The 71846-nt window shown below is 42.8% G+C and overlaps 1 protein-coding gene across 2 annotated transcripts; it reads left to right on the forward strand.

The window, feature by feature from the left end:
• Window positions 1-3189: 3189 nt before the first annotated feature.
• On the forward strand, window positions 3190-49333 carry RAD23B (RAD23 homolog B, nucleotide excision repair protein). Of its 2 annotated transcripts, none has more exons than XM_054809271.1 (10): window positions 3190-3639; window positions 22370-22451; window positions 29425-29504; window positions 31580-31836; window positions 35325-35380; window positions 39100-39227; window positions 43880-44003; window positions 45935-46062; window positions 46471-46647; window positions 48469-49333. In XM_054809271.1, the coding sequence occupies exons 1-10, from the start codon at window positions 3574-3576 to the stop codon at window positions 48580-48582; spliced, it is 1212 nt and encodes a 403-aa protein (XP_054665246.1). In that variant the 5' UTR covers window positions 3190-3573; the 3' UTR covers window positions 48583-49333. The 2 variants fall into 2 exon arrangements, with proteins under 2 accessions (XP_054665246.1, XP_054665245.1); XM_054809270.1 differs by having other exon boundaries at window positions 3217-3639; window positions 39079-39227.
• The last annotated feature ends 22513 nt before the right edge of the window (window positions 49334-71846 follow it).

Genomic DNA, 71846 nt, shown 5'->3' on the forward strand with positions numbered 1-71846 from the left:
GAGGCAGCAATTTGTGGGAGCCAACTCTGAAGGGCAAAGGAGCTGAAATGGGCAAGCAGGCCTTTAAAGATAATCTTCTGCAAACAGAAGAAAACTCCACACTGATGCTCGTGAAACAAACACAGTGGAGGTATCAAGAGGTATCATGATTTCATACATTTATTGCATGATTTGAGCACCCAAGCTGGGCTAATATTGACAGCCTCCCGGCCTCGTTGGGGGCTTGTGGCTGCCACAGCTGCTGGCCCAGCCCTGGTTTCGCCAGCTCCTGGGGCAACCTCCTACTGTTGCCGGCGGGGTGGCCTCTTGCTGGGCGGTGAAGTGGCCTCAGGGCTCCCGGCCCTCCTCTTTGGGGCTCGCTGGGGGCCCCCAGGGGAGCATTCCCTGCCCGGGCTGGGAGCGGAGGGCCCGGGCACAGCCTCCTCCTGCACAGCCGCCTCCTCCTGCACAGCCAGCTCCTCCTGCGGCTCTTCTCGCTCCCCATGGGTGGGAATGGGGGCAGCGGGGGGGCTGCCGGGACCCCCACGAAGGGCAGCCGATGAGGCGCTGGGCAGCTCTTCTGCCTCAGACGTGTCAGGGCTGCTGCAGGGAGCTGGGCTGGGGGCAGGAGACCCCCCGCGGGAGGCAGCGGGGCTGGGGGCAGCTGCGGGGCTGCCCTCCCGCTCCTCCTCGGCAGCGGGGGCGTCCTCCAGGCCCATCCGACGTCGGGCCTCCCTGCCGCACCGGGCCACGATGACCTCAATCAGCCGGCGCACAAAGTCATTTGCGTATGGGCCCAGGGTGCCCCGCAGCAGCTGGACCAGGCTTTCCTCGTCCAGGCCAAAGAGCTGCAGGTAGGAGATAACAAGCCTCTGTGCTGCTGCTGTTTCCCAGCCGCCACCATCGAAGAACAGCCACAGCTCCTGTCGCAGCCAGAGCAGAACGGGCCGGAGCAGCGCGCGGTCCTGTCGGAGGAGGAACGCCCAGACGTGGGGTTGGAGGCCACCCACAGGAGCCCTGGGCACCAGCCCCGCAGCTGATGCTGCAGGGCGATGGAGATCGTGGGCGCCTTGGTGTCCAGGAGCTCCTCCAGTCAGGTGGCCCTCGGCTGATGGTGCTGCCGGTGGAAGGATGAGGTGCTCCTCAAAATCATCATCGCCCCGCACCGAGTGCAAGATGGAGGTCACCCTCCCCTTGCAGAGGGGGCACTCGGGCTTGCTTTCAGCCCACCGCAGGATGCACACAAAGCAGAATCTGTGGAGGCACGGCATCACGTAGCTGGCCTCCTCCCAGCTGTCCAGGCATATGGGACAGCGGCTGTCCAGCTCAGCGTCCATGCTGCCTACTCACTGCCGTGGGCTGGGGGGAGCTGGGGATGTCGAGCCGCTCCTCCTGACCGGCGCTGCAGCAGGGAAGAAGGGAAGAGAGGCCACGGTCATGGGCTGGCCCGGGGAGGGCTGGAAGAGATGCCCAGGTCCCTCAAGAAGGAAACCCTCCCAGCTCCCCAGGGTGAGGTTTCCCTCCCAGCTCACCTCTGCTGCTGCGAGCGCAGGTCCGGGGTGCCCCGGCTGCCTGAGCCTGGCAGGGCCGGGGAAAGTCCTCTATCACAGGCTCTGGGGTCGGGCACCGAGAGCTGCAAGAAACAACTCCCCGAGCACGACACCAGCACCAACCACCGCCTGGCACGACACTCCAAACCTTGCCAACTCGCTCGGCTGGAGTGCAGGCACGAGCCGGCTGTGTGAGGCTCGGCGCCCGGCTATAAGCAGCGAGGAACACCTGGTCACAATGCATCGCTCAGGGATGTCATAATTCATTGCTAGGTGACACCACCGTCCAGCGCTTGGGGACGTCACAGCAGGCCGTTCTTGCCCACGGCGCTCAGCCCAGCAGCGCTGCAGCCCCAGCACACGCGTTTGGGGTTACCCCAACACCAGCGCCCGCTCCATCCCCCATCTCTTGTCTTGTGCTCGGCATCGGTGTTTCATAGCAGTCACCGAGGCCTGGGCCATATCTTCCCAGGGCCCCATCAGGTCACTCTGGTCAGGGCAGATGTCGCCAGGCACATGCAGCAAGAGGGTTCCCTCGGTAGCACCTGGAGCCTCCCTGGGAGGCTGCAGGACAAAGTCCCACAGGCTCTCCCCACACCCCAGCACTGCTGGCCAGCCCTCTGGGCTCCCCGGCTTCCTCCCACGGGGGGGTCACAGGAAGCACTTGGCTTGCTCTCAGGGATTTTCTCCTATTCCCTCTCCTACGCAGGGCGGGGAGGCGGGAAGGGGTGATCCCCTCTGTGCAGCGCCCATCAGGGCTCGTCCAGGCACCATGTGCTGTTTGGGGTCCCATACAGGAGACACACTGACAAACCAGAGGGGCTCAGGGGAGGCCACGTGAACTGTGGGACTGAAGTACTTGCCCTGAGAGGAGAGTCTGTGGGGCTGGGGCTGGTTCAGTATGGGGCAGAGAAGGGTTTGGGTGCCTCACAGTACACACCTGTGACCTCGTCGTTCAGCATGCTGAACTGGAGATTTGCTGTGGTTGGCAGGTAAGCTTCTTTCCTGTCAGTTGAGGTCTCTGTGCATCAGCCAATGCTGCTAACGAACTGTGCCCATGTTGAACAGGCATTCCATCTTAAAGTATGGCTGTGCAGAGAGACTGGGAAGGAAAGATTATTATCCACTGCACATACATGGGCGAAGAGAGCTACGTGTGTCCCTTGGTGTGCTGAGGCAAGGAGGTGGCTCACTCAGCGGCACAGCCACCTCACAGTATACGTGCCAGCGAGGAGACACAGAAGAACCCCAGCTCCCAGCTAGTGGAGACCCACCAGATGGAAAGGCAGATGAACACACGCCTCAACAACCCAACACCACCCTCAGCTATCCTGCAGGAAAAGGCTGCAGGTTTCAGAATCTATTGCACTCTATAAACAAGTATGTATGAATAAACTTGTAACAGTAACTTAAAAGCGGTGTATACATGTGCACATAGCTCTATTTCCCACTCAGATAACCCCCTCCCCCAGAGTCGCTCAGCTCCACGCAACTCGGCCGCCCGCCGCGCCTGCGTAGTGAGTCCTGCACGCGCCGCGCGGCTCCCCACGCCTGCGCATTACGGGCACCTCAGTTGGCGCCGCGGGCGCGAGGTGGCCGTGACGGCGACGAGCGGTGGCGGGTATACCAGTGGGCGTCACCCAGTCGGGGCAATCGCGCATGCGGACCCACGCCTCTCCCCCTCCAGGGTCTCGGCGGGCGGGAGAAGAACCGCGAGCCCGCGCAGGCGCACGCCGCTTGCCCTGACCCCTCCCGCCGAGCAGCGGCTCGCACCCGCCGTACCGTTCCGCCCCCCCGCCGCCTTTGCTCTTCCCTGCCCCCGCCTCTGCCTGGGCCGGGGGGGCGAGTCCTGCCTCTACTGCGCGGCCTTCGCCGTGCGTTGAGTGTGACTGGCGCCCCGGGGCCGCACGGCACAGGGCGAGCCGTTGCTCCGCCTCCTCCTCTGTCTACCGTCTCTTCCCCGCTTGTCCCGCAGAACTGCGAGGGACGCGGGGGCAGGAGCGCGACCCTGACGGGCGGCCTGCCTGGAGCCGCTGCCGCCGCCATGCAGATCACACTGAAAACGCTGCAGCAGCAGACCTTCCGTATCGACATCGACCCTGAGGAGACGGTGCGGGCCCGCGCGGGGGCGGGAGGCCGTGGAAGCGCCGCGCTCCGTCCCCTCCGGGGCTCAGGCCTCTCTCCCTCTTCCCGGGCGAGAGAGCGCGTCGCGGGCCCCGGCCGGAGTTGTGGGGGCCTTCCCCTTACCCCTGGGGCGGGGGACAAGATGCGGAAAGGGGGAGAACGGACCCCTCTGCTGGGGGAGGGGCGGGCAGCGTGTGCCGGGGGAGGGTTCGCCGGAGCCTCTGTGAGGGCCTGCGCCCGGGGCTGTGTAGGAGCGATGGGGTCACCCCCCCGGGAAGAGTTTAAGAGTGCGGGGGGGAAGGAACGGGGCCGGCCGGGGTGGTGGGGGTTGTGAGCTCCACCGTAGGGGAGAGGAGCGGGGCGCTTCAGCGTGAGGGGGGTGGACGTCATGCGGGCCCTTTTCTGGGATGCGTGTGGTCGTGGGGTGACCCCTTTTCCTCGGGGTGCAGACAGGTCTGCTGCTGGGTAAGAATGACCTTTCATAGCTGGAGGAAGGGGGCTGTTGTTGCCAATCCGCCCGTGGATGGGCTTTCCTCGTCGTTTTGGGGAAGAATGCCCAGAAGGTGGGAGAATAGCTCCCGTTGTACTCTGGAGGAGAGGAGCAAGAGGACTATAGGAAGCTAAACTTTTTCCTTTCAGGAATATACATGCCCACACTCGTGGATTAGTGGGTCATGGGACAAAGTAGTAGTCTCTGCTGTTTTAAATAGGGAATACTGGGAGCAGGTCATGACCTCTTGTGTGGGGTTAGCGCAGCAGAAGGAAAACGTGGTGCTTGCTCTCCACAGATTCCCACCTAGAAAGGAAATGTCCGGAGAATTGTAGGGCACTTCTCTGCAGGAGTGTGTACTGGATAGGAGCTCGTGAGCATTTGCTCTTAGATGCATCCTGGTACGTTTATACTGTGTTTGATGAAGGTGGACGATTGCAGGAATGCTTTATTGTTTTTCCTACAGCAGGAGCTGTAGTGATTAATCTGCGCTTACGAGGTGAGGGAGTGCATGTGAGATTCTGCTAACTGCTGTAGGGTGAATGTTGGTGTCTCCTGCAGAGCAGGCGTCCGGGTGTGTGGTGAAGCATATAAATAATAGAGTTAGTCTCCCTTATTGGCAGGTTGCAGTGACTGTGTATCTCTGTACTTACAAGACTGGGGTGGGGGAGAGGACACATTTTGGTTGAAGGTAAGTGTTTTCTATTGGCACATGGGAGTCTGCTGAAAAATCCTTAGAGAAATACTGTGTTCTGAGATGAGAAGGGCCTTAAGTGAGTTTGCAGGGTTGGAAGTTGCCTTGTCACTTGCCTGAGCACAGATGGTTGCCTCTGATAGCCAAGTCCAGACATCCCTGTGGCCTTCTTTTGAAAGATTTGGAGAGTTTAGCATCTGAAGGTGTGTCTGCGGCAGCTCTTCATGTGACATCCAGGCAGTGAAACTCTGGAAACTATGGAACATTGCATCTGCTTTTATAAAGTCTGTTGATTTACCATCTTCCACTTCCATCTTAAGAAAAATAAAGGATGACGTTTAAAGTTAGAGTAAGGGTTCATTTGGTTGGACAGTGTGGCAGAGAGAGATGACAAATGTTGTCTAGCTGAAGCATGTGTTGGAAACCTTCGATGGTTTAAAGCATTAGTCTTTACTTGTAACTGAGAAAAGCTCTCTTGTCATCTCTTCTCCTGTTCTCTATATTCAGTAAGGTCCCGGGAAATAAAATCAAGGAGAGGACTGAAGGAATATTGCCAGCTTATGAGACAGCAAAATGCATTAGCTAAAAGTTGGATTATGGGAAATTAGACTGCACACATTGTTTATAAATGTAGTTGCTACAAATGAAAAATGTATTTAAATTTCCTTAGTCTACTTCTTAGAAAATTAGAAAGAAATTTTTACTGAAAGTGTTCTAAGGTGTAGAACTTAATAAAGAGAACACTTCTGAGCCTTCAGTTAGAAACTAAATCTGTTAAAATTGGAAAATGCTTCGAAATGTAATCTATTAAGTGTTTCACAAGTATATGTTTGAAAATTCTCAGTCTCATCTTGAAAGCTACTTATTTTAGCTAAGTGCGCTGGTTTCTTAGATTAATTTTCTAACATCTTGAAACACTTGTGGGTTTTTTGTGGAGTTCAGGAAAAATTACTTTTAGTCTTTGAACTGTATGTGTGTGTTTCTCTGCTAGAGGTAGGCTTGTTTACTTGGAGCTGTGCCTTATGCTGTGACAAGGCCAAAAATCATCTAGTTGTGACAGGCCCAGGAAACTTGTTGCTCTAAAATTGGATTCTGATTCTCTAAAACTGGATTCTGGTTCTAGCAATTTCTCGCCTTATTCTCAATACAAAATTAATCTGAAGAGACTTGATATTACAGTACAAGGTAGTATTCTAAAAGAAGTTATGCTTGTAACTGAAAGCTGTCATTAATAGTAAGGAGTATTTAAACATGAGAATTTGAAGCAACACACTTCATAATAACTTATTAGGCTCGTTACAGCTTTTACACAAGCAACTGATTTTAAAGTTGAAAGCATGCTTTTAATAATTTCACTTTAGTTCTGGTTTAGTTGTTTTTTAAAGTATGCCCACAGAGCATTTTGACTGAATAAAAATTAGACTTGAAGCATGGAGTAGTCTTGTTTGTAGATGTGCTAGATGAAGACTGTCAAATATTCTGACTGACTACAAAAGTTGAAAAGATTTAGCTTCAGGCCCTGTTATTTGAGAAGGCTTATTATCAACTTCAGAAATTTTTGCAGGCATGGCTGTTTTTTTTTAAGTTTTGGGGGGAAAAATCCCTCTGGAGTGCATGGGAATCAATGTTGCACTCATTGTGCTCTGTAGAGGGGTGGATTTACCCGTTGTAATCATTCTAGTGTTCTGAGCAGGGCAGCTCAGTACTTGAGCATTCAGACTTAACCGGGATAAATGAAAGAATGCGTTTAGCTACATAAGCAGCTGCTTGTGTTTGTTGACTGTGAGAGGGTAAATACATCAAGCCTTGTGTTAGGAGCAAATAATAAGCCCTGTCTGAAACTGATGCAGACCTGTGTGGCCACATCTCTTGTCTGAGTGACTGTGATTACGTTGTAGGCTTCTAAATCTAGTGCTTCTGTTGTAATTATCACTTTGAAAACATTAAATAGGCTTTTAAAAAAACCTCAACAAACACTTTCAACTGTCAAAGAAAGTTAAGAATAAGTCTGCCCTGTTTCCTTTTCAGCTTCCCTGTGCCTGTAACCTAAAAACTCGATTGTCAAAATGCAGAGAATTGCAAGGAATATTCAGGATGTCAGTAGTCTTTTGGCAGCAGTCCCTGTGTCACATAATATGGCTTTCACATGTCATGGTTCTGTCACAATGTTTGAACAAGCAGGGAGTGCCTGCTGGTTTAACACCATGTCAACAGGACACTTAGTTGTGGAAGTTTGAACTTCTCCATGTTCTGATGCGTACTTAATATGTTTATGCTTTATTGTTAAACATGTGTAAGTGGATTTTTGGATGATAATGTTATGCCCCTTTGCTGCTGGAAGCTCCTGGTTTTTAAGTTTAGACATTTAGGCTAGATACTAACCAAAGCTATATTAAATGTGTGGGGAGTGCACTCCAGCAAAAGCAGGATCCAAAGGGTATGTAATAAGGAAAAAGTGAAGTTTGGTATATATTTCGTTTTTCTAGATAAAACAGGTATAATGCATGGAGAAAGAGGTACTACTCTCATTTTTCAAAGGACAATGTTATCACAAAGAATTATTTTCTGATTTGTAGGGCGTATAAAAAACATTTTGACTTTGTGGAGAACAAGGTGGTACACGTAAGGGAGGTACTCTTTGATATGTACATGGAGGGTGTGTATGATAAAATGACAAGCTGCTTTAATTCTCTGCAGAGAGTGCAGTGATAAATTTCTGAATTAGTTCAGACTGTCATCTGAATGGATGGAGTGATTTGTGAACCCACAAAATTTTCTTATTTACATCTATATCTATTCAGTGTATTGAGAGCTATACTAAAGCTTGTAATAAAAAAGGAGATGAGTATTGAAAGTCTATGTAATTTTGAAGCATACTTTGCATCAATTCTTGTTCTGTCTGGGACTAGGAAAGGTGCATGGAAACCAGTAATGGGTTGTTGTAAAAGGTATTGATCATATTTCTTAGAGCTCTCCTGGTAAACTGTGGGCTACTGTTGGAAAAACACCTCCTGATCTAGCAGCATTAGTGAAGAATAAGGGTTAACGCAATTAATGCTGAATTTGTAGTTTATTTTGTCAGAAGAGTTAACTTTGGAAACAGTTCTGCAAAAGCCAGAGAATATTGCTGGGTGAAATGGTAAAAACTGACTTTGAGGCTTGTAACGTATGAACTTACTCTGATGACCACCTTCTTACATGTATTTCAGCGTAGGTTAATGCTACGGAAGTTGCTGATAAAAGGATTGTTTTTATATTTCCCTGAGGAAAAGTGTTCTCATGACCCTGTTCAAAATCCGAAATATCCTTCCAGGTTAAAGATGTGTTTTTGTCTCAAGTCCTGAGATTTTTCGTTAATTCTTGGATTTTACAGCAGGTATCTTTCTCCGCTTCTAGAGGATTGTTACGTTGCTCTTGCATCTCCTAGGATTTCATTGATGAGTCTGTATACTTGCACAGTCAGAGGAGGTGTGAATTTGAAGGGCTTATACTTGCTGCTTGAGGTTTGATAGATGACTCTGCAGAAATGGTAGCTTCAGAGACTACCAGAATAAGAGGGGTTTTTTTTCATTTTTATACTTCCTTTGCAGACTAGCATTTTCAAGTTATGTTCTCTGATAATTTGTGTTCATTTTATTAGCTGGGTTTTTTCACTAGTGCTTTTCTTCAGTAGCTAGTCTTTTTCTCCTGTTTCCTGGCTAGAGTTAGAGTTTTCAAGCAAGGAAAAGTTATAATTCTTGGCTGAAGAAGGTTAGGCTTTCACGTATTAGGAATATTTTCCTTAAATTCTAGTGACTGTTATAATTTCCAAAGAACTTAAAGGAGGATGACATGTATTCTTTAAAATTTAATAAAGGAAAGGTTAAGATAGCATAAATTATGAATACAACTAATTTTATTCATATTAGAGTATGTTTTTACATTTTAGGCATTTTTCACATGCATTGGCTCTGTGACCATAATTTTACAACTGTTTTATTTGGAATGTTCTTATCCAGTTTAGCTGTCAGCAGGAGAAAGTTACCTTTGTACTTTTAATATTGTGTGTTGTTTTTTTCTCAACAATTCAAACTTTCTTGGACCACCATTCCCAAGGTGGCCAGTAAAGTGAGAAGTTAAATATACTCGTTGTACGCACTTGCGGATAGCTCTGTACATAATTGTGTCTAATATATTTAAAGTCTATTTTACAGGTATGATTGGTAAGCAAAGGTATCTGTCCTTGATGTGGATAACAACAGGCTGGGAGGTGTTCCCTTTGGAACTTATGGGGAGTGGGGAGTACATTTTAATTAAAGAATAATATGAGCAGGTAACCATGCTACTGTCTACAGTCTCATTGCTGCCCTTGTGTGTACAAGAGCATGTTTACTGGCAAACCTTTTGAAGGTAATGATAGGAAAAGAGAAAAGGGCCTCAAGTTGCACCAGGGGAGATTTAGGTTGGATATGAGGAAAAATGTCTTCACTGAAAGGGTTGTCAAGCACAGGAACAGGCTGCCCAGGGAAGTGGTTGAATCACCATCCCTGGAGGAATTTAAAACCACGCGTAGATGTGGTGCTTAGGGACATGGCTTGGTGATGGACTTGATGGTGCTAGGTTAATGGTTGAGCTCGATGATCTTAAAGGTCTTTTCCAACCAAAATGATTCTGTGATTCTAATTTCATTGTATTTCTGAAACATAGGAAGGTACTTTTCTGAAGGGAAATTTATAGGGCTATGTAAACTTAGAGAACTGAAGGATATGGCTGGCAATGCTTTCTCCCACCAGGGTTTGTATCTTTGGTCACTGTTCCAGGCAGGATACTTGGATGGAGTATACTCACTGAAACAAACGACTTTTTATTTTACAGGATCTGGTGAATATAAAGATGCATTGGTCTCTGCCCTCATGCAGGAGTGTCTACTCCTGAGACTGGGCAACCACCCTATGGTACATCTGTTTGCCATTTATCTTTGTTGTCTCTGTAAGTGGTAAATCTGTTTGGTACAATTACTGTCTTTCATTATCTTCTTGCAAGAGTAGCACAACAGGTCCACAATCTCAAATGATAAGTGTATTTGTAAGAGGCAATCACGTTATTTTCAGTATGCAGTATTGGGAAAGGGTTTTTTTTTTACAGTACCTTTCTATAATTAAAATGTCTTGTCAATTTTGTTCAGACTCAAACTACTATATTGCTTTTAGACTCGTTGTAAATCAGTTTGTGGAGAATATCCTTGTAAAAATTGTCTGCTTAAAGGTACTGGAGATTTGTTTATGCTAATCAACATGTGAGAGTCACCACTCAGGCAATGTAAGCTTTCTCCTTAAAACAATGCCCTTGTGGGTTCATAGAGAGCACTAAGAGCTGTCAATAGACACACCTTTCTGCTTTTTTTGAAAGGTGCAGATAGCTGAGCTTCCCCCCCCCCCCCCATTGTTTAAAGCTCTTTTTAGTGTTGAAATTTATGTGGTCATGTGTTAGTACAAAGCTGCATGTATGCAGCTCTCTTAGTCACTATTTAGCATCAGAAAACTGGCCTTAGTGTCTCCTCTTCTAAACAGGGCTTAGATCAATTTTGAAATGCAGGGTAGATGTGTGTAGAGGCCATCTCTGAGATCAGAAATTAATTTTGTTGATCTCTGGGCAATGTATAACAGCAACAGCTAGACTGATAAGCTTCACCTAGGTGTAGATGAGCTCAGTTTTGGAGAGGAAATTAGAAAGGCAGAGATAATTGCTCAGGAAGTAAATGTCAGAGCTAAATTTGGATTTGTACCTTGCCAATTGCAGACTATTTGTCTTCCAGACAGCACTGCTGCTTTGTATACAAACTTCAGCACAGTAAATGCAAGTAGTAAATGCAGAAGTTTATGAATGCTTTATACTGTCTATGAGGCTGTTTAAAAATAGTGGAATAATTTTAAATGCCTCATTTAGTTGGGTACATTTTTTTTTCCAGTCACTCACTAACCTTGTAAACCTTTCTGTTTTCACAAGAGTCTTCCTCTTCTATGGTTTTTCTCAATTACTGTATCTGTTATGCCTTTGGGACCCGAAGTAGGGCAGTAATCTGTTCATGCAGCCATTGAGGTGATCTCCTGACTAAATATGATTTGTCTTGTTCAGGAAGACAGTATGAGAGATACTTGTAAATGTAGGTTTGTGCCACCAAAATCTGCTTTTATTATTTGTAGAGGGAAGTAGCTAGAACCAAATGTTATCAGCAAAGCTACTACAAAGCATTTATTTATGAGCTAAGTAGTTTCTTATTCTATGGACATTTCAATAGTAGGCATAATATATTCTATGAATCTGTTGCTGATCATGGAGTTTAATTAAAGGTATAAAACCTGTTGCGCTGGTCAGTTTGTTGCTACATTAGCTGGTTTATTGTCTGATACAACTGCATTGTCCTCACCTGACTTTAAGCCATGTCTATATGGCAGTATAATGTGTGGTGGGAGGGAAAACTTGGGATTATTAAGTCTAAATTCTGAATGGAGGTGTTCAGACTAGCATGTCCTCCCTCAGGGAGGAGGAAGAGGAGAGCAAAGCTCTTTGAACTGAAAGCTTTCGTCTTTGTCTAAATGATGGCTTTTCCCAGTGTCTGGGAGAAACCTGTTAGTCTATTACAGAAAAGATGGAGATAGGTAGAGAATTATAAGACAGATTTAAAACCCCCTCTGCTAGGGGTTTCTTCTCAAAAAAAGAAACAGTTAACTGTGTAGGTAGGTTAGTAGTGAAGGTCTTTCAGAGTTAGTCTTGGGATCCATCTCTTCATAGTCCTTTTATTAATCTGTTAAGAATTTGATGATTTTGAGTAAAAATCAATAGAAACATGATGAATACAGAGTTTAATGTTAGTACTTGGCTGCCTGATTGGGGTTCAGTCTTTTGGAAATGGTTGTCAAATGAGCAGCATAGGTTAATGAGTTGGATTTAGTAAAAGATGAAGCCCTGAAGCTCATAGATGCTGGAACTTCCAGTAAGAGTGATGATGCCTTTTTTTTGTTTGTGTGCTGGCCACTCAAGGGGCATGAATTTCCACCAGAGCAGGTGGAGGAAAGAGGTGCTAGGAGGGTGTGGAAGACTGAGACTCCCACATGAAAGGAAACTAAAGGGCCCTGGCTAGCTTAGCTCACAAGCTGGGAGAAAGATTTGGTAATGTTGTATGAATATTTTACAGTGGTAAGCACCACAGGAGGTGGGAATGCCATTAATGCTTGCATTACAGCATCAGCATAAGAAGAAATGAGTATTAATAGTCTATGAATTAATTTGGGCTGGAAATTAGGAAAAGGCTTCCAACATCAGAATAAACTTTGTAGCAGCCTTGTGGTAGAAGTAGCAGTGAATTACTTTGTGTCTTTAGGTGAAGGTGAATCAGATACCTTATGAAGATTGTGGTTTGGAGGGTGGGTATGTGGCTTGATGTCGGAAGGGATCCTTTTCAATTTTATATTTGGTTTCTCTATAGATCTCAAGAAATTCGGAAATTTATCTTGCCTGTGTTGTATAGCCTGTGTAATTATAAATTAAAATTGATGGAAGTGTATTTTTCTCTTTTATTAGGAATTACGAAATGTGACTTTGAATTAACTGTTCTTTTCCTCTTCTATATTAGCGTGGTGTGTAAGGTAGGAGAAATGGAAATTAGTGTGCGAGAGGGAACGGAGGGAGTTTGCTCAATGTACTGAGCTATGGGAACTATTTGCCTAGATGGAACGCAGCATGCCCTGCTTGCTTAGCTGGCTAAAATAACTGTAGGGAACAATTGGGCAACTTAGCACTAGCAGTTTCATGTAACTGTTTTTAGGATGTCCGGCTGGGATGCAGAATTAGGGACTGATGTTTCTTTGGAAGACCTGTTTTTTCAGTTAGGAGTCCATCAGCTGTGACTCTTAAACAGATTGCATGGCATTTATTCTTGAGGACATTGTGTTCAGTCTCTGAATAGCAGGGAGGGTCTAGCATCTAAATTCATAGGAGGAAGAAGAAAATCATCTTGTAAGTTGACCACTGTAGTGCGTCGGTATGCTGTTTCTAAATTTTTAGGGTAAGTGTTTGCAGAAGAATTGATGCTCATTCTTAAAGGTGTTGCATTAAGTATTGGTTGCCTTTATTCTGCTGCGAAATTTATTAGGGCAGAAGGAAAATGGGATTCTCTGAGTACTGAAATATATTTTGAACTCTGATCAGGTGGAACTAAGCTAAGTAGCCTGAAGATTTGGGTTATAGATCTGTATTTTTGAGAAAAATATGTCATAATGTTATGGAGACAGAGATTGACTGTGTATCTTAAAGCTGCTTTCAAAGTTTGACATATCAGTGTGCTGGGTGTGCTTTCCCGAAATTAATTTTCACTTAATAACCCTGAACTGATCACCATCAGATGCTGAAGTATAGATTCTCAGTGACCTAATTTGCTAGAGGCAAAATTTAGGATGTTGTTCTTTTCAGCAGCTCGCTGTACCATTAGCTGGAAGGTGCAGCTGCCTGTCTGAAGAGCAGTGAGAGGGCTTCTCTTTTTTTTTTTTTTCTTTTCTCCTGGAAAAAGCAACATTTACAGTTTAAATCTAAATGAAGGTGGCTCAGACTACTGTGTCTGATGAAACACAGGTTGTTCAGGGAGCACTTTTATGTATTCTTTTCTGTTGGCAGAGTTAAGGGCACGTGTATTTTCTTGTTAGTGGGTGCTGTCTTCAGTCACTCCAGTTAGAACTACAAGAGGAAATTTTATGGCACCAGCATGTTACTGTTAAATTAGATGTATCTGCTGTTATATATTCCTTTTTATTCTGAGAATTAGTATTGTACATCGTCTGCAAATGAGGATGTTTCTGGCCTCTTAGGCAAGGCAGTGACAAAAGCCAAAAGAATAGGCAGGCACTGTTTATTTAACCTGAGTGTTTCTTGAACTTCTGCCTCTAACAGGAGAATGCTGACATCTGCAGCTGGCTGTATTCTCTTGCAGATTCAAACTAGAGTAGTTCAGAGTAGGCTTAAGTAGAAGTCCTTTTTGTTTGCTCCTTTGAAAAGATATGATCACTTAAGTGAATTCATTTGAGATATGGCAGATTCCCTTATGCAAATTACTATTCTGTATAAAACAGTTAAACAATGTTCTGAAATGTATTTTCTGGAAGATACTTGAATATTTTGTATATTTTCGGTTTTATAGGAACAACTTGAACTACATTACAGAATTTGTAATAATTTGGAACTCATGATGAGTTAAGCTACTGTCAATTACCTTAACACATTAGATATCTTTGGCAAAAATTCACAGTATTTGCTTTTGCAAATGGCAGTGTGTCTATGGATATAGTTAGCAAAATACTGTGAATTAACTGAGCTATGTTAAGCTTAAATTTATTTTAGATTTTCGTTAACTGTGAGCTGGAGAAATGTGTCTGAGAACTGAAGTAATTTGTACTTGAATTTAGTATACGATCTGTTCTTAAACTGATTGGCATATATGGCAAGTACAGAGAATAAAGACGACCAGTACTGAAAACTGTAATGGTCTTCTCTCTTCAGCGTTTCCATTTTTTTTTTAATTCCTTTAAGAAGCTAGTCATGGCCACTGTATTGACAAGCTTTAGCCAAAGACTGCCTCTGTTCTTTGAGGCGTAAATGTATAGTTTGTTGCTATGTTCAGTACCACTGTGTTTTGTGACACCTGGCTGTGGAGGACCTCTAGGGATGCCTGGGACCAAGCTTACACAGTTAGAGTCACCACGCTCCAAGCAAAGGCAGCTGACACCACCAGCTCAGCATGCTGCTCCTTCTGAGTGCTTGTAGCCCTGCTTCTGTCAGAAAGCAAAGGGGAAGCAGAGATGACTGCTTTCACCTAACTTTGTAACGTTATTTGCATTAATAAGAGCTACTTCACCGAGGCAATAAATACCAAACTCCTTCATGTGGATCCAATTATTGCATAGTAATTTATGTGTTTAGTCTGCCCTGACCTAAACTACAACATTAATAAAAACTATGTCAGGAGTGGGATCCAAAGGGGTTTTCTGGACTGTGGAAAGAGGATTCTACAGCTGAAGTGCAGTCTCTTGAAAATCACGAAGCAGTCTGTGGCTTCTGACTTATTTTTTTATGGGTACAATCTTGTGGAACCTGAAGGTTCATGTTTGGAGTAGGAGTCTAGCAGGCAGTGCATGCAGTACTCTTACTGGAGCTTGTGTGTTAATAGTGTATATAGGAGAACAGTAACTTACAGGTAAGTTAACCTTAACTCCTACTTTATATAGGCCAGCAGAAACTGCATGTAGTAGAAGCTGAACTCGGTCTCACTAAAGGAAACTGTGAACCTCATGATGGGGACAAACCTTTGCATCGTGGTCACTGACTTTTGAGGAACAGATGTTGTGAGGATCCACGAGAACACTGAATATTTAGCATTGCCGTTGTAGAAATGCGTAATGATACCCCTTTGATACCTCAACTGCCTCACGTCTTAGAAGGAGCGTTAGCTGCAGAACTACAGGCATCACTTTGATTAGTGCTGGCTGCAACTCAAATGGAATGCTGATTACAATACTGGAACAACAGAGATTCGCTTTCTCCCATAAATGGTCATATCAAAGAACTGGAAAGTCAAAGGGTGGTTGCATGAATTCATTTACCCTTCACAACTATGTCTAACTTGTGTGAAAACCCAATGGGGATTGGAGATTAACTATATATTATTGAGGTTTGAATATGAGGTAACACCACCCTCCAGTGCAGCAGTACCAGATGTGCTAGAACTACAGTATAAACTTGAACTGGCCCGGCCCACAGCAGAGCAGTAGGTCTTGGCACATAGGGGGTTTTCCTGAGGCCAGGAGATGCCAGGGGAGCAGTGTGACCTGCCTTGAGCTGGCAGCTCTCACAGGGGACACTTGGTGTGTCTCCTGTGAGGTGGCCAGAGCCACGGTGGCCACCTCATGCCTACAGAAGGCAGCCCAGGCAGTGCAAGCCACCAGGAGCACTGTGGGCAAATGGAGCGTGGCATGTCAGGCAGGGCCTGATGATGCAGTTGGCACAGCAGTTTGCGCAGGAGGGCACACAGGGAGGGCATTGTCACCCTACCAGCTTAAGAAGCAAGTTCAGTTGGTGGTCATCACCCTCTTGGAAGGAGCTTAGCTATGGTATCCACCTGGCAGAAAGCTGTCCTCTGCGCTTGCCAGAATGGATGTGGCAACCCAGACAGAGCTTCCTGAAAAACATGCAGCCACCCAGATCTCAGACTGTGGGGAGTACCAGAGCCTGTCACTGGGAACAGATAGCAGTATTGAGAACAGCTGTGTGAGGTGTGACCAGGTGGATGATCTACTCAGCCTGGTGGCAGAGCTACAAGAGAAAGAAAGATTGAGTCCTGAAGAGTCCTGGAGTGCATTGAGGATAACTTCTTAAGCCAGGTAATAGACAACCCTACCAGAGGAGATGCCATACTGGACCTGATGGTCACCAATGCAAGTGAGCTAATTGGTGACGTCAAGATTGGAGGCAGCCTGGGCTGCAGTGGGCATGCACTGGTGGAGTTCACAGTCCTGAGGGGTATGGCAACCTCTCTTCCCACACCTCTTTGAGTGGATGGACCGCAAGGTGGGGGACTGGGGGAGCAAAGTTCTTCCCACTGTAAGAGAAGATCAGGTTCATGACCACCTGAGGAACCTGTATATACATAAGTCCCTGGGACCTGATGAGATGCATCACAGAGTCCTGGGGGAATTGGCTGACATAGTTGCCAAGCCACTCTGCATGAGATTTGAAAAGTCATGGCAGTCAGGTGAAGTCCCCAGTGATTGGAAAAAGGGAAATACTGCAGCTGTTTTTTAAAAAGGGTGGAAAAAGAGGACCCTGGGGACTACTGACCTGTCAGCCTCACCTCAGTGCCTGGGAGGATCATGGAACAGATCCTCCTAAAAGGTTTGCACACGGAGAATGGAGGTGATTTGAAACAGCCAGCATGCCTTCACCAAGGGCAAGTCTTGCCTGACCAACGAAGTGTCCTTCTGTGATGGAGTGACTACATCAGTGGACAAGGGAAGAGCTGCAGATTTCATCTGTCTGGACTTCTGTAAGGCCTTTGACAGAGTCCCCCACAACATCCTTCTCTCTAAACTGGAGAGATACGAATTGGATGGGTGGACTGTTCAGTGGATAAGGAAGTGGCTGGGTAGTCACATCCAGAGGCTGGTGGCTAATAACTCAATGTCCAGAAGATCAATGATGAGTGGTGTCCCTCAGGAGTCCCTTCTGGGACCAGTACTGTTTAATATCTTCATGAATGACATAGTGGGATTGAGGGCACCCTCAGCAAATTTGCAGATGACACCAAGCTCTATGGTACGGTGGACACACCTGAGGGATGGGATGCCGTCCAGAGGGACCTGGACAAGCTTGAGAAGGTGACCCATGTGAACCTTGTAAGGTTCAACAAGGCCAAGTGCAAGGTCTTGCACCTGGGTCAGGGCAACCCTTGATGGTAACACAGCCTGGGGCATGAAGGGAATGAGAGCAACCCTACAGAGAACAACTTGGTGCTGGTGGATGAAAAGCTCAACATGACCTGGCAATGTGTGCTGCAACAAAAGATGCGTGCCCAGCAGGTTGAGAAAGGTGATTCTCACCCTCTACTCCGCTCTTGTGAGACCCCACTTGGAGTACTGTGTCCAGCTCTGGGACCCCCAGCCCCGGAAAGACACGAACTTGTTGGAGCAGGTCCAGAGGAGGGCCACGAAGATGATCAGAGGGATGAAGCACCTCTCCCATGAGGACGGGCTGAGACAGTTGTGCTTGTTCAGCCTGGAGAAGAGAAGGCTCTGGGGAGATCTTAGAGCAGCCTTTCAGTACCTAAAGGGGGCCTACAAGAAATCTGGAGAGGCACTGTTTACAAGGGCATGTAGTGATAGGACAAAGGGTAATGGCTTTAAACTGAAAGAGGGTAGATTCAGAGTAGATATAAGGAAGAAATGTTTTACAATGAGGGTGGTGAAACACTGTAACAGGTTGCCCAGGGAGGTTGTAGATGTCCCATTCCTGGAAACATTCAAGGTCTGGTTGGACAGGGCTCTGAGCAACCTGATCTAGTTGAAGGTGTCCCTGCTTATTGCAAGGGGGCTTGGACTAGATGACCTTTAAAGGTCCCTTTGAACCGAAACCATTCTGTAAGTCTATGAATACTGCTGCTTGTTCAGCCGTTGTCATAACTACCACATTTTTTTCTCAGTTCCCTTGGCCCTGTAGTGTAAACTGCAGTTTGCTTATCTCTGGAGAGGAGTGGCACCTGCCAAAGGGATGAAAGCCCAGCCCTATCATTTGTCACAGACTTACACAGAAGGTTTTGGAAGAGAGCAGTGCCCCAGGTCACTTGCAGTACATCAGTCACATAGCAGTATGGGGAAGCACTGCGCATGAGGTGGACAGCAAAGGCAAATGGATCATTGGAATTTTACTGTCAATATTTTACTACAATAAATATGTTCTCTCTTTTGTGTGGATCCAATTATTGTGTAGTAATTAACACGTGCACTTAGTGTCCTGACCTAAATACCACATTTAGCTGTTGGGACATTTGAGAGAGTAGATTTTGGTTTTGTTCCTTATAGGAAAAAGACCGTAATCTGGAATAAAACATGAGGAAGCAAAGTAGACATTTGAAACCAGTAACTTGATTGAGTGCAGTGGACATGAAACAAGCCTTAATTTTCTCCCTCAAAATAGATTATACCTGTCGATCCTATTACAATATTTGTTATGAATGTGGTGACTGTGAGAGAAAGAAGAAACTTTGAAACATCATCTTTGAGTGATTAGTACAAGTGCATAAATATATGACTAGGTAAGCAATGTGTTAAAAAGTAAGCGTTTGAAAACATAACAGGCTTTTAACATGATTCAGGGGGTTAATTTGCCCTAGTGGGTGCAGGACACTTAACTGGAGTTGCCTGAAGTATCCAATACTTTAAAGTTCAGGAAACACTTCTTGATGGCTTATCTGTGGCCTAAGGAGCCTGTTCAGTTGTAAGGTGAGCGACTTCAAGCCTTAAATAATATTGGGGGGGGGGGGGGGAATTCATATATTAGATGTTTAGTTTTTCAAGGAGATACTCTAGAAGAGTAAATGTAAGTAAATGTAAGTCCAGGGATAGAGCAGGCTTTTGTAAATTAAGTACATGAGAATAATGATGCTATTAGCAGATCATTATTAAAATGAGTAATGGTTTTACCCTGCCTGAAGACTTGTGTGGGGCAGTGAGCTGCTGTTAGTTTTGCTGTGGAAAAGCAACTGGCTGGCTGGAGACTGATTCTAAAGCTTTTGGCAGGTGCTGGGATGGCATGTATAATAAGAATACCATGAGCATCCTTCCTCCATCTGCTGAGGAAAAAAACAGTTGACTTCCTATTTTGGTGTAGTCCCACAAGGAAGTCATATTTTGTGTTCTGTATCCTTGTAGGGCTAGTGATTTAATCACCTACATGAGGTGTAAGATTAGAGAAGAGGTTTGATTCTGCAGGCTTCCTTTGCTGGGTCATCAAGCTTGGTAAAACAAACTCCTTTTTATGTATACTGCTGAAAAGGTGCAGCTCTATTGTGAGTGTTAAAGTATGTTTTTCCCTTTTGGAGCAAACATCCAAACTGAAAGATTTAGCCCCGTGTGATGGTTTACCCTTGGCTGGACACCAAGTGTCCACCAAGCCACTCTATCGCTCCCCTCCTCAGCAAGGCAGGGAGGGGAGAAAATAAGATGGAAAAACAACCCCAAACTCATGGGTCAAGATAAAGGCAGTTTAATGTAGCTAAAGCAAAAAAACCGCACGTGGAAGCAAAGCAAAAGATTGTTCTCTACTTCCCATCAGCAGGTGATGTCTGGCCACTTCCTGGGAAGTAGGGCTTCAGTATGTGTACTCCTTACTCCGGAAGACAAACATTGTTAAAAAAAAAAAAAAAAAAAAAGAATGCCCCTGCCCTGTTCCTCCGGCTGTCTCTCAGTTTCTGAGAGCGTATGTCTGCTGAGCAGACATCATATGGTATGGAATATCCCTTTGGTCTGTTTGGGTCAGCTGTCCTGGCTGTGTCCCCTCCCAGGATCTTGCCCACCCCCAGCCTGCTGCTGGGGGGGGAAGAAATGTTGGAGAGACAGCCTTGATGTGTGCTGGCACTGCTCAGTAGTAGCCAAAACATAGGTGTGTTATCAACACCTTGCCAGCTACCAGTACACAGCACAGCACCATGAGGGCTGCTGTGGGGATAATTAACTCCATCTCAGCCAGACCCAATACACCCGGTAAAGAGGTTGATAAAGAAACATGGAAATAAAATCCGAGAGGAAGAGGGAGAAGCAAGGGGACCAATGAAGGAAAAGGGGAAAGGTAATGCAAAGGTCTAAAGACATCATTAAAAGAAGAATAAAGTGAAGCCAGGAAGCATGAATGACATGTGAAGTGGATGACAGATTTTAGTTATGCTGAGAATTACTAAAGCTTAACTTCTCAGTAAATATTTACCATTTAGCACCTGAAATACTGTTTCAGTGTATTTAATACTCCGGCAACCATAATAGTGTGCTACAGCTTTAAAAATTAACCAGAAATGGTAATAATACAGCTAACTATGGCACAAGTAGTTGCCAGTCTGGTTAAGCTGTCTAAGGTAAACACATTTTCATGTGCTTAGCTGGTTAAATAGCTAAGTATATGCATCTCAATTGCAACGTTTCATGAAAAAAGCTTGTGAATATTCAGGAAAAAAAATTCAGGAGGTGGAGTTAGTTTGTAGTAATAAGTTCGTAACATTGATTGTTTTACATATATTGGGAGCGTCTCAGGAAGCAAGAAGAATGAGTGTTTGTGTACAGGCAGTTTGTCTTAAAACATGATTTCAAATGTATCAGTAAAGAAATGCTTCTACAGGAACATCCTTTATGTCTTTAGGATAGCGTTACGCAGTCTTCCTGAAGAATATGGGCATTCTGATACCTGACAACTAACACAGTGTCATTTGAGCTATGTATACTGTGCTCTGAAAGCGTGGACTAAATGTCTGTGGTCTGCATAAGCAAGTAAATAAGGCAAAATGCTATTGTGTGGGGGCTTAAAATTGCTGTGCAAACTCCAGAAATTAGGGAGGAGGGGGAAAGAGTTGAAAACTACTTACATAAAAGGAACAACTGGACAGTTTGCACATGTCCTTGTATATCAAGACTGGAAGTCATTCCAGTGAGTTAAATTGAATATCATGGTGACCTTACCAAAAAAACCAGGCATTCTCTGAAGAGTCATTATGATGAAGAAAGCCATCAGCTATGTATAGCATGTATACCCCCTGCATTCAGAGAAGGAAGAGGGACAGGAAATGGGTCAGTAGATCAAAGCATTTTTTGCCCAAATTTCTCAATTTTTCACTGTTTCATACTCAAAGACTTCTCATAGAGGAATTACCTAATTTGATTATGCACAAGAGATTATTTGGGAAGAAAACACATTCTCTGCAGGTGGTTACAGTGATGTCTTTGGAAGGCTGACGAACTTGTCATAAATCAAGATGTGGCTGAAAACTACTTTTTAGTATTTAGCACTTAGAACAAAGTGTACTTAATTTTGTATTTTTTATTCATAGAATCATAGAGTGGTTTGGGTTGGAAGGGACCTTAAAAATCATCTAGTTCCACCCCCCTGCTGTGGGCAGGGACACCCTCCACTAGACCACGTTGCACAAAGCCTCATCCAACCTGGTCTTAAACACTTCCAGGGATGGGGCATCCACAGCCTCTCTGGGCAACCTGTTCCAGTGCCTCACCACCCTCACAGTAAAGAATTTCTTCCTAACATCTCATCTAAATTGACCCTCCTTCAGCTTAAACACATTACCCCTTGTCCTGTCACTACACTCCCTGATAAACAGTCCCTCACCAGCTTTCCTGTAGGCCCCTTCAGGTACTGGTAAGCCACAATTAAATTGCTTACGCTCAGCTGCATTGTCTCGCCAGCAGATGTCAGGGTGGTTGAAGTCCCCCATAAGGACCAGGGCGTGTGAGTGTGAGGCTGCTCCTATTTGCCTATAGAGGGCTTCAACTGCTCGGTCCCCCTGGTCAGGTGGCCTGTAGCAGATCCCCGCTATGATGTCCCCTGCCCCAGCGCTCCCTTTAATCCTGACCCATAGGCTCTTGGTCAGCTCCTCATCCATCCCCAGGTGGAGCTCCATGCACTCCAGCTGGTCATTGACGTAGAGGGTGATGCCCCCTCCTCGCCTGCCCTGCCTGTCCTTCCTAAAGAGCCTGTACCCTTCCATCCCAACACTCCAGTCATAGGAGCTGTCCCACCATGTCCCTGTGATGCCAATAAGGTCATAGCCTTGCAGGCACACACACGTCTCCAGCTCCTCTTGTTTATTCCCCATGCTCCATGCGTTCGCGTAGAGGCATTTCAGTTGTGCTTCCGTTGAGGCTGACTTATTGGCTGGGGTGGCTGGAATTCTTTTGATCTATCTTATTGTGAAACTACTATTCTTTTTTTTTCATTAAGACTATTTCTGTTCTTCAGGTGAAGGCACTGAAAGAGAAGATTGAATCAGAAAGGGGGAAAGATGCTTTTCCAGTAGCTGGCCAAAAACTAATTTATGCAGGTAATGGTTATTCTCAAGATACTGTATCTGAATCTACCTTAATTTTTATGTTCTTTGACTTTGATGTGAAAGTTAAGTTTTCTAAAGAGTATAAGTACTGAAATGCAGATAGGTTAAAAAACAAAACCGTCAATAAGCCTTGTTGGAAGGAACTCTTAATTTTGAATCAGAATTTTTCAGGTTTTAATATGTGTATGTTTATTGTTATCTTTCCTCTTACAGCGTGATACTCTTAACAGCTTTAGTTGTGGGTGTAGTATGCTAGGTGAAGTAGAAACAGCTTTTCTTACAAGAAGTCAGGATTTAAGCAGATCACATCTCGTGTTCTGGTTTAACTCTTGTCTTTTGTTCAGTTTATGCTGTGTGTATCTGAAGCATTCCTGTATATACCTCAGAGAATTAAAATTCAGATTATTTCTTTTGTATTAACAAAAGAAACCTACCACCAATTCCTTGCTATACAAAGGTACTTTCAATACTTTTAAGCTCTGTCAGTAGAAACACGTATTAAGTGCTAGCAAAAAGCAGGCTAATGTCAGATAAAGACATGAAGTGACTTTATTTGAGCTAACATAGTTTGAATTTTTTTGGCAATATTTTTTTTACTGTTTTCTACCTGGCTGATCCATTCTCGCAGTAATACACAGATCAGTTTTGTTCTCACTTCAGAACTTAAAAATACCCTCTCTAGCACTTTTTCCTCTCAAACCGTGTTTGAAAGAAACTTTGGTGGTCTTTCTACTTCTTCAGTGTACTGCTTTGTAAACAGTGTTGGTTTTTCCACATCTAATAAGCTTAAGGCACTGATCGCAATAGAAAGATGCTAATGGAAGAGAAGTCAGGAGTCTCTCCGTGTTTGTACGGACTCCTCAGAACTGTTTCTTAGCAAGTTTTGTGTCCCTTGTGCTTAAGAATCATAGAATTGTAGAATCATAGAATGGTTTGGGTTGGAAGGGACTTCAAAGATCATCTAGTTCCAACCCCCCCTGCTGCGGGCAGGGACACCCTCCATTAGACCAGGTTGCCCAAAGCCTCATCCAACCTGGCCGTGAGGGGAGGGGGCATCCACAACCTCTCTGGGCAACCTGTTCCAGTGCCTCACCACTCTAACAGTAAAGAATTTCTTTCTGACATCTAATCTTAATTGACCCTCCTTCAGCTTAAACCCATTACCCCTTGTCCTGTCACTACACTCCCTGATAAACAGTCCCTCACCATCTTTCCTGTAGGCCCCTTCAGGTACTGGTAAGCCGCAATTAGATCTCCCCGGAACCTTCTCTTCTCCAGGCTGAACAATCCTAATTCTCTCAGCCTGTCCTCATAAGAGAGGCGCCCCAGCCCTCTGATCAGCTTCGTGGCCCTGCTCTGGACTTGTTCCAACAGCTCCATGTCTCTCCTGTACTGGGGCCTCCAGAGCTGGACGCAGTACTCCAGGTGGGGGTCTCACAAGAGCAGAGTAGAGGGGCAGGATCACCTCCCTCGACCTGCTGGTCACACCTCTTTTGATGCAGCCCAGGACACGGTTGGTTTTCTGGGCTGCAAGTGCATGCTGCCGGCTCATGTTGAGCTTCTCATCAATCAATACCCCCAAGTCCTTCTCCTCAGGGCTGCTTTCAATCCGTTCCTTGCCCAGCCTATAGTCGTGCTTGGGATTGCGCCGACCCACATGCAGGACCTTGCACTTGGCCTTGTTGAACTTCAAGCGGTACGCACGGGCCCACCTCTCCAGCCTGTCAAGGTCCCTCTGGATGGCATCCCTTCCCTCCAGCGTGTCGACCCCACCACACAGCTTGGTGTCGTCGGCAAACTTGCTGAGGGTGCGCTCGATCCCACTGTCCACGTTGCCGACAAAGGTGTTGAACAGTGCCGGTCCCAGTACCGACCCCTGAGGAACGCCACTCGTCACCGTTCTCCGCTTGGACATTGAGCCGTTGACCACAGCTCTTTGAGTGCGACCATCCAGCCAATTCCTTATCCACCGAGTGGTCCATCCATCGAACCTATGTCTCTCCAATTGAGAGACAAGGATGTCATGTGGGACAGTGTCAAATGCCTTGCACAGGTCCAGGTAGACGACGTCAGCTGCCCTTCCCTTATCCACCAAAGCTGTAACCCCATCATAGAAGGCCACCAAGTTTGTCAGGCACGATTTACCCTTAGTGAAGCCATATTGGCTGTCACCAATCACCTCCTTATCTTCCATGTGCCTGAGCATAGTCTCCAGGAGGGTCTGTTCCGTAATCTTGCCAGGCACGGAGGTGAGACTGACTGGCCTGTAGTTCCCTGGGTCTTCCTTTTTACCCTTCTTAAAAATAGGGGTTATGTTTCCCCTCTTCCAGTTGGTGGGAACTTCGCCGGACTGCCAGGACTTCTCAAATATGATGGCGAGTGGCCTGGCCACTTCATCCGACAGTTCCCTCTAGACCTGCGGATGCAACTCATCAGGTCCTGTGGACTTGTACACCTTCAGGTTCCTTAGATATTCTCGAACCCGATCTTCTCCTACAGTGGGCAGTTCTGCATTCTCCCAGTCCCTGCCTTCTGCAACCTGGACAGTGTGGCTCAAGCATTTGCCAGTGAAGACTGAGGCAAAGAAGTCGTTGAGTACCTCAGCCTTCTCCATATCCTGGGTAACCAGGTCACCCGTTTCGTTCCGGAGGGGACCAACATTTTCCCTCGTCTTCCTTTTCTCACTGACATACCTATAGAAGCTTTTCTTGTTGTCCTTGACATCCCTGGCCAGACTAATTTCTATCAGGGCTGTGGCTTTCCTAACCTGCTCCCTGGCTGCTTGGACAGTTTCTCTGTATTCTTCCCAGGCCCTTGCTTCGACCCTCTGTAGGCTTCCTTTTTTTGTTTGACTATGCCCAGGAGCTCCTTGTTCATCCACGGGGGCCTCTTGGTGGTTTTGCTTGACTTCCTCTTTGTTGGGATGCATCGCTCCTGAGCGTGGAGGAGGTGATGCTTGAATATTAGCCAGCTGTCTTGGGCCCCTCTTCCTTCCAGGGCTTTGTGCCATGGTATTCTACCAAGCAGATCCCTGAAGAGGCCAAAGTCTGCTCTCGTGAAGTCCAGGGTAGTGAGCCTGCTGCATGCCCTCCTCGCTGCCCTGAGGATCCTGCATTCCACCATTTTGTGGTCACTGCAGCCAAGGCTGCCCTCGAGCTTGACATCCCCTACCAGGCCCTCCTTATTGGTGAGAATAAAGTCCAGCATGGCACCTCTCCTCGTGGGCTCCTCTATCACTTGGAGGAGAAAGTTGTCACCAACACATTCCAGGAACTTCCTGGATTGCTTACGCTCAGCCGCATTGTCTCTCCAGCAGATGTCGGGGTGGTTGAAGTCCCCCATAAGGACCAGGGCGTGTGAGTGTGAGGCTGCTCCTATTTGCCTATAGAGGGCTTCAACTGCCCAGTCCCCCTGGTCAGGTGGCCTGTAGCAGATCCCCGCTATGATGTCCCCTGCCCCAGCGCTCCCTTTTATCCTGACCCATAGGCTCTTGGTCAGCTCCTCATCCATCCCCAGGTGGAGCTCCATGCACTCCAGCTGGTCATTGACGTAGAGGGTGATGCCCCCTCCTCGCCTGCCCTGCCTGTCCTTCCTAAAGAGCCTGTACCCTTCCATCCCAACACTCCAGTCATAGGAGCTGTCCCACCATGTCCCTGTGATGCCAATAAGGTCATAGCCTTGCAGGCACACACACGTCTCCAGCTCCTCTTGTTTATTCCCCATGCTCCATGCGTTCACGTAGAGGCATTTCAGTTGTGCTCCCGTTGAGGCTGACTTATTGGCTAGGGTGGCTGGAGTTCTTTTGATGCATCTTCCCAGTGTTACCCTGTTGGTTCCTGTTGCATTTGGAGGCCTCGGCTCGTTTCCTCTAGGCTTTGAGTGTGCTGTAGTGGGTCCAGCACGTCTCTGAGCAGTAGGGTGAGGGCCCTCACCAGCACCCCGTCCCTCCAACCTGGGCACATCATCCCACAACATGTTGCTGGCAAGCCTGATGTTATCCCCCTCCCCCTTCGAGCCTAGTTTAAAGCTCTGTCGATGAGCCCCGCTAGTTCCTGGGCAAAGATCCTCTTCCCCCTTTGAGAGAGATGAATCCCATCAGGGTTCATCAGGCCTGGTGCCGTGTAGGCTGTCCCGTTGTCAAAGAACCCAAAGTTGTGATGTTGACACCAGCCACGGAGCCATGCGTTTATGGACTGCGTCTGCCTGTTCCACCCAACATTGCTGCCCTTAACTGGAAGGAGGGAGGAGAATATTACCTGCGCCCCCGAATCCTTCAGTGACTGTCCCAAGAGCCTGAAGTCCCTTTTGATCGCTTTTGTGGTACATGTCGCTGCTTCATCCCCACCCACATGGAGGAGCAGCAGTGGGTAATAGTCAGAGGTCCGTACCAGGCTGGGGAGTTTCCTAGTGATGTCCTTAACACAGGCCCCGGGGAGGCAGCAGAGTTCTCTGAGAGGAGGGTCTGCCCTGCATATCGGGCCCTCTGTACCCTTCAGAAGGGAGTCCCCTACAACCATAACTCTCCTTTTCTTCGTTGTTGGGGTGGTCACGACCCGAGGCATGGGCCTTTTGGGCCTATGTGCTACCTCTGGTGTAGCTTGACTGTCATCCGTATCCTCGCTTGAGTGGCCTTCCACAGCCAGAGCCTCGTACCTGTTGCACAGGGGTACATAGGAAGGCGAGGTGGGCGAGGAGGAGGAGAAGGTTTGCCTGCCACGCCGAGCGTGGACTTGTTTCCATTCACTCCCCTCTTTGAGGCTGCTGCCTTCTGCCTGGCAAGGGGAGGATACAGGGTCCCCTTCACGTTAGCTTTGATCTGTTAGCTGTCCCTGTTTCTGCCTCAGGGAGGGTAGAGCTTGGCTCCACCAGTCTATCTCTCTCTCAGCCTCTCTGATGCTCCTTAACCTCTCCACTTCTTCACATAATTCTGCCACCAGGCTGAGCAGATCGTCCACCTGGTCACACCTCAGGCAGCCAATCTCACTACTGCCTTCCCTTGCCAGTGCCAAGTTCAGGCACTCCCTGCAGCCTGAGAGCCGGGTGGCTGCATGCTTCTGTGGCAGCTCTGTCTGTGTTGCCACATGTCTTCTGGCGAGCACAGAGCTTAGGGCTTTCTGCCTGGTGGGTGCCATGGCTGAGCTCCTTCTATGAGAGAGTGATGACCACCAGTGGACTCTCCTCTTGAGAGTACTTCAGTGAAGGGAATGCACATGAAGAACATGAAGGTAAAAATTGCATATATAGTAAAGAAATATGAACAAGGCAGGCCTTATGCAATATGTATAATTGCATGATGCACTTGATGTTATGTTTCTGTGATTAAAAAAATCAAGGGTTGTTGTCATATGATATGACTTGAATGTTTTCGGAAGCCAGGATTTATCTCCGGCATTCTGTAATCCTCACAAGCAGTAGGAAATAAGATTTAGAATAAAAGACCATCCAAAGATTGATGGTATTTTTTTCTTGGACAAGAGTACAACAAGGATGTATCAATGACATTTTTAATTTTATTCTAATGAGCTTTAGAATTTTCATGGTTTGGTAAAGCAGAGTGATAGCCCAACTGAACCTGATTAAAAGCATGTGATTTATTACTAAAAATGCTTGCAAATTTTTTTAAAGAAAGGTTATGCTAATCAGCAGTGAGGTAGATCTGTTGAGTTGTTATCCGTATTAGTGGAAAGTCTAGAACCCCTGAGAGTGGTGTATCGTAAGAAGACAGGATGTCTGCATATATACGTTATGCATACTCCTTCTCCAAAGTGCCTATAAACCAGAAAATTTTAAGTAAACTTGTGTAGATTCTGAGTCAGATTCTGCACCATCAGTAGTATTACTACTACTGCACTACATATAATACGTTCTTGAGCATTTGACCTGCAAGACTGGTGGAACCAGTAGAGAGTAGGACAGTGTCACCTCATTTGCGTTCCAAGTGCCATAATGCATATGAATTGATTGATTTCCTTGCAGTCAGAAGGGTAAGGATGTGTCCTCCTAGTTACAGTTAAGTGGTGTATTCCACTAGCACTGAGGATGGTTATAAAAATGTGTATTTTCCTCCTGAAATAGGGAAGCGGTCCTTGACACATCTTCCAAAAACCAAACCAATTAAAATAGTAAAATATTTCCTGAAAATTCTGTAGTAGAAGTAGATACTATAAAACTCACTGAAATATGGACTTGATTTTCTGATTTATGGTACTGCCTCTAAATCAGCTTATCCTAAAAAAAAAAAAAAGTCTTATGTGGTTTAAAGCATTTCTGAGTTCTTCTTGTAGATGTGAGGCAAATCTACTTTCCCACAGTACCATCTCTGCTTATGAAACATAAAAAGTAGGAGTACAACAAACAAATCTTTCTGATTTTATCTGATCATTTTTTTTCATCCTTCTGTCAAGGTAGCAGGTTATGGAATGGTCCTAGCTTTTTCTAATCCTTTTGCCTTCTTTTAAGAGCATTGTTAAAGTTGCAAAGTCACAAACTTATCTAATGCAGATAAGCCTAGTCTGTGGCAGGGAGCTATAGTTTACGACATCTAAAGGGCAAACAGAAGATAAGCAGGAAGGAATTTTCTTCTGTGTCTAGAATGTGTAAGCAGGCATAAGTTATTCAGTTAAGATTATTGTATGATAAAGCCTTTCCTCTGAGTTAGAAGTCCAATAAATCTTTCTCTAGATTTAACGTTTCTGTTTTAAATGATTTGAAGCATTTTCAACACTTAGAGCAAAAGCCTTCAAGCTAGCTAGTATTGTGGACATTATAGGAAGAAAATTACTTGTAGCTCTACTGCCAAAGCTTAATATCCAAAACACTTTTTGTAGGGTTATTCGTGTTTATAAATCTGCATAAAATATGTTTTTATGGGTTTGGGAGTTTTTTGGAACTGTGTTTATATGAGAGAATCCCGGGATCATCTAATGATCTGTTAAATAACATCTTAATTTGTTTAATTTGCCAGGTAAAATCCTTAATGATGATACTGCTCTTAAAGAATACAAAATAGATGAAAAGAACTTTGTGGTGGTTATGGTGACAAAAGTGAGTAGTCCTTATTTTTGAAAAGGAAATTCCATTTATTTCATTCTTTTTTTCATTGTGATGAGTGACAGTGTATGCCTACCTGTAAAACCAGTGGAATTTGATCATGTGAAAGTTTTGGTCAATAGTAAAAATAAATGCTTGTTTGAACAGATACAAAATACTGCTTCACAGTCCTAGTTTGTCTGTGCTGATTGTTGTTGCTGTTCTGTGCATTTACATCAAAGACAAAAATTGTCAGTGGCTGATTTTACTGTTTCTTCTTTCTTGCCTCTCTGCATTATTTTTCCAGTGATACTATTAAAAGGAAGAAGGGAACCTAGATAGTTTGTTACTAAATCCTCTGTACAGAACTCTTCCAGTCTTGCCATGTTGCTTTTCAAAGCTCTTGGCTGTTTCTTTTGTCAAGCTCAACAGCTTAAACCAGTAGAGAGAGGGGACGTATGCCAATAAACAAACCTGTGAGTTTTGAATGACTGGAATGGCAAATTAAAGCGAATGACTGACACATGTATTTGAAGTATTTCTCCTGTTAAACAATTGCCAGATTGTTTCTGGGAATCAAGCCACAGATTTTCTAGGCATTCCAGACCCCTGGGATCTGAATAAAACTGGCTTCATCTCTGTCTTGAGATACAACGTTAATTTTGGAGTTAGAGGTCCTCCTTCTGACAAAGAAAACCTATATTCAGTTGCCTTTCACTTGTATCTTGTATTGGTTCATTAGATTCTCTGTTTGAACATAACTGTTATTGCTGTCTTCCTGAACAAACAAGTGTTCTAGTCTGTGGTTTGCTTGGAGAAGAGGCATTTATCAGTACAAGAAAACAGGTGCAGATAGGATTTCAGCGTTCAGCTTTCATTTTGTTTATGTGAGAAGAAACATAGATGTCCATGAAGAACTGCTAAATGCAATACCTTTTTATATTAAGGGACCTGTGTTTCCAAGTTGGGCAGTTTTTCAGTGTTATGGTCTTTTTGCTAAGTCTTGAAGCTTAGTTACCTTTCCTCAGTTCTTTTCTGGATAAGACATACCCTGTCATGTAAGCACAACCACTAACTTTGATGCTCAGACGTGTTTCAGTGTTTTTCTTTGAATGCTTCTTAAAATGTTCTTTATTGTGTCCATCATGTTGGAAACTATTCATTCTCAACCTCTCTTTTCAGTCAAAAGGAGGAAATAACATTTTTTCCTAGTTTAAGCAAACATTGTCTGAAAGTGATGCACCTTGAATAAGTAGTTGTGTTCTGTTAAAATTCAACTATTTTTCTCGGCAAGCCAGAGATGAGGGTCAGCCTTGTCAGTCCTTAAGGATATTTGTCAGTAAGGGACTACATTGATACAGCTTTCAAAAACGTGATTCCGAACCTTAGAAGTCACATGCATTCTAAAAAGTGTTATTTCTATATAATGGGATTAATACTGCATCCAAGCAAAATTCATGTTTCCGGTATGCAAGTATTACCCACTCTAAATTTCTTGCTGTAGAGTTGGTAGTCCTTGAGTCTGCTGGATTTTTGGTGCTCACTACAGAATTAAAGTATGCGAAGTGTTATTTATGTAGTGCTTTGAATGTAAAGAGTGCATAAGTAAAACTTGTAAATCAAGTTTAAATTTTTCAGCATCTCATTTGCCAGCAAATAGCATTCATAATGAATTGTAATTTCTGTCTTTATCACTTTTTTCCAAATTTGAGTGGCGAGAAAACCTTATGCTTGTTACACTTCTCAGATGTCTTTTGACAAATGTTTTAGTTTCTTCTGAAAAGTATGCTTTTGTAAAGCACAAGATTGTTTTCACATTTAGAGCATTGTGGTCTATAAATATTATATCTTATTTTTGCATTTCATTTCATACTCTGATAGTGTGACTGCTTAGGTGTCTAAGTACTTCAGTACTCTCAGGTGCCTGTTTAAACTCAATAAAAGGCATTATAGATTTAATGTCTTACAGTGTTTTAATGTTATGCCTGATACTGAGGCAGCAATGTGAAACAGAAATTAATCAAGAACTTAACTTAATCAGTGAGTATAGGAGCTTTGTGCTGTGTCTGAATTCTGTTGTCCTCCTATAGCCCAAAGCAGCAGCTGGAACATCTCAGCAGTCAAATGCCACTACCACTATTAGCTCTACAACTGCAGCTCCTGCAGCTCCCACACCAGTCACTGCACCAATCCCTGCTGCTACCCCTCTGCCAGCTCCTACCCCTTCACCGTCAGCACCAGATGCAGTTACTTATGAATCTGCACCTGTGAGTGCTCCTAAAGAAGAGAAGCTAGCAGAAAAACCACCTGAGGTACCAGCTGCTGTCAACCTATCATCAACTGACAGGTATGAAGGAGCCTCCAAAAATGGCTTCCCTGTCCATTGCTGTTGCTTCTAGTTTTGATTTTAAGTTGAATTTTCTGTTACAGTGTTAGTCCAATCATTTTCTCTGTTCTACATAATATCATGTCTTTCTTAACTGTAATTTCAGTCTCTGGCTCAAGCATAACATTACTGATGATAAGAAGTGCCCCACCCTGCTTACACCTTCTATGGCAAGTGTGGTATTGGGACTAAAGCTATAGAGTCGAGAGTTAAATGACACAGGACTTGTGCTCCAATTAGGCATTTCAGAGTTAATGTGGCACAGGTTTCTTTTCACAAAGTGAAAGAAGTGAGGATATTCACCTGCCTGGCGATCTGCTGTTCATAAAGCTCTTAAAGACTTCGGAACTATGTGTCATGTCCTGTTCAGAGACCTCTGATTGTGTTTTGAAACATGGTGGTTAGATTTAAACCATGAGTTCTTTATTGCTGTAAGAGTCTCTTAATTTCTGAAAAGAGCTTTTTCTTCCAAAGTGTAGGTTATAGTATTTCTTTTAATCATGCTCATTTGTCTTGGCCCATTGAATGCTCCTTGGCCCATCTGTAAGTAGTTCTGGGAGTTGAGAGAGCTTTTAGCCTCAATTCTCTACATTTAAGAAAATCAAATGGAAGTTAGAGGTTTCATCCCCATTGTATACTGTGGCCTTTTTTTGCTCACTTTAAGTTGCTGAAGTATTGCATGGGATAAAAATGTTAACTGTAATTTAATGGCCCTTTAAGTGCTGCATACCACGAAGCCTTCATTTTTCATACAGTGGTTTTCAATTTGTGTGCTATTTATGTGAATACTGGAGCACAAGATATTAATTTTTGAAGGGGTTGTATTTAAGCACCATCAAATATTGATTTGATGATAAGGAAACAAAACTGGCAATTGCCTAGTATCTTGAAAATGTCATCACAAATTTCTTGCACTAAATACCCTAACTGATGATTTAATTTTGCAATTCTGAGAAATGGACATCTTTTTAATGGAATATAAATTAAGCTTCATTTATCAGTTGAGTAACTTACAATTTTTTTATGTTAATGGGTGGGGGTTTTTGCTGCTCAGTTGTCAGGAGGTTCAAAGATTAGGTTAAATCTTTGATACTGAAACAGTGCTTTCCAGGTTTTCCAGATTTTAGTGTTGTAAAACTGCAGTAAGGGAGCCTCAATGTACGTACTTAACAGCAAGAGAATAATTTCACAAATACATTGTAGTTATCATCTGCCTTGATTTCGGTGAGTACTGCTTGTTTCTGATTTGCTTTAGAAGTTAAATTACTAACGCTGGTGAAGATTTATTGAGCCACAGCCAGGCAAGCTGGTGTCCTGTTTTGCCTTTGATCTTTTTCAGTTGTAAATCTTACTAGTGATAGATACTAGTGAGGCATTCTTGTAGGAACAAATGTTTTCTTGCATAAAAAATGCATCTCTGTAAATGCCTTGTCAGATTTTTAATGGCATCTTCTGAAAACTGATTCAGATTTATCTGATGATCTTTCGGTTGGTGATAGGAGTTGCCGACTCTGGTATCCTGACAGGTGCGAGGCTGCAGCAGTTCCATGTCCCCAGGTCTATCAAGTATCAAGATTGAACATGTATTCCCAGTACATACACAATACGTATATACCTATATGTATGGCTGGCCACAAAGGTCAACACAGGCAGAAAAAAACAGCACTCAAGTAACCACACAGCACCAGCAGTCGCATCCTATTCCCTTTTGCCCCCTTCAGGGCAAAGTCCACTAATGCAAAATACATATGTACAAACATACAAATGAACAATATGAATTTCTCCAGTAGCTGGCCTTAGACGATCTATTCCAGTAGCTGGCCCCTAGATCTCCCAGTCTCCCAAGTTTTTGTGCACATGACTGTCTGAGCCCTGCAACCCTGCTCCAGTTGCTGATGCTCGGATTCCCATTGCGCACATATGCACGGGTGCGCGTGCGCACATGCACACAGGATCCATCCAGGAACTCGCTGTAGACGTGCACTGAACATGGTAGCTAGTCCCTAGATCCCTTGGTCTCCTGTTGCCTTGTTCATGGACACATGAGCACGTCTCTCCACTAGCTGGTTGAGACCTATGACCTTACTAGTAGCTGACCCCCAGGCGTTACTATCTTACCAGCAGCTCCTTTCTCGGACCCTCCAGTCTCTCCAGCAGCTGGCTCTGACTTGCAGCCATTCAATACCTGGCTCTCAAGCCACTTACCCTACTCACTACACACACACCAGTGCATGCATCCACACAGGATATGTGTGCTCTCTAGTCTCTTCAGTTGGCCCATCCATGTGACACCCCAGGCACCTGGACCCTTGTGGCCCCTTCTCCAGTTGCTGGCACTGAGACTTGCTAAGTGTCTGGTCTCTGCAGTTGCTGGCTCCACAAATGTTTGGATCCCTGTGACTCATAGTTCCCTGTTGAGTTGTGGGCACTTCCATGCGCACACACACATGTAGAATAGAGACACCCTCCCGGCATGACAAATAGTTAGAAATGGAATTTAATCAGAAGGCAGGATGGACTGGTGATCAGGTGCAGGGCATGGCCAGGCAAATGCTGCTTACATGTGACTGGCCTTTTTTCTCCTTTTTTCGCTCTCTATGCCCTTCCTTTTAATCTGCAGGGTGCCGTGATGTTTCCCTTTCCCTGCCTTTGGTTCTTCCCATAGATACCCCATAATAAGTCTTGCACAATCCCCAAATGCTTTTTCCTGCACTCCATGGTGAGTCACACCATCCTGTAGTCAGTAATACCCTTTATCTATAAGGACACCTGGAGAGCCTCTCCTGTTGACCCATCAGGGGTGTCACCCCAAGACCAAGGGGCTGATGCTTTAAGTTGCAGCCCTGGGAGAAGCCAGGAAAGGGGCACCCTTGGCTCTGACTGAGTTAACTGGTGCTCTTCTGCCTGGTGTTGTGCCTCTGTGTTCCTTGGTGTTCATGGAGATGAGCCTTTAATCCTATCATTTAACAGCTGTGATAATTTGAGATGAAGGTTGCAAATGTTAGCAGTTTACATTCCTAGGAAAGTAGGATGCTGAGGTTTTAACAAGTGTTTGTCACTGACCTCCTTGGGTCCTTACTGAGGTCAAACCAGTGACTATGGGGAAGCAGTTAGTGAGACTGCTGTGTGCTTTTGAAACTCCACCTTGTTTTCCCACCCTTTAAAGCATTCAAGCAAGCACATGGCTAATCCCTGAGCAGACGGGCAAGAGCCAAACTATTGGGGGGGTAGGGGGGAAGGTTGGCCTTTAAGCGTTAAAAATGGTAGCCTTGTAAGTTTATAAAATCTGGTCTCGCTATAAGACCAAGAGAGACTTCTTTGGAAAGCTTTGTTGGTTTTTTAGAAACAAAAGGGGCTATAAGAGTTACAGCTGCTGCTGCTTTTTTTTTTAAAAACAGGAAGTTTTCCAAAGTTTTGTAATTACCATTGCACTTGTCTTCATCTTACAGTACAACAGGTGATACATCTCGATCAAATCTTTTTGAGGATGCTATAAGTGCACTTGGTAAGTGGAGTGTTTTTTTAATGTAGACATTATTTTGGTGCAGCAGAAACAAATGACGGATTGGCAGATGTTGACATTCTCTTCTGTATCTGTCATTGTTAAAGTTATAATCAAAGTACTCTTCTCTAAGACCTGAAGGTATCTGAGAACCAGCATCAAGAGCATCTTTACTGAAGAATATTTCACTTCATATATTTTTATTGTGTAAAAAGAAGATCCTCGTCATTCCTGTTTTTTCCCCCATTTGCCTTAATTTCTCTTCCAACTATGCAGTTTGAAGTGGCTTGGCTAGAAGACTGGACATAAATATGTGTACACTTTTCTTTTCACCTTTGCTTCCCAGTGTGCAGGTCTGATAAAATGGCAGCCTTTATTATTCACTTGTTCCAGCTTTGACAGTACTGTCTTTTAACACATTTAGATTACATGAGTTCACCAAATCTGCTGTCATCTGGGTTGAGGAGTGAATGCCTCCATATACTCACAGTTAATTAATTTTTCTTTTGACAGTTCAAACATCTTTGTTTCTCAGTGGAATAAACAGGGTAAAACCAGCAGAAAGTTCTGCCCCTCATTTATGCTGATTAGTATAAGAAATGACTATGGCAAACCCACAAGTCCTTACTCCTACTTAAATTTTTTGGAGGGGATTTCACTTACATTGTTATGTAGGGGTGTGTGGATGTATTGGAGGCAGACCTTGTGATTAAGCAGCCCAAGGTGATTTAGCGCAGTAGTAACGTTTTACCTGTATTGGTGGTAGTCCCAGGTTTAGTCTGTGTAACTGCAGCTTAGGTCTTATGTTATGACATACGGTTTTAGGCTGAAGAAATGTATGAGCTGAAATAATTGATAGATACTGTAGGAGACAACCGGTCAAGTTCAGTTACATTTTTAAAGTGACTGCTGCTACCAGAGATGTTGCAGGCTTCATTAACCATTATACTTTAGTGGACAAGATTTGTCATCACAAATACTCATGTTAACAGTACTGACCATCAGGTTTGTTTAAGCTGGTGGTCTTGATTCAGGTATCTTCAGTATTGAAAAAAAAGTAAATCTAAAAATCTCCTTTCAATGTAGCAGGAAAGCATCACCTCACTATCCATTTTATATGAAAGTTCTTTGATTGGTATCCATTACAGTAAACCCACGTGTCCCTAACAGTTTGGAAATAACAGGCATTGAGTGTAATTTCCTGGATAAGCATACTGCAAGGGTTATATGCCAAAAAATTTTCAAGGCAGTAGGCATGAACGCTGGTTCTTTTTCTTTAGAGACTACCTTAAAAGGAATTTGCTTGCACAAATTCATGAAGTATATTTTTCCATCCTAAGTAGGATCTTAGCCATGTTCTTACTGTGGCTTCTCAATTACATTGTCTGAAGATAATTGACTTCACTTTAAAAACAGGGATTGGTTTCTACTGAATTGCTTTTGTTTTCAGTTAGATAATGCTGACTGAAAACTGGTGTGGCTTTGTGTGCTACATGCAGTTCCTGTGCAACCAAAGCTTTCACTGGAACAGTCTAATCTTTCTTTAGGGCATGGCACAAGAATTGTTGTGGGGAGTGTGATGAACTGGATTTGAAAGTTAATCCAGCCTTGAAATGTTGCTTGAAAGGCAAAAGCAAAGAGCAGAATCAGTTCAGCATTGACCTCACAAACATTCCCAGTAGCACTATGTAGCGATAGGCCTGACTCTATATCATGACATTGCTGGTGCGCAATTCCTCAATTGTTATTCTTGGCCTTGCTTTTGCATGACTTGTGTAAGTAGACTGTATATGGAGTCCATGTACCTACATTTGCAGTAATTCTATTTCCTTCTGTGACTTTTAGTTATGGCTTATGTAGCTGTCTGTCCAGAGCAAGTTGACCTTCTTGCATCTTTTTTTTTTCCTGTACCAAATCTGTCATACTTTTCTAATCTCCACCTAGCTCAAACCAAAAGAGCACTGCAGAAATGTTTAAACAGTAAATAATTAGATCAAAAGGAGTTCTGTCTTCTGTTTACCTTGATTAGTTTGTTAACAATAGTAAGGGTAAACTAGTGTTGTGTAAGAAAACATGAGCAGTAAGTTTATCAAAATCACTGTGTTGGGACAATTGTTGGCTTGGCTTTTTTGCTTCTCTGAAGATATGTGCAGAAATATGTGTCTTTAGAGTGAAGCTTAGGTGATTTTTTTTTAATATCTTTGAAAAAATGAAGGTAGATGTAAAATGATTGATCTTGTACTTGTATATGAAGATATGAACTTACCATTCCTTAAACTTGAGTTGGCACTAATATTTCGAAGTCTGAACAATAAATACTCAAATTAGTCAAGGGCTGTAAATCCATTATTTATCTTTATGGATAATGCACAAGTATCCTTGGGCTGGGGCTGTTTTATTATTTATTCTTGAGCATATTGCCCCCAGTCATACATCCACTGATTATTTAGAAGCGTTCTTTAAAAATCAAGCAATGTGGTTGCATTAACATTGGCTTGAGTTAAACACCTTCTCCCTAAGGGAATAAAACTTGATATTTTCTTTGGTTCTTTTTAATTGTAACTTACTTGTCTTAACAGAGTAGCTCTAGCAGTATTTGTTTCCTCTACTTCTTTTAAGCTGCTGGGATTTTATGATGACTATTAATTACTTAACCCTCCTGCCACTAACTTGCTAGTGTTACAGAGTAAGTAGTAGTATTCCACTGAGATCAGGAATACCTTTATCCAATGAAGGAAGTGATATTTTAATGCCTGGGTGTGGGTTGGGTTTTTTTCTCATTTTGCATGGGAAGGTAACCTTTAAGATGTTGCTTAATTACAATTTATAAAAGAATAGTTATTTTTTTGAATTTTTAAACCTGCTGTCTGCTTTTAAGGAAGGGAAATAAAATGGAGATAAAGAGATAATATTTTTCCCTATGATACCATTAGCGTAGTGATCAGTTGTCTTTAAATTGCTCCATATATAGTGTAGGTAGCCTTTTGCCTTGATGGCTGCAGGAGTGGGCCATTTTTTGTCCATTTATGCTGTAAGAGGTGGGGGGGTTTGGTGGTGATGCATGTCTAGTCAAATATACATGAATTAAATGAAATAACTTGTTCTCCTGAACCCTGATTGAGGTCTTGAGTGGCTTTCCTAGGTATAACTTTAAGTCTTCTGCCTGATTTGAGTTGATCTGTGTTAAGTTGATTATTTTAATCATCATCACCAGCATGTAGCGATATACAGTTGTAACATGGTCAGCCCTATTTGTCATCTGTCTAACCATAGCACAATGTAAAGTCTTTATTTGGAAAAACCTCAATGTCTACCAGTTTGACAGGCAGATTTCTGCCTAGAAAGTTTAATTTCCAAACTTACACTGCAAGAGACTTACCTTGATTTCATCGGGAATTGAACATAAGCTGTGAAGATGCCCTTGACCTTAGATGAAAGCACAGAGAGGGAATATTATTTCAATTACAAGTACAGAAGTTTCACAAGTGCTGTTTTTTTCAATAGAAGTTTGCATTGTGTTCACTACCCTCTACTATTACAATCAAATGCATAATGAAACCACCAGAACGTATTTGGAGTTAAAGCAACAGAACCACGGCAAGTTTAATATAAGCCATTATTTACTCTTCAGTGAACGGCTCAAATTTGGGTAGAAATTTAATTTATCCATTGAAACTTTTTTGTGCCTTCTTCCCTTAAAGTGGTGGTCATGTTACTTCTAGTGACAGGTCAGTCCTATGAGAATATGGTGACTGAGATCATGTCAATGGGCTATGAACGAGAACAAGTAATTGCGGCACTGAGAGCCAGCTTCAACAATCCTGACAGAGCGGTGGAATACCTTTTAATGGTGAGCAGTTTCTTTTACCTACACTCTATTCTTCCACTTTTGATTTTGTCCTCACTAAAGAATAATTTTAACTTTGATTTACTTGTTATTTTGAATATTTATCCAATCAGTGAGAGTAATACATGTTCACAGAGGAACAGTATCTCTAAGCAGAGCATCTGAAAGGCTGAGATTCAGATCGAGGGTCACAATGTGTTACAGGGAATACTGAAGTCATCCCTAACTAACTTTATCACTTCTTTGCTTTTATTCATTGTTGATTTGTATGGATATCTATGTAAAGTATGTCCAGTTATAGTGATAGTTATAACTGCCAGTGGCTGGCCCAAGGAATGATTTTGTGTCACATCTTAGCGACAGCATTAGCTGTATTTTTGTACTAGTATCTATAACATCACAAAGACATTTTTAAAAGTTCCAGTTCATTGTTTTTATTAATAATGCAGAGTGTTCTTAATAATTTACTTTCCAAACAAAAAGGTTTGATAGGGTTTTTTTAAGTGTGCTTAGTTTAACTGTTATTTTAATTTAAGCAGTGGTTTGGAGATTTCTCATTTGATAATTATAGTTTTAAGGCTGAAATGAACTTCACTGGAGTGAGAGGAAATAGAAGAGTAGCTTCACTTTAATGGAAACCTTGTGAGTTGTTTTAGGGGCTTTTTGGATTACTTCTCATTGTATACCTTAATCTGACAGGTGAATTGTAATGACCAGAGAATCTGTCTGGGAGCTTGTTGCTTAATCAGTATTTCCGGCACCTTAGTTTTCACTCTAGCATACCATTTTTTCACTGATGTGGTTTTTCTTTGTTCCAAATCTGAACTTTATTAAAATCTTGAAGCCAGATATCTTGAACCAGTCCTTGCAAAATATATGCGGAATGAATTCCTGATAGATTGGTAAGAAAACTGGCATCTTTACCTCCAGTTATAAAACTTGTCTGTTGTTAATGAAATTTTTCTTTAGTAGTTACAACTACAAGTCACTGGTGTGCTTGCTACTTACATTCATGATCCCAAGACATTGTAACGTGCAGTTTTTAAACAGACAACAAATGTTTTGAGTACATGAATGTAAAAAGTTCAGTTCTCATCTAGTATTAAGCCAACAAAAGGTGAATGCAGTAGCTCCCATCTATCTGCCATAAGTCTGGAATCTCAAACATATGGAATCTCAAACATTTGTTTTTAATGCCTTAAAAATTTACTATTCATTTAGTCGGTGCATATACCATAAATCCAATGCCTCCTGTAAGTGTTGGGCTTGCCGTGCATGTGCCAGTCAGGTAACAGCATGCAGTGCTTGTACACTCAGTCTGGTATTTCCCTACTCTAGTTTATTTCTGTTCAGGAAGTCCTGAATAGAAATAGAGCATCCTGATGGTAGAGTTCAACACATGGCACATCTGCCAAATAGTTTAAGTCTGACTGATCTGAGCAATTCATTTCTACTCCTTCAGTAGGTCCTAAGTTTAAAATGGTCCTTTAAAATGGGTATATAAACCGGTCCCTTTCTGTGTCATGTTATCCTTTACTGAGAGTATATTTTCTTTGTTGTTCTTCCTTCTCTTCCTGCTGGAAAGGGGAGTGGGAAGGAGCAGTCTTGCTGTTACAGACCATATTCACTGGCAAACTTTAATTGTCCGTCTAGAAGAATCCTGTTGCTGCAAATGGTCTTTCTAACTGTTCTTGATCTGCTGGGGTCTAAACACGTTCCTTACCATCCTGCTACATCAAAAAAGCTTCTCTTTAGTTAAGACTGGTCTGTTGATGACACTGTTCTTTGACCCTCTCCTTTACCTGACACCAAACCATCATCAGTGTTATCTTTTATATAATCTGCAAGGTAGGATTAGAATGTTGAGAGCTGTAAGTGTATGCTGCTGTCCTGGTTTAAAGAATCAGTACATCAAACTTATCTGTAAAGTGTTGGAAAGAAAATGTCAAGTATCTATGCTTAAAGTGTAACTGTTACTTAAATGAGCCCTGAAGATTCCTCTTGTTGTCTTGGTTCGGATGACAAACTGTTCAGTTTTCACAGCTGAGGATCTAGATGTAATTCTATGTCCTTGAGCTGCGGTTATGGAAGGAAGTCTCAATTCCAAAAGAAGCTTTTTCTGTGCCCCAGACTCATCTTTGGAGGCATTTGGATTCAGATCTCGTTTTGACCCAAGGATTTCCTAACCCTTAATTCCTCCAACAACCAGACCATTGGTTGCAGCCTCTTAGTTTGGAAATTTTTAGGAAACATTTCTTTACTGTGAGGGTAGTCAAACACTGAACAGGCTTCCTAGAGAGGTGGTCAATGCCCCATTCCTGTCGCTGTTTGAGGCATTTGGGCAATGCCCTTAATAACATGTTTTAACCTTTGGTCAGCCCTGGAGTGGTCAGGCAGTTGGACTAGATGATCAGTGTAGGTCCCTTCCAACTGGAATTATGCTGTTCTAAATGTGTACATTCCTTGGGCTGGACCTGATGTGATTATTACCCTGTGGAGAACAATGTCGGCTAAAAACTGCTCTGGTGCTAATGTTAAACAGCAAACAATTGTTAAAAACACCGTAAGGTAAAAATGGCTTTTCTACTGTCCAAGTAATGTTTACATTCAAAATTAATTGCATGTGAACTGATAGCCATGCTTTATTCTGTTGGATAGCTGTATGAACAAGGTGCATACACCTCACTTAGTCTTGTCTGATTACAATTGTACACAGTCTCAATTATGTGGAGGGTGATACTTCAAACTTCTCTTTAAGAGTTAAGATGATATTCAAGATGACAAATCATCTCTAAGTAAATTTGGTTGTACTAGTTTCCATAGTGCTTCCATTCAAGAGCAAGCTTAAGGTTTAAACAAGCATATGCTGTTTGATCTAGGCACAGATTGCAGTGACAATATATGCCTGTGAGTAGGTGAAATCAACCAATAATGTCTTAAGATTAACCCAAGTTCCTGCATTATACGTAGATTCTCAGAAATGACTGATTTGATGGGAAAAAGTATTTAATCAGTGCTCCGTAAAGCACTAAGAGAGAGTTACCTCTTAATTATGTCATGAATGGAATTTTCTTCCCCCTCTGTGGAGGGAGCTATGTGTAGCAAGCTGACCAAGCCATATAATGTTAATGAAGTGTGTGACAGGAAAACTTGCATTTATTCCTCTGAGTGGCTTAAATGTGGACTTGATGATTAAGTGATTTATACCTTGATGTGCTTCTTATCTCACAGGAAAGGCAAAGTTTTGCCTGGAGCACTGTCCAGTTCTCCCTTTCTAGTTGTAGCCTTTATATTAGCTGTGTATTTGTCCATTTTGTTCAGCTGTAGTGATGAACATATCATGTGAAGAACATGTTATAGCAGGATTTTTAATGTACGTTACCTACCAGTGATTTCTATGGTAGGTTTGGCAAACCTCTTCATTGTCTGGTTACACTGAAGTTCTGTGATTATTTCCGACCACCCTGTTCCTTATGTTTTATGGTTCCCCAAGTGAAGGATGCCTTCTTCATTTGCGACAGGTGAAATATATTCAGTTATACCAGTGCTGATGCCTTCTCAGACTGATCTGACTTGAATATGCGGGAAGGCTGTAGAAAACCAGAATTTTTTGATGCCCTGGAAACAGAGTGTTGTGAGGTAGAGGATCTTGTATAGTCTTGCCCCTTTGGGGTTGGGTTTAACGTAGCTTCCCCCACTATTACTCTGTGTGTATCAGGAGGTTTACTGTTCTGTGGAGTCTGCCTCTTTTGGCTTCTTGTTGGGCACCTTCTCTTGCCTGTACCACCAGGGCTTGTCGTCATACAGGAGTCTTTCTTGGTGTCTTTCCCAAGCCAAGCTGCCTAAGTTTCTAAGATTCAGGGAGGAGAATGGAAAGGACAAATTTGGTGCAGGAATTCAGTGACAGCGAGGAAAGCATGGGTAGGGTGGGAAGTTTGAAGGATTCCCATGCAGGAGAAAGGTCTGTCTTGGTTGAATAACCCACATTCTAATTTACTATAATTGCTCTTTTTTAGAGTTGTCAGTTTCATCCGCCTGAGCAATTAGTTCTTATATAAAGTTGTTTGCACATGGAAAATAAACAAAATGCAAGTTAACTGGGTTTTTTGTAACTGCTCCGATTTGACCACATACAGGCCTTTTCACATTTCAGGTACAGTAAATGATAGTTGTCACACTGTTGCGTTGAGGAAAGAGGTCCAGAGTGCCATGTTTTTCTATCTCCTTTTAATTTCTTGCCAGATTGTATGGCATCTATAATCTCACTGTTCTGTTGCTGTTATGTAACTTTATTTGCATAACACTGTAACATATTGTAACAGTATATTTAGTTTAACTTTTTCACTCATATTAAATTACTTAGAACAGGATTCCAAGCAAGTATTTGTTTATGGAATAAAATGTATTTTAAACTGATGCAGTGCATGCTTTACTACCTCGCTATACAAACCACTTATTTTTCCTGTTAAAAAATAAATTACGCTTTTCACAGTGTTCTCTTCCAGTTGTAAATGCATACCTATCACAGCATCTTGCTTTGTATTTGCAGTGAAAGCATTAATGTTTATTCCTCCATTCTGAAAACTAAATAATACATGCAGTAAAAAAAATATCTTTTAGCATTCTGTAGGTAATTATGTGAACTGTTGCCTTAGGGTATACCTGGAGATAATCAGGCTGTGGCTGAACCCCCTCAAGCAGCAAGCACTGGTGCCTCTCAGTCTTCAGCAGTGGCAGCAGCAGTAGCAACTATACCTACAACTACTAGTTCATTAGGAGGTAAGAAAGGTTATATTTGAAAGGGTGTGATAAATAAGTGTGGTACTTGTTTGGAATAAAGGGCGTGTACATGGATATGTCTGGAATAAACCATGACATTTCTAAAAATGCTGTGAACTTGCACTTCCTTTGATTCAGTATTCTGGATTTAAATTTAAGACCAAAAATTGGTGGTTGTGTTTTCTCTCCCTTAAACTCTGACTTCCTACTTCTGTGGCTAACTGTGCTGTCAGCTGTGACTATACTAATGCATTTACTGCTTGGAAGTTGGAATATCAAGGGAGAAACCTGCAATAAGGCTGTGAGGTGTAGCACCTGAGAGACCTATCCATGACCTAGGACTCCTCCTCACCAAGCAGTGCAGCACTGGACAGAGTTGTTGGTGCCTGCTGAAGAGAATTCTATCTTAAAGGGAAATAAATACATGAAAGGAACATATTCAAAGAGTAGGAAAGGTCTGTCTTGGGCTGTGGCAGAGATGGTGTTCAAGATGTAAGCCTTGATTAGAGGCCACAGTGTTGAATGTACAGGTAGTAGTGACAGGCACACATGACATCATCCATAAAGACAGAATGGGAAGAATGGTATCTTTCAGAGCACTTTAGACACTGCTGTGTTCAAGGCAGTACCTAACAGTGTAGGAAGGCAAGACTCACTGGAGAAGGACATAACTGACCTATTGCAGGAGGTAGAGAAGTCTGTTTTAGGCATAGAATCATGGAATCATAGAATGGTTTGGGTTGAAAGGGACCTTAAAGATCATCTAGTTCCAACACCCCTGCTGCAGGCAGGGACACCCTCCACTAGACCACGTTGCACAAAGCCTCATCCAACCTGGTCTTAAACACTTCCAGGGATGGGGCATCCACAACCTCTCTGGGCAACCCATTCCAGTGCCTCACCACCCTCACAGTAAAGAATTTCTTCCTAACATCTAATCTAAATCGACCCTCCTTCAGCTTGAACCCATTACCCCTTGTCCTGTCACTACACTCCCTGATAAACAGTCCCTCACCGTCTTTCCTGTAGGCCCCCTGAGGTACTGGTAAGCCGCAATTAGATCTCCCTGGAACCTTCTCTTCTCCAGGCTGAACAACCCTAATTCTCTCAGCCTGTCCTCATAAGAGAGGCGCCCCAGCCCTCTGATCAGCTTCGTGGCCCTGCTCTGGACTTGTTCCAACAGCTCCATGTCTCTCCTGTACTGGGGCCCCCAGAGCTGGACGCAGTACTCCAGGTGGGGGTCTCACAAGAGCGGAGTAGAGGGGCAGGATCACCTCCCTCGACCTGCTGGTCACACCTCTTTTGATGCAGCCCAGGACACGGTTGGTTTTCTGGGCTGCAAGTGCATGCTGCCGGCTCATGTTGAGCTTCTCATCAATCAATACCCCCAAGTCCTTCTCCTCAGGGCTGCTTTCAATCCATTCCTTGCCCAGCCTATAGTCGTGCTTGGGATTGCGCCGACCCATGTGCAGGACCTTGCACTTGGCCTTGTTGAACTTCATGCGGTTCGCATGAGCCCACTTCTCCAGCCTGTGGCATCCCTTCCCTCCAGCGTGTCGACCCCACCACACAGCTTGGTGTCGTCGGCAAACTTGCTGAGGGTGCACTCGATGCATAGAGACAAGACAGTAGGTTGGATAGGTGTCTCTGAGGTTACTCAGAGATGAAACATAAACATCAAGGACATAAAGCTGTTAGATCTTAAGAGAAGACTGGGTGAAAAGAAAATGTATTGTTTAACCTTGGTATAAAGAATTCGTGCTGAAAGCTAGAGTAAGTTTGTGTGAGGAAGCAAGCTCTTCTGTTCTTCAGTGAGGAGTCTGTTGTCCACTTTCATGTCCTGTTTCTGTGTCCCGTTATAGTGTAGGTAGATATTTGATTAAGAATCTTGGGAACTTTTTTAAACAACTTGTTATCTCATTGATTTTCAGGACATCCACTTGAGTTTTTACGAAATCAGCCTCAGTTCCAGCAGATGAGACAAATTATTCAGCAAAATCCTTCTCTGTTACCAGCATTGCTACAGCAGATTGGACGGGAAAACCCTCAACTACTGCAGGTCAATCTTAAGAAAATAATGCTGCTAATTTTGATGTAGCATTACAAGAAAAAGATATGTTGATGTTAACTGGGATAGCATGTTAATAGCAGTTACAGCATTCTATTGTTGGCTTTTCAGCAGTTGTTACTGTACAGAACATACTTTCTATTACAATAGAAATGAGTCTTGAGTCTCTTTACAAGAGATGCAGAGAGTGTCAGGAAGAGGGAAAGGTCACTGCAATTGAACTGAAACATGAAATTGTATTACTTATGGTTAGATTTAATCATTTTTTTCTGTGTACTTTTTGCACATTCTTTTGGCTACTTAATTCACTGAAAAGAAATACTCTTACTTCCCTGTTGGCAGGCTTAAATAAACTTTATTCCAATATATTTATTTCTTTTATTCTCCTATGCATCACAGCAAATAAGCCAACACCAGGAACATTTTATTCATATGTTGAATGAGCCAGTTCTCGAGTCCCGCCAAGGTTTAAGTGGCAGTGATGGTGGTGCCAGCACTGGAGGAGTAGCAGAAGCTGGAAATGGTCATATGAACTACATTCAAGTAACACCTCAGGAAAAAGAAGCTATAGAAAGGGTGAGCCTTTCTTCTGTGAAATTTGCTTGTCTGTTGCTGTAGGCTGTTGACTCTGGTGTGTGCCTAAGACATGCCTGAACTTAAATTGTGCTTGTTTATGCTCAGTAGTTCTGCATCATTTTTGATATTTTATATTTGATATTTCATGGCTGTTATAGTCTTGCTTCAAATCACATCTCTTGCTTTATAGCCATTGAGTTTAAAATCTCTTGAATTTGTCTTACTGAAAAGATGCAGAGCCTTTTAAGTGATCAGAGGCTGTCTGTAATAATTGATGATTGAATGAGTTTCCCTCAGGAATGGGAGGAACTCGGGCAGTAATTCCTCTTGCAAAAGCCTTGGACTGCACAGTTCTAGATCGTGCTGTGATAGGTTTCCAGGTACAAAGGTGTGTCTGCATGAGCACTGTTTGCAAAGTACTTGGATAGCAAGAGGTCTCATAGTTAAGTAGATTAGTTGAAGTCACTGCTTAACCCAGTTATTTGTCTATCCATGAGAATTAGTTAATTACAGCTTTCTAAAAATACAAGTAAACATGTCTATAAAAATACACTTGGGGCGGTACATGGCATTCATAAATACTGTATGTAACACTGACTAAATATGGATTTGCATAGATGGCAATGACTCTTGAGATTTTTCTTAGAACAAATTGCAAAGACATGTCATACTGTGGAAGTGTTTTTGAATATCAAAGACTGTTTTTCAACTGGCAAAGCAAAAGATTATGTAAGGATCATCAGAAAAGAACAATTTGAATATAGATATCAGTTCTCTAGATCTCAAGGAAATTGACAATAAAATTAATAAAACTGTTTGTCCATGTACTTCTTCACAGATCATCCTCTCTAGTCTGCTACATTTCCTTTTAAAACCATTTTATGCAGAAGAGCATTACCTCTACAACCTGTTCCAAAACCCAACAGAGACCTGTATGCTTCTTCCCCTTTCCATGAAAGGCACACTTCAAAATTTAGGTGTCTTAGTATTACAGCTGACACATTCATGCTGTTTGTAAGCATGAAATCAAATTTAAGAATGGTTGATAAGGGATAATAAGACATAATTTCTCACAGAGATTTGATCTGCCCAATATGTAAAAAGCAGTGAGGGCATCCAAAGGGTTGTACATACTTGCCTTTGGCTAAAACAAAGATTGGTTTGCTGAATGTCTTTAGTGCAGACTAAGCCCATTTCCCTTGGCACAGTAATAAGCTTTTCTCTAGTGTTCTCATCCCCTGTTGTCGTTGTGTCCCAGACATCAATTAGTTCCTTGACTTCTGAAAAAAAGATTGCTCTCAACTTCTCACGGCTGCAATGTGTAGTCACGTTTTTAAAAAGTGAAAGTACAGTTGGAAGAATTGAAAGTATGGCTTAATGTGGTGTGTTGGGCTACCTACTAGTGATCACAGCCTGGGAGCTTTTTTTCCACGCAACTTTTGTTAAAAATCCTGAGCTTCGTATTATTAATAATTTAAAATGGGCATTGAAGTTTTTTTTCCTGCCTGCAGCAATGCAGTGTGCCATTACGTCCTGACATTACTGTGACCCAAGTCTGTTATAGTGACTTACTGTGCCAGTGAAAGAAAAGTGACATGTTTTATGGTGCTTCATTACTCATTCAAATCACTTTTTCAGGTGAGAATTCTGTTTACTAAAGACAGACCTTGTTATTCTTTGCTCACTAAAGGCTGTATTGAGCCAGGCAGCAATTTTGTTTCAAGAAGGCAGTGATTTGCTTAAGTGGCATCTCAAGATACTAGACATACAAAGAAGCTTAATATACAAAATGTACTTTCTAAATGTGTTTCTTTTCTTCAGTTAAAGGCATTAGGATTTCCTGAAGGACTTGTGATACAGGCATATTTTGCTTGTGAGAAGAATGAAAACTTGGCTGCCAACTTTCTTCTACAACAGAACTTTGATGAAGATTGAGAGACATTTTTTTGTTTCACACCTCACACCAGTGCATTACACTAACTTTGTTCACTGGATTGTATGGGATATTCGGGCTTATATTCATAATGCTTGATGTATGGTATATGGGGAGAGGGGAAGAAGAGAATATAGGAAACAAAGCAAAGTAAGCAGCAAATATGTCTGCTTTAAATTAGCAGATGCAGAAAATCACACACTATAAAATAATATACAACCAAAAATCAGCTTCTGCAGATAATTAGTTCGTTCTATAAACTGTAGGTTAACTTTTTCTAGGTTTTCACTCTTACTGTACTAGTTCCAGAAATGTAGTGTAATGTTCATGTTCCTTTCTCTACTTAGCATAGGAAGTAGCCTGTGCTACCTAGATTCTACAATCTGTATTTCATGGCAACACTGAATAGCATCTTTGTGAAATCTAAAAAATCTGAGCAAATGTAAACATGAATGCCAAAGTATGAGTAGTTGTTGCTTTTTCAGATGTGTTCAAGTTGTGCAAGAAGCACAGTGTTTTGTATAATGCTGGGTTAAAACAATGTTGGCGCTTTTTTCCAAATGAAAACCCATCTCAGTTAAAAGTGTCTTGATCATTAAGAACCCTCCTTTGCCTCCCCGAAATGATCTGAGAAGCTATATACATACAGGTAAAATTATTATCCTGTTTACATCTTTTCTTTTGGGGAAAAATGATAGATATCTAATTACTGTTCACTTCAATGTTATGTTGCAGTAAAAGTTTTAAAAGCAATAGATTGCATGTTTGGTTTTGTTATATGTGCTCTTGAGAATTGAATATTCTTTTTCTGCCAGCAAACAAAATGCAAGCTTCCTTTCTCTCCGCTACAATGAGACTTTATCAAATCAAATTTCACCTTCCTACCTTTGTTGAACCAGCTTTTACAATACAGCTGTAAACATCTCAAGATACTGGTGTTCTGTGACTCTTGAGTAGATTGTACTGATCAAGCTCTTTCTGTTCAGTAAGGACTTTTTTGCATTTATTCACTTTAAGAGGAAGAGAAGTTCATAACTTGAGATATTAAGCAAACAATCAAGTTATTCCAGCCCAAAAGAATCTGCACTCATACCTTTCTATTGAAAGTAAGACCAGGTTATAGTTTTGAATCTCACTTCTTGGAACCTACTTAGCATTTATTTTGTTTAGTCATTATAAAATGTAACAATCTTCCTTTTAATATATATCAACTTTTAGAGACGATTTTGCCCATCATTGCAATGCTAGCAATGAAAACAAATTCTAATTTAATCTAAAGCTATTGTATGCAACATTTTCTGAACACAGCTTGGGGATATTTTGAGGTTTTTACTGTTGTACTCCGATTACCTGGTGTGGTGTTGCAGGCCTGCCACCCCAGGCCACTCTGAGATCTCAGTATAAGCCCCACTGTGCTGTTATCTCCGATACAAGTGCAGTGATTTGGGCGTCAGGCACTCTGGCCACACCTGGGCCATCTGCTGCCTGAATTGTCCACCAGAACGGCCCAGCATGAGCTGTGGCCAGAATGGAGAATACTGACCAAAGCAAATCATCTTGAGATCCTATCAGTAGCAATCCAAAAGCGAGACCTTTAGAGCTCTCTGAGACTGCAGTGGGCTGTGTGACCCAGTATCTCCCCTGAGCTTCTCAGGGTAGATTTCACCAGGATTGAAAGACTGTCTGCCAATGATTTCATGAGGGCTCAAAGGCCTGATTTTGCAAGGTTCACCAGCTGCCCATTGGTGAATGCCAGCACATAAAAGTGAGTAATTTATGAAACTCATGAAAAGGGAAATTTTGATCGTAGATTAATGTGTGTTTGTGTGTGTGTGTGCGCGCGCATGTGCAATTGGTTCAGAACTGTCTGTCTGTGTATGTGTGTGTGTGCGATTTGGTTCAGAACTATTTGTCTGTCTGTGTGTACGTGTGATTTGATTTAACCCCCATCTGTGTGCACAGCCCTGCTCTAAGTTTTGGGTCACCCTTACCATTTTCGAATCTTTAACTAAGTTGCTATTTTGATTGTAACAAATTCCATTGAATCATTCTGTTAAATTGGCTGATGATTAAGTGCTGATGATAACTATACAACCTAATATTGTGATCTATCTCAAATATTAATAAATCCTAAATTGCTGCTAAACCAAAGCCCTGAACAAAATCTCATTTTGTGACACTTGGATTACAAATTTATCTTCACGGTAACCAAGAAAATATTCTAAGTGGTACAGCACTGAGCTGTTGTACCACTAATGATATTAATGATTTAGTGATAGGACTAAAAATTATTTTCTGCTTAGGTTGTGTATCAGTCAATTAACTACTTAAGTACTACTTAAGCTCGAAGTACAAGTCAAATATCTTGAGAAAAGACTGAAGTGTTTGTTGTTGTATTTTGTTTCTTCATTGGTTGGCCATAGTCTGTTAAATAATTATCTGCACTAAATAGTGAAATCTTTTAAAGCCTTTTACTTTCTATCCTTAGACATCTGTGATGTTTTTCCAGATAGTGTGTTTTTTAATTATTCAGATTTTTTTCTTTTAAAATTTGATAGGTGTATAACTGATCAGTAGCACAACCCAAATCTATCAGTAGGAGGTGTGATATTGCTAAATAGAAAATAATTCTTTCATAATGCTTTCAGTTTAGAGAAGTAAATGTTAATACCTGAGTCAGCCAGTAGACTTCAGCTAAATAGTATTCTCAGTATGTTTATGGACTGAAAGAGATGGATTTTGATTTAACACTCTGCAGGCAAAAAGGGGCTCTTTGTTACCTGTAAAAGGACCGGCTGCCGGGTACTTGAAAAGTGCCAAATTGATACAAGGACTTCTTAAATGTACTTTACTACATAACTAATGCCTAACCAGGACATAAGCTTTAAGTTTGTGGAGTGTTCTGTACTGATCAAACTGCAGTCAGAAATAGCCATTCCTTCTCTAGGAGGATGGAGAGTAAAACAAGAATGTCTGTGGGTGTTTCAGTCTACTCCCTCCAATTTTGATTCTGAAATGTTTTCTTGTTATAAATGTATTTGAATTAAAGATTGTTGAGCTTGGTCTTTGTAAAAAAGCTAGTAGCTTTGTTCATTTGTAACTTCGTATGCTGAGTGACTGAGGGTTTTATAGCTGCTGTGGTTGAAGCCTTACTAGTAATTCTGTTCCCATTTTTCAGCAGTGGAACAGGTGTTTATGTGACTTTGGATGAACAACAGATGTCTTACCTTATATGCTAGCAAAAACTGTTATCTGTTCAATAGTGGGATACTTGCCAGGGAGAATCATGTATCTCTTTGTAGCTGCTGCCAAAAGGGAAAAATATACGGAACGCATATGGTGTTAAGAAGGTAAGTGTGACCTGAACAAGTTGCAAGTTGCGTAAGTTGCCTAGGTATGCTGTACCTTGTTTTGTACCAAGTACTACCAGGAGTTGTCTGCACAGAGTGCTTTTCAGCTTGTTTGCTGCAGATCTCTTAGGGATTTGGGGAGCAGTGGCCTCAGGGCTTTGTGAACAGTAGCTCAGAAAATGAAGTATTGCCTCCTAAGTTTTTTGTACTGGAGTCCTTACCTTTGTTGTAAAACTTCTAAGTATCTGTTTAGTGAAAAACTATTCATGATGTCTTTTTAATTGGGATTAAAAAAATTACTCTGAAGTCATACTAATTATGTAGTTCTCTATCCTTATGTCCTCTGTACAGCTGCATTTTAATGCTGTGGTTCATTAACTTTGTCCAGAATCCTCTTATGAATCTATCTAAAACCCAAGAGATTGGATTGATGATATGCTTTATTCTTACCTACACACTAAGAGAACTTTTTAGGAATGTGAGATAATCATTCATGAAGTCAAACTGGGGCTCTGATTTTCAAGTGTCAGATTCAGCTTTACTTAAAGAATATACATGAATAAATGAAACTGGGACACACAAAGCCAAGTCCTCAAATAATGTAAGCAGATCTGTCACCTGTGGTTTCATTGGATATTTCAGTTGGTTTTACAGAGATTTGGAGGCAGGCATGTTAGTGTTTAAATTTTTTTGCTGATGTATTTCAAGCCCACTCTGTGCACAGAACTAATGTAGAGTTTCTGCACTTGAAACAATAACGTGGGAGTGAAGAGAGAACATCTTTATCAATAACATTTTTAGTTGTTCTTCCTTGCCTGGCTTGGGATGCCAACTAAGTCTTCAACACGCTATCTTTTGAAAAACATTATTTTGAAACTACAGATATGTGGTTGTGAAGACAGAAATTACAAAATTTTGTGACTTCACTAAACTATCCAGAAAAGTAGGGTTACTCCACCTGTAATGAAATTATGTACAGGAATAATCTAATTATTACATTACCACAAAATACATGACTGATCAGCATTGCTGATGGTTGGAATTTACAGCTGCAGGCTGCAGCTGATGCTGCTGACTTCTAATTGTCAAGTGCCAGTGCTGTATTTATATATTACCTCACAGAATATATGAACTGTGAGGAGAAAAGACAACAATCTTCTTGGTTCTTGTTAGCACTCCTTTCCTCTTTTCCGATAGTGAGAAATTGGCTAGGCAAGAACAATAAGTATTAATAACACACAGTTTAAGCCCAGGTCTAATCAAAGCACATTTTATGAAGACACTAGCATCTGTCACATTTCCTGTCCAGACTGCAAGGAAATTAATAAAGGCATATGCATATTCTTCAGTAATAGTAGTAGTCTGGAAAAATAGTAGTAGACTCTGAAGATACTTATCCCCACTTCATCCCTTTGCTTCAGCATTTTCCTCAGGGAACTCTTATAAACCAATATTTACTATATGCTTTTGTTTGCTGAAAGTCTAGTGCTAAAAATAGTACTTAAGTGAACATTTTGTGTTGTGTATACCTATGCAGCTGTGCCTAGACCTAGAATGGAAGTTTCTTTTGCTTTCAGAATAGGTACCTTTCTATTTTGATGTGGCTCAACATTAATGTGAATACTGTGTGCTGCAGAGGGCAAGGAGCAACATCCTTGAAATTCTTGTTGCCTAAGATAGGGATTGTAGATGGGATAGACAAGGAGTAACAAGATATTCCAGCAGGCAGCTCTGTTTGCCATTCCAGGGGAAGGATTCATTGCTGTCCTTGTAATGTGAAGCATTTGACTCTGAATGTGTAGCTACCAAAGATGAAAAAAAGGGGCAATGTCTCCCAGGTGCCTGTGTGGCAGTATCTGTAGAATTGGTGAAAATCTTCTAAATTCAGGTACATATTTTTAAGCATATATTTTAATTAAGCATACTCCTTCCCTCCCCCACCCCCTTGTCTTTACCCTAAATCACCTCCCCCCCCGCCCCCTCGTGATTTCCTTTGTAGGGAGGCTAGATGGCAGTGAGGAGTCTGCACCTGGAAGAGGCAGTAGTGTGAAAGGTCATGCCTGAAAGAGTGACACAACATGTTGAAAGTTGAGAGGAATGGAGTGGTGTGGCAGGACCAAATGTAGAATCAGCTAAGGAGCAAACTTCTGGTGGGACTCTGCAGGTACAAATAAAAGAGAGGTAGATTGATAGAGAAGGTGGGAACTGGATTAACATTTATACTCAAGGAGACTTCAAAGACAAGTCATGGGTTCCTTTTCAGCCAATAGCTTTTTGTCTAGCACTTCGCTTCTAAAACCAGCTCTAAAGTGGTTACAAAACAAGGCAATAGAAAGAAATAAACCAGCTTGTACCTTGGCATAGATCTCACAGGTGACATGTAGTCTTGGGTAGTCTAACCACACTGAAGTCTTCCTGCTTAAAAGTAGAGAAAAAAAGTCATTTGTTTTTTATTTCTAGGTACACGTTACATTGTTAAGAACTGATCTGCTCTTCAGGAGCCTTTGTTATGTGAAGTATGAGAAATGAGTGATCCACCTAAAGTGTGCATTTTGTAGTAATGCTGCTGTTTGCTTTATTTGCATCTTCATGTACAATATCAAATTCCCCTTTGGCAAAGGGCAGGATTATGCAGCATACCAATGGAGCAATGCTGCAAAGTTCATTTGCACAACTGTTTCTGGTGGGATTATTCCTCTTGAGTGTGAATGTAATTCCTGACCCATGAGTACGTTCTTAAATTGTAAACTGTGACCTGTGGGAAGCTGCCACAAAAACTGGGAATACTCAAATCTCAGAAGAGCAACAGGGTTAAGATGAGACACTATCAGAATATATGAAATATGCGTGTAAATCATAGAATCATAGAATGGTTTGAGTTGGAATGGACCTCAAAGATCATCTAGTTCTACCTGCCCCCTTCCCCCCCCTCCCCGCCATGGCCAGGGACACCTTCTACTAGGCCAGGTTGCCCAAATCAACAAAGCCATATTTTTTTCCAGCTGCACTAAGACATTAAATTGTTGCTAAACAAGCACATTGCTATATTGTTTTTCACATTTCTCAGAATTCGAAGTAACTGGCTCACTGGTACACAAATACTAAGAAGGTAAAATACACAAGACCATTTTCTATACCTGGTTAAAGTGTGCATGCAGTGCCTAGGTCGCTGTTCAAAATCAGTGGCAGATTGACATTCCTAAAACATTGAATCTCAGTTTGCTGCGAACAAGAGTGGTGATTTTGCTCACATGCAGGATAGCAGAATGGAGAGCTGTTATTGCTGAATACAACTGTTGGGCATGACTGTCTGTGGGAGAGGCATGTAAGTAGCTTTTAATGGTGACTGTGGGCTGCTGCTGGCAAGGAGGGTAGCCTTGTGTTCTGAGTTCAGTTCAGAATTCACTTTGTTTCAGAGTTGTTGGAAAGGATCTGTTGATTGCAACCTTATTAAAGAGTCAGCTTTGTCACCTGTGAGTTGTATATCCTACACTGCTTAAAGGGGAGGCTAGTTGAAAGCTAAGACTGCAAGTGAGGAGAACTGAGAAGGTCAGTCATGAAGTGATAAGACCTTAGCCTTTTTTTTGGGAAGAGTCACATTACTTAAGCAAACAAATGCAAAATGAGGCTGAAGTTGAAGTCATGCATTCGATGCAGTGTATCTGATGTTCAAGCCATCAGGTGGCAGAGAGAAGGTGATGTTTTTAAGGAGAGAGAAATACCCTCTTGGAAGGTAGTGTGGCAAGAAAAATAGGTGTGACTAATGGGCCTTCTTCTACTGCATGGGCGAAATTCTGCAATCTTCTGTGTATTTAGATTTTGAAATTGAAGACACTGATGCTGCAGTTTCTTTTCATGGCTGCACTGCCGGAGTTTGTGGTGTCTTTACAATTATGCCTTAATAAGCCTTAACATGCCCTGATAATACCTTTTGAATGCCTTAGATATAAGTGATTAGGCCTGTGCTTACATAAATAGCTATCTTAATAGTAAGATGTTATTTACATGATTCTGATTTGTAGGTGGAGAAGCTGCAAGCTTGTCATCATATTACTCATTCCAGCTGAAAATACTGTCTACTTGGCTGGCACATCATCTTCATAGCCTCCATGGAACAATTAGTTTATTTCACAAGTGTCTGGAAGATTGTTTTTGTCACTCTTCTTACGTATTTCTCCTTGGGAGTTTTGCTTTATGACGAGAAGAAAACAAGTAATTTAGAATGCTGAGACAAATGAAACAAAGTTTTCTATATACTAGATTACCTAATTACTAGATTCTGCTAAGTTCCGGTTTTGTGTGTTTGTAAACACTCCAGTGCTGTTAAAAGGGCTGCAATTTTTTTATTCAGTAAAAACAGTGGCAGGATCATCATTATGCAGTGGCCTTAATTAGATGGAAGTATAGGTTGCTTAGCTTTAATCCTGCTCTCCCTTCACCTCTGACCCCAGCCACAGTGTTGCTTGTCTTCATGTTAACTCTCAGATTTTGTAATTGTGGATTGAACTACACTTGGGAGATAAAAATGAAGAATGAACAGTTCAGCTGTCAAATTAAATTAGCACCTTCGGAAGTGTAGATAGAGGTGACAGAAAGCTAACCAGGCTTCTTGTATGGCTGCCTTACAGGGTAATTGTGAGAAGAGGCAGAAGGGGACAAAGTGATTCATTGTGTATTTGGGGCAAGAGAAGGTAAAATGTTTGCCAGGTCACTATAGCAGTCTGTGAAGCTCTGCTGGGGCTGTAAAGTTTAAGTCCTAGGTTAGAGAGTCTAACCACGTGCAAATGAGGTGGCTAGAGAGGGTAGATACCTGAAGAAACCTCTCTATATTTTATGAGAGGGGTTTTATAGACATACGAAAGTGTATGCAGTTTGCATTTTCAGGGTTGGACTTAAGTTGTTATTTCTACTCAAAATTGCATCACTTTTGTCATGCAAACTGTAACCTCATGATAGCAGAATGTTTGCTACTTCTTAATGAAGTGTGTTATCGCATATCTGAATATGTAAGTCTAAGAGCAAATAAAACTTTGGAGAGCTTGAGTGAGAGGTGGGAAACACAGTCATTGCAGTTTGTCTGAGAGAAGAGACTAGAGTTTGATCCTGTGCTTGATCAGAGTACAGGCTGTTGGGCAAATCTGAGCAACTTAAGTAGCATAAATGACTAACAATTGCACTCAGAAAAAGTACTAAGGAGGCTGACTAAAAGGCATTTGAATACTCAATTCTGCCACCTTCATCCTGTGTCTTTTCATATTTTAAGCAGACCTGTCGAAATTAACAATGCAAAGTTGGCTGTTAGTTCCTTAAAAATTTGTCAGTGATGTCAACACAAGTTAGATTAGGTTTAAATTTATTTCTTTCTTAGGTTCTGATGTGTGAGGAAAGCAAGTTGCGGAATCAGGTAGAGTTAGCTGACAATTCTTATGCAATGATGTGTGACATTACCATAAATTTAAAAAAAGGATTTTCGAATAGCATATAATATAAATGCCCTATGCATCTCTGTGTTATTTACTGTAAAATTGTCTGGCCTCCTTTACCTGGTATGGAAGCAACTGCCTGTTTGTTTATTTTCAAAAACATTGCTTCCACAATGGGCTTACTTTCCCATCTCTTCTCCTCCAGCTAAAAGCATCTACTAGTGTTTGTGAAAAATCTTTGTTTCAAGAGGGAAAAGCCCTCCCAAAAAGCTTAATTGTGTGGTGATTTTTTTTTTTAACAGAATAAAGCACACAAATTTTCTATAAGTGTAGACTGAAGTAATTTTAGAAAATGTTACTAGAAAGTCCTTACTATTTTCAGATCAGCCATACAGCTCACCAATCTTGTTCACTCTGTCTGGGTTGGGAAGAAATGAGTAGAATACATCATAAATATCATACAGATTTCAGTGACATAGACTCCCAGGCTTGCCTTGAGGGGAAAACCAGTTCAGTCCCTTGGGTGAGTTGTCAGAGGGTGGGAGAAATCACATAGCAGAGTCCCTGTAGGCTATAACAGGGAGTGCTTGAAAATTTATGTGGCAAGACTGTTGGAAGAAACAGGGTAATCTTTCACAGCATGCCAGTGTGTTGGGTTTTCAGACCATTCTACTGAGCATGGAACAAAGCAGATGCACAAGCCAGTGCTTGCTGTTCTGTTTTCAGCTCTGGGCTGGTGTGTGGCTAGATGTCATTTCCTGTGATACTCTCTGGCTGTGGGACTGCCATGATGGATTGCCAAGATGAGTGCATTTACTTTGTGGGGATATCTTTAAGTTCAGCTAGTAACATTGATGATTAAGGGGGAAGTAGCACAGTGGCATTTCTAAACAGACTTAATTTTCTTTGTCAACAAGTTACTTCTTTGGGTGGAAGTTGCGTTGAGGTGGAAATCTTTCCTACGTCTTGTAACAGCTAGTACTGAAAATTTAGAAGCAATGAGTCTTTCACCACTTACCATTCTGAGGTGACTACTTCTGTCACATCTTCTCAGGTTTTTATGCTTTGGAACTTGTAAAGCAAGGCTCTCATTATCCTGAATCAGTCTGTCAATCCACGAGGTGTAAAAAGTGTAAGCATTTATCAGGAATTTTAGGAGCCAGAAAGTCAAAGCTCCCCTTCATCCACAAAAGTAATGCATTTGTTTCTTGGGAGATGCTTGCTAAAATGTCTCCATTGAGACTAAAGGTTGAACTGCTTTGGTCTCCATGCCACTAAAGCACTTTGCTCAGTGAAAAACGACAATATGAAAAGGAATGCGCATGTGGAAGCTTCTCTGAGGATTTGTCACCTGATGATCACTGAACAATTAAGAGCAGATTGGGGGTGGGAGGAGGAATTCCTGTTCTGGAATGACAGGGTGGGAGGCAGCACCAAGTGAGGACTTCTGTCTGTCTGCTATTTCACTTCAAAGGACATTATCAGTCCTGAAGTTATCATGCACCTTTCCAGCTGTGAGAAAATGGAGGGATAGAAGGAAGCATTTGCTTCTCTTGCTAATGCACACAGTCCAAGCTATCTCAAGCCTCTAAATTCTTGAGCTCGTTCCTGAGTGCTAAAAGTTTGACAAACCAATGAGCAGAACTTTCTGCAGTGGATGTGGAGAGAAATATTCGGGTTAAGAGAGCGCTCTGCTTTGTTCCTGAATGTGGGTCTGCATTTTGTGTGCCTACCTGCCCGAGAGGAGGCAGTAATTGAAACAAGCCACACGGTGGATGGGTACTCAGTGCAAGCAAAAGAGCTATCTGCTGACCAGACAGTATCATATTGTACAGGGTTTTCTGATAGAGAACACTAATAGTGATACTCCTGTTGTGTGAGAGCAATGTACTTGGTGCTGTGAAGGACTCCAGATACGCTCTGACAGTATAGGAATAACACCATTAAGTTAGTTCTTGATGCCAATCTGAGAGCCTGAAAATGGTCTTGTCTGCTTTTTAGACTTTTATACACTATAAACAGTGGCTTGTTTGCATGATGCCTGTTTTCTGTACATCTTTTTGTACTAGCAAATTAAAAAACTTGTAACTGCTTTTCTTTTTTCCATCCCTTCTGGACCCAGTGTTGGAGATTGCCTTTGAAACAGTCACTCTGACAATAAATGGAGACTCTGTGGTGACTTGAAGGTGTAACTGATGTAATGAGGGAAGAAGGAAGTTTTTCTCAACCTCCCTAATCCAAAATAACCCTGGTGCTCCCCAGATCACCTCTCTGTTGCATCTTGGTCTTGCCTTGTGAAAACGGTGGTGGTGCCTAAATAAAAATGGAACTGTGATTTACATCAGTTGGCCTGAGGGTATGTTGCATTACAGTGTATAGTAAAGGACACTGTTACGTTAGATCTCCTCTTGTCCCTGCAAGTCTCCTGTAATCAGTGTGGAAATCTAGCTCACATTAGGAACAAACTGATTGATAGGTGTTCTTGCTTTGCTTTGTAGGTCCTTAGACTTGAAAGGGTGTACTCACATGAACAAAGATGGCACTTGTCAGCCTGAGAGGGGATTATCTGTGTGATACCAAACTAGGTAGGGCTATGTATGAGGCACTGGAATCACACCTCATCTTGAATGGCAGTTGGAGTTTTATGGGTCATATGAAGTGGAGGGCTTTCAGTGCCTAAATGACAGCCCAGCCTTCGTGGGGATTTTGGTCAGAGTTTGGTTTCTTCAGAAGGACTTAAATTCTCTGGAAAACTTTTTTGAGAGTGGACCTCTCATACGAAATTTTAGGCAGCTGGGTCATTTGTGATCACGTCAGCACTGCTAACTTTCATCATTCATGGCAAGAAATAATTTAGAAAAAGTGCAATTAGAAATTAGCCTTATGGGAGTTTTTAGTAACTAGAGCAAAGACAAGATCACTTGTAAAGAATGGGTCAACTGACACGTAGCCCAATCTGTGCCCCTGTGACTAGGTTAGCCTGCATCATCTCTGCTCTCGTCTGAAGCATCTGGCAGTGCTGAAGGCAAGTACTAGGCTGCTTTGGATCTGATGTGGGCTGTTAATTACCCTTCTCAGAAGACACTGCAGCCCGTTTTGAGACTCTTCTTGTCACATGAACATGAATGTGTCTGTCTTTGAAAAGTCAAGCTATCTTTGGTGATCTGATAAGTAGAGTGCATTTACTGCAGCAGAATAGTGAACTGGGGAAGTAGGTTTTACTTGTCCACATGACAAAAAAACCAACCCCCACCAAGTAGTCCTTTGAGTGCCAGAAATAATAAAACCTGGTTACGTGTGGGTTTGTGGCTCTTAATACACATTGAGCCCTCATAGAACTTTTCCCTATGTTGAGATGTTTATAAAACTTTTCTTTCTTTTGTGAATTTTTTGATTTCTAACCGCATGTGGATGAGTTTGCACAACAGTCTGCTTTTCTGCAGCATGATGAATTTTGTCTTTGGCTGCTTAACCTCCTAGAGATGCAAACCTCCATCCCAGTCAAATTTGAATAGGTTTGGGGGAAGACTGGAGGTGGCTAAACGGATGGTATGACCACAACATACTTGAATATATCAATCTCACTGATACAACTTCTTAGGAAACAAGGTTCTCTTCAGAAACTTAGCAAAAACTCCAAACCCTAGAACTGAACCCTATCCCTCAGTGGCATATGAACTTGTCACTATCAGTTCCTTGTGTCCCATGTTGGACACTTTCCTCCACACTGAATGCCTGAGCCAATCCAAAATGTTTGGATGCATAGCCATTATTGAGCCATTATTTTTTTTGCTGATGTGTGTCTCGGATTGCTACTCCAATTTTCCCAACTGCCCTTCCAAATAGGCCTTTTTTATTTTTAAAACGTCTGATAGAGATGCAGTGACCTTCAAGCTGATCTGTGTTGCCTAATTACATTTCAGATACATTTTTTTTAACTTTTCCAGGTCTGCCATTAACCCCTCTGCAGGTTTTGTCGGCACCCCATAAGATCAGTATGTTACAAATGTTGCAATATTCACAATGGCTTGCTGGCCGCTGCAAGTTTCAAATGCTGCTGATCTTTTCCAGACTCTTTGCAAAACAGGAGGAACCAAACAAAGACTACGAGGTTCCCTCTTGGAAATTCCACTTCTCTTGGGCGTCTCTTTCCAAAGCCAGAGCACTGTAAGGAAGGCTAAATGTAAATAAGAATCAGACACTGTTTAGAGTGAAGAGGGCTGGCAGAGCCATTAATTTTCTTTTTGCAATAGAGAAACGAATGATATTACAAGGGCCAGAGCATCTGCTGATGTAAGTTATCATCATTTTACTGGTCAGGTGATTCATATTCCTTCATCCCAGGTGGGAATGTGTCACTGAGAGATAGTTTAGTGATTTACACCATCAACACTGAGGGACACAAAGCAATGTTAGAAAAAGCTTAGGTGGATAAATGGGGCATTAAAGGCCTACTTTAACACAAAATAGAAGAAGCCTACGCTTTGTAGTTAATTCGATACAGGGTTCTAGTGACTGTTCGTAGAAGTAGTGTGATTGTGTAGGCAGGTGATCTTGTTAAATATAAGGCTTTTTGCTTGTAATTACGGGCTTTACGGATGAAATAATGTTAAGAAAGTGCAAATTAGTGCCCTGCTCTTGCAAATGCTCAAGTATTCCTATAAGTAGGTCCTTAGACTTCAAAGGGTTTAGTCACATGAGCAAAATGCAGAACTGTTGTGTTTTCATTCTCTTTCTTCTAGGTTCGTGTCTCCTACTGTAACTTCTGGTGCTTCATTCTCAACACCACACAAAGTTCCTCTGGAAATTCCTAGTGTAATTCACTATCTGCTAATAAACAGCTCTCTTCTTTTTCTTTTTTCTTTTTTTCTTTTTTTTTCTTCTCCACATAGTAGATTACTTTGCTGTACATTATTTCCTGGGTATTAATGAAAGGCTGAAATTAACTTCTGGCTGGTGACACTCTTGCCAGGACATGCAGTCTGGTCAGTCATCGGTCAGAGCCATGACAGGTGTATCACTCATCTCAGCCCAGGATAGCCAGCTTCCATACTTGTAGGAGACATTCCCAGTCCCGGGCAGGTGTCTGAAGAAGGCCAGGCTAACACAGCCAAGTTTGCTTAGCGTGTTTCACTGCTGCTGAATTTGTTAGAGATCTGCCTTCTCTCTGCCTCTGCTGTTTTTCTTGCAATGATATTCCAGTCCAGTTGCATGGGGCTGGGCGAGGGAGTGGAAGGAGGGGAGATCAATAAAATCGTCCCATGGGCTGACAGCTAACCAAACCTGTTTAACACTCTTGGTTGTTTGTACAGCATATTTACTGATGCATTTTATATTCAGAAGACTCCAGTGACTTGGTTTACAGATATGGCTCCAAGAGTAGGTACGTGTGACCCAACCGAGGGGCATTACAGCTTGGCTAATTCAGCCTAATTAGTCCTGAATGCCAAATACACTAGATTCCACCAAAGCTGTGAGATGGATGTTGCTTCCATCACTTCCCACTGAAGTTTTGTATGTAACTTTGTATGCTGTATTCGGGGTGTAGGACTGTAGCATTTTGCTTTTTAACCAGAGTAGAAATCCTGTTCTTGCCCCCTCCATCTGCATTGAACCCCCCTTTATGTCTGATTCTGACACTTCCCAGGCCTATCTGCAGGTTTGCATCCATGCCTCTTGCTTCACAAAGGTAAACACAAACAAGGCCTTTGTCTAATTTCCATTAAAGTCAATGAGAGTCTTTCCACTCAGTTCAGTGTCAGTCACAGTGAGTCTTTCATTTTTCTTTCCTATAAACTGGTTGGTCCGGGTCCCTTTTTGTTCTTGTTCTTTGTCCCCATCATGTCTGAGCACTTAAGTCAGCAGCAGATCACTCTGTCTCGTTCTGGTATTCTTAGTCTCTGTTGCATGATGAGGCTGGGGAATAATAGTGTCTCCATTATTCTGCATGTCCTCATCTTTAACTGAGGATAAGTGGCAAAGATGAAAGGCCAGATTTTCAAGATGTGAATGACAGTCTGGTGTGATTTTTCAAAGGTATTTAGAAGCTCCAGAAACCACCACTTTGTTCCCATAGCTATCCTGAAAAGACCCAGCATTAAATAGCTTGAAAAAGGTCATGAGGAAAGTCTGTTGCAGAGGAACTGAAGAGGCATCAGTTCCACATCTGCTGCTGAATGGTCCCTCTTTTGAAATACGGACACCTCTCAGCCTTGTGCTTCACCACAGCACTGGCTCTACAGGCAAAATGTCAGCACCAAACACCTGAGAGGAACCCCTGTATGGAAAAGCCACTCTTCTGTAGTACATGATGGTGGCTGTGGCCACATTTAAGCATTTGAGGGCTTCTCTCCCCTTCCTTAGTTACAAGTTTTCAGGGAGCTGGTTGCATGATTTAAGAGAAACCTAAGCAGACTAATACTTGCAAGGCTCAAACCTCACAGAGTAACCATTATGTGAGCATGGGTAAGCTTTCAGATGCAAAGAGCAGCCCAGTGACTTGATCCTTTCAGATAAGAACGGTACAGGAGACACAGGGATGTGATAGATGAGAGATCTGTAAAACACTTACTCTGTGCCCTATGACCTGTTGATATAAAACAGCTCAACCCTCCAACTTTCAGCTTCCCTAGAAGATTTAGCCTGGTTTATGGCTGCTCTGAAGTGTCCAAATATGCATGCTATAGCAATTAGTTATGTTGGCAATTAGTTGTACCTCCAAAAATTGAGTTCTTCATTAAAGCCTGGCCCAAGATGTGAAGACCTAGTATTTCACTTTGAATCTTTGAAGTCTCTGAATGTTGTAAGTCTAATAGTAATAATAATAATATATAAACACATAATAATATATAAACACATAAACACTTCCCAAGTGTGTCACAACCACATGAAGGACAGACTAAAGCATGTTGGTAAGAATGCAAGAAGCAGCAGAACAAAAGTTCAAACATACTGACTGCACATCTTCATAATAAACGTCACTATTTTAATACAAGATGTGTCCATTTGACCAAATTTTCTTTTCACTTACACTGGTACACATTCAGGGCACTTCATAGTATAACTGAGTCACTAAGATTACAGAGAGAAGGACTGGTGTTTTCTGAAGTGAGCATGTGACTGGACAGCTAATGATAGCCATCGTATAAAAGCGTTGTTGAATGATTGCTTGAAAGGTTAATGGTAGTACATCCTTGCAACCTTGGCTGACAAGTAGGAGGAGATCATTAAAATAATCTCTGGAGTATGGCAATGACCAGGCTTTGCTCCAGAAACCGCTGTGTTAAGGAAGAGATTGAAGGTTTAAAAAAACAGAAACTGCCATCGTTGGTTAAGGAAAGTTCATGGCCCATAAGCTCAAGAATATCTTGAGCCAACAGAACATAAATGTTGGGAATTCTGCTATGCGAAAGATCTTTTCCAGTTGACAGTAGACAACTAATTCTCCCTAGCCTTAATAAAGCCATCTGCAAAAGGTGTTACGCCCTTTGTGAAACAATATGGATGTGGCATTGTATGGAAAGAGAAAATTAAAAGTTTTGAGCATTCCCAAAGGAAACCCATGGAAGCTACCAATCAGACATCCACAAGGACTGCTGGCTGGCTAATTTACTGTTTTAATAGCCTTCTGAGACAGGGACAACATTGTTATGCAGAGCTGAGAAGAAAATTACACTAGCAACCTGTGGGAAGCAGCAGTGGCATGATTTCTTTTCCACATGCTTCTCATTTGTTGAATTTGACATATGGGGCGGGGAACACAGAGGAAAGGGAAGGGGGAGTAGGGTCTTAATGCTAGGTAACCAAGTCTTTTCAGAAGGAAAGTCAGATCAGAAAAGAGTTTTGATCCAAAAAGGTTCTTCTCCCTGCCCCTGCCCCCCGCCCCCCCCAAAAAAAACTCAGGAGCTGAGGGAACAAAACGTGTGTGAATACAGTCTTAATTGCTCTCCTGTGGCTTGTGCGCAGAGGAGGGCAGGATTCACACGTACTTCAGATGCTGAAGTTGGGTGCTAGTGCAGGAGCAGACCACCAGTCTGAACCTCCCTAGTGAGACAGGTCTGGCCATCCTCACCTCCTCAGAGGTCTTGTCATGTGTGAAATGAAACATCATGCACTGCTGGACTCGCAGCGCTCGGCTGTAGCCTGTGCCAGGTAACGTGCAAGACTCCTTTAGAGCATCATTGGAGTTTGAAGCTCATCTGAACGTACTGGTGAACACACACATTCGAGGAGCTGCTCAGTTTAGAAGGTAAGGTATTGGTTCAGTGCTGTGGAAATATCAATGCTTATCTTCACCACTGATTTCCTGTGCCTTTTGGGGTAAGTCCCACACCGTTTTAGCACGCACACTGGTGGTGTGTTTCCAATCCTGGGGTGACTGCTTCTTTAAGTGGAAAGCTGTGTTACTTTAATTTTGTTTTGTGGGTGAGGTGTAAGCCTCAAAAGAATGAACAGTCCTGTGCTTATTGCCCAATGGCCATTAAGGTCTCAAAATAATTACAAAACCACGTAGTGCTGGATAGAAAATGAAATCTGTGAGTTGTTTGGGTTCCAGATCTGAACCAGTGAAACATTTCCTGAGATTTCTTTGCAATAGCCTGCACATAGTAGAGGATTGGACTGAGTGGCATAATGAATTACTCTGACCACAAAATTCTAAGCATCTGCGGCCTGTATTCTGGATAGAGGTTTTTGGGAGGATTGCACTTCCTATGAAAGTCTAAAAGCCTTTTTCCAAAAAAGAGACATCCTAGATACATTAGTTTGCAATCCATAGTCAGGGGTTGCAGTTTAAAACATGAAGGGAAACGGGACAGCATTTTGCATGGTATAGAGTGAAGTCTATAGGTAAGAATGTAGTGCGCCATTTTTTCAGGAAGGTGCAGTGCATTTAGAAAATCGTTTGGATGGACTTTACCAGGAGGTACCAGGCACACTTCTAGAAAATCTGAGGCCTTGTGCATTTAACTTCTGGAAAACATGCATTACTTTTGAAAATGTAAGTCCTTAGGGCTTCTGGGCTGTTATGAATCCCCAGGTCACTCAGGCTCTGTTGCAAAGATCTTTGGAGCTGGAAACCAGGGAAACTGATCAGCATTGCAATAAAATACCTCCTGTTGTCCTGCCAAGAGTTTTGGGTTGAACAAAGGTATTACCCCTTTTAGCAGATTAAATTAGGCCAAGCACAGAAGATGAAGTCCCAGGACTTGATTTCTGAGACTTAGCCACATGATCCTTGCTGGCAATCCATGTAATTTATTGCAGAGGTCAAACAGCCCTCTTGCTGTGTCCATGCCAACCTGATCTGCTGCAGGGAAGTAATTTCTTCTTCACATCTATAAACAGTCTGGGTTTTTTTTTTTTACTTCTCAAAGTAAGGGCATGTTTCTTTTCAGCACCAAGTCATGGCTGGTGTTAATGTCATCTGTGCTTCCCGTACCTGAACTCAAGCACTAAACACTTGTTAAAAAAATCAGGAGATGTATGGGGAAAAAAGGAAATCTCTGGTGTTTTTCAGAATTCCAGGGTAAAATAGGCCAGTACTGACAGCTGTCATGATGCAGACTTGTAGCTCATATCTTAAGAATTGCCTAGTTTCAACTGCTAGCCACTTCAGCAGCTGTCCTTGTTGGCAAGCATGAGATGTTCTCTAGCATCTGATGCCTTTTCCATGTGCCAGTATCTGGGTTGAGCTGTGTCTCAGTCACAGTGGCTCCCATTCTCCCTCTGCATCTTTCTTCGGTAGCTCTCCTGTTATGAGCCCTCTTTGCTTATCTATGTCTTTCAAGCTCCTTGGAGTGGGGACGGACATAGATTAGCTATAAGGAGGCACAGGACAGCGTCCCACCCTGTTGGTATGACACATGCTCTGTGCCCAGGGATGGTACCTAGTTTTTAGCTCTACAAAAACATGTTTTTGTTGTCTCATGACCATTAACCAGTCTTTTCAGATCATTCTGTAAGGATGACCCATCCTCCTTAGGAGGACAGCCTACAGCCTACAACCTACAGCCTCTGAGTCATCCATTGAGCTTACCTGCAAAGATTTGGCATCGTTGTCTAGATAGCGGGTAGTCAAACAAAACAATATTGCAGCAAAGATTGCATCTAGGGGTGTTGGTAAAACAGACCCACACATTTCTCATGATCTCATTAGCAACCACAGAACTTGGAAGACCTGTCACTGGAGAGAGTGTTTATTCATATCATGTCTATCCTCTTAAACTTCCATAATGCAAGATCTTACAACAGACTGTAAGGTAAAACACCTTTGAAAATTCAAGTATATCAAGTCAACGCAGTAATCTCATTGAAATAAAATGTTTATTCCATAAGGTGTGCTGGCTGCTATTAATTATGTCAATTAGATTCTGTCGTCATATCCCAGAAGCAATTGTCATTTTGCTTCCCAAAGGAGGTCTAAGTCTGAAGCCAGTGTACCAGAAATGAGGTGGCACTGTATGTGCCGGTTGTTCACAAATTCTTCCAGAATTAGAAAATGTTTGTAATTCCTTGCAAGCACTAACATTTGCACATCAGGCGATCCTTTCTGCCAACAATCCCCCCACCCCAACAGTCTGTTTGGCTGGAAGTCACTCATGCCACCACTGTATCAGCTTGCTCAGAGCTCTTACAGCTCAAGCGCTTGCGTCAGTGAGAAGGGAGTTGGCATGTATGCATGTTGCACATATGGAACGTGTAGGATTATCTGTGAAAGGCCCTGTGGTTGTCAAGCACTCCCCTGTGAGTGCTGAGGATGGCTGAAGAGGTTGGCTGGGTAACTGCAGTCTGCAGGCTCTCATGGAAGACTGCATCTGCATGTGTGTATGCAAGGTTGCAGGAGGTGTTAAACCCTGCTTAATGCTTCAGTGTTGCCACATTTAAAATTCACAGAGTAAACAGACTTCAGACTCCTCTGCTGCATGCATTGGATTACTTTTGTGCTGCTTTGTTTTCCAGTTTCCTTCAACTGTAATTTTCTCTTGCCGGTTCTACTGTAGGGGAAAAAAGTTGAAATGCAATTCATAGCTAATGCTTACTGAACCTCTTTTGGAGTCCTGTGAGGTATCTAAAGATGACACACATCAATTAGCCAAACTACAGAGGGAGAAGTCTGTGTAATGTGAATAGGCATTTTCTGCAGACTTCCTTTACTTGTAATGACCCTGTATCAAGGAACAGGTGATGTAAAATATGTAAATAAGGGCAAAGGTAGGTGATGATACCCCAGGACTTCCAGTATCTTCTTCTGGCTGATTGCAGAGATCAGCATTTTGTAGCACCTTGGGCCAAATTCTCCCAGGAGCTTACCTCTTTGGAAAACCAAAGTATTTATTTAGATGTAAAGTTATTTTTAAGCTGGTTTCCTAAGGAAATCAGGGATTAGGCATTCCCCCTGCCTGTCACTCTGTGACCATCCCTGGTTTTGAGGGCTCACCCTTGAATAACTTCTAAATCCATTTGCTAACCACAGGTGACCCAGCAGCAAACAGCCTAAGAGCATGTGAACTCTCTATCATAATTGATTTTTCACATGAGGAGGTGGAAAGGCTGCTGAAACAGCCTCTTATCCTACTAGTGAGTGAATCAAAATGCCTGTTGTGGTGAATCAGCTTCTGTTCACTTAACCCGAGGGGCAAAGGGCTGTAAAAAAGGGGGTGGTTGCATAGCAAAAGGAGTTGGAGACAGGAAAGGATCCGGGGATGCTTGGGGGGCTCAAAGAAGAAAGGGACATGAGAATATTGGGTACAAAGTTGTAGGAAACTGCTTCAATGTGAGTGTTCCCACAGCGGCATCTTTGCTTGGGTTTCTGCTCCTGGGATGGCTCCATGAAACGTGGGCCTAAGTTAACATGTACCTCAGAAACAGCTGAGCTGAGAGGCATGTCACAGTAATCTCTCCTACTCCTATGGGGTTTGAGAAATGAAAGCTGTAAGAAAATGGACTAAAATAGGTGGGGATCTTTTTTCAGCAGGCATCCTCATGATACCTTCCAGCAGAGCAAGTCTCTGTGGTCAGAAGCCTGCCACAAAGACCAGTTCTGCCTCCCTCTGCCACGGCGTGGGCTGGGTGGGTCCCTGTGCAGCTCAGGAGTTTGCACCGTCCGGGTTGCCACCTGGAGCAGGGAGGCAGCGAGGCGCTGGGACAGGGCAGTGAGGACAGTGGCAGCATCTGTCCTAGCACAAGCTGGGTTGGGGAAGGATGTTCCTAGGTCCCTGACTTGCTGCTTCTTCTTGTTCACCAGCTGGGGCAGGAGTGAGCTTTGTCCAACATGTCGTTTAGGAAGGCAAAATCATTTATGTCATCACAGCCCACCTCCTTGGTCTGATCGTTGATCCAAGGCTAACTTGCTGATAGGGACTCTTAACACCCTCAGCAGTGAGGAAAACCTAGAGGCAGTAGGCCACAATGGTAAAGGGTTGCCTTTGTGACCCTTGTTATCGTCCCGTGTAACAACGCATGTAGATACTCTTGCTCTGGCACTGGAGTATGATCTGCACTGAGAGGAGCATGAGGAAACTGTATGGCATGGATGAAAACCGCTGCAAAGTCCTGCTCACTTTCTACTGTCCAAAGTCCTTAAGCTTCACTGAGCACATATGTCATTAAAGTATGTATTTTAAGTTGAATAAGCATTTTCCCATTCATATCTTTGTTACAAAAAGCAAGAATTTGGCCAGAACTGTAAAAATACAAATTAATCCTTTTTTTGATTAGCCAAAAGATGAAGCTGAGGAAAGGGACATCTGAGTTCTGGTACCGCAGCTGGTGCTTATGCAGTGTTTGATATGCTTAGTGGTAATATGTCTGGTAGTTCCCAAGGAGTGTCTTACTGTAACCCAGGTTTAGCATAGTGAGGTAGCTTTACTCCAATCCTTGTAAGCAGGTCTGCCATCTCAGTCTCTGCTTATTTCACTAGCATTACATTCCTGCTGCACCTTTCCCAAGTATCTGCCCCCATGCGATCCCAGGAGCATTTGGGAGACCAAGTATGGTCACACAATGAAAAGCCATCTAATGTCAGAGCCAGAGGGAATGTTGAAGAAAAGCTGTCCAGGCAGGTGGATATGTTGGCCTGGAGAGGATCACAGTCGGCGACGTTTGGTGGCTGTGCAGCCTCTGCTTGAGTCTGTGCCAGGGCACCTAACGCACCTCCCAGCAGCCCTGTCTGCACTTCCTCATCAGTACTGCCCACAGCTGGCTGCTTCCAGCAACCTCCAGCATTTTGCTAGATCATTGGTGAGCTGTAGGCTAAGCTCTCCCCCGGGGGGAGGCAGCTGCTTCTCTCCTCAAAGTCAGGTTTGCTTCAGCCTTTGACTCTCTGGAGATAGAGCTCATCCAAAACTGATGGTGTACTACCAGCCTGCTCATTTCCAAACTGGATGTGCCTGTCTGTACGTGCTGGCTATTGAAAAGGCAAGCATAAATCTCATTAATGCCATGTGTGAGGGGGCCCTATGTGTCAACTCAAGGACATTTTTAATGTTTCCTGAGGGGCAGGCTTCTTGTGCACCGGGGTTGGGACGGTTACCAAATGGGCAGGCAGTCTGCTCTACCAGCTGAACAAATAGCATTGCTCTATATATTTTGCCATAAAAGAGCATTTCTTGACCTTATACTTTCTAAACACTATCACAAATCCCATCCCTCTGCCCCCACGCCAGCTTGAGTACTCTGTCACTGACTTTCTTTGGAGCTGTGGCATGTGTGATCAATGGTAATATAAAGGTTGCCTTACTTGGCGTCCTTGACAAAATCCCAGAACATTGCATATGGGTTGGGACCTCTAGAGGTCTCTACTCCAACCTGTCGCACTGGGCTCCACATGCATGAAGAGTAACTTAAAATAAATACATACCCATCTTCCTATTTTCACTGGAGCAGCTCTTCCAGGATGCAGCCAGCAACACTGCTGCACTAATAGCGTTCGCTGGGGTAATAGGGAATAAACCCGCTGCTTTTTGGAGCCTATAATTATGATGAGGCTTTAATGTAACAGGAAGATTTAAAAAAAACAGTAGAGGAAGAAGCTTATGTGGAAGGGAGAAAGGTTATGTCTCTCAGGTTGTTCACCCACTCGAACTGGCCCGAGCAAGTTGTATTTCAAGCTGGAGGACCTTACACCCGCAACTGTGCATACTGGTGGCAACAGGCAGCCCCCACTATGTACAGCCGTGAGGCTGAAAACACAGGGCTGCAAGGGGAACTGGACAATGTGATTTGCACCAGTCATCTCACATCCTTAATTGCAGTTTCTGTACAGGAGTTGTTATTACTTGCCTCCAGCGAGTCTGCTGCTGGGTCAGAAATAGAGCCCCACCATTCCTGCTTGGCTCAATTTCAGCCAAGGTTGTATGGTTAATGCCATCTCGCTCGGTGGTGGGGCATCTCACAGCTGATCAACAACATGTCTGGGATGAACATCATCTCATTAAATTATTGCTTGTGGCATTCAACTGCATTGCATGCATTTCTGAAAGAGCAACACAAAGG

The sequence above is a fragment of the Grus americana genome, chromosome Z (genome assembly GCF_028858705.1).
Source record: "Grus americana isolate bGruAme1 chromosome Z, bGruAme1.mat, whole genome shotgun sequence".
NCBI classification, from domain to species: Eukaryota; Metazoa; Chordata; class Aves; order Gruiformes; family Gruidae; genus Grus; species Grus americana.

What these genes read in the sequence shown, in the direction of transcription:
- RAD23B (XM_054809270.1), top strand. Translation starts at nt 3,574, where the DNA reads ATGCAGATCACACTGAAAACGCTGCAGCAGCAGACCTTCCGTATCGAC. An exon ending in CCAAAAACTAATTTATGCAG is followed by an intron (nt 22,452 to 29,424) that starts GTAATGGTTATT and finishes TTAATTTGCCAG; the next exon opens with GTAAAATCCTTAATGATGAT. An exon ending in AACTACTAGTTCATTAGGAG is followed by an intron (nt 44,004 to 45,934) that starts GTAAGAAAGGTT and finishes ATTGATTTTCAG; the next exon opens with GACATCCACTTGAGTTTTTA.